At 42.8% G+C, this 72,089-nt stretch overlaps 1 protein-coding gene across 2 annotated transcripts; it reads left to right on the forward strand.

Moving 5' to 3' along the window:
• Window positions 1-12,726: 12,726 nt before the first annotated feature.
• On the forward strand, window positions 12,727-50,976 carry gpm6ab (glycoprotein M6Ab; the record flags this gene model as incomplete). Of its 2 annotated transcripts, none has more annotated exons than XM_079498547.1 (7): window positions 12,727-12,822; window positions 41,137-41,329; window positions 45,133-45,289; window positions 45,569-45,722; window positions 46,429-46,505; window positions 47,051-47,116; window positions 50,824-50,976. In XM_079498547.1, 7 exons carry the CDS (start codon window positions 12,819-12,821, stop codon window positions 50,974-50,976), a joined length of 804 nt encoding a protein of 267 aa, XP_079354673.1. The 2 variants fall into 2 exon arrangements, with proteins under 2 accessions (XP_079354673.1, XP_079354672.1); XM_079498546.1 differs by lacking the exon at window positions 12,727-12,822 and adding an exon at window positions 21,878-21,914.
• Window positions 50,977-72,089: the final 21,113 nt, after the last annotated feature.

Below are 72,089 nucleotides of genomic sequence, written 5' to 3' on the forward strand. Positions count from 1 at the left end.
TTCGCCAACCCCACATAGAGTATGGGCAGTGAGAAAACGCCCCCAGCTGTGAAACGACAGTCTACCAACCGACAGTTTACTGTTTCAGTTTTAATAAACTAAAACAGTTTAGTTTAGAATGACTATAGTGGAGCGACCATTTAGTTTGGTAAAACAGTCATGTAAAAAAAAAAAAAGAAATCACACCCATCATACATCAACTCATTCTCAACCAATGGAACATCTGCCACCCAATCACGCCGGCCAATCACAATGACTCACTCTGTGTGTCTGTCCTTGTTTTTTTGAGTGGTGTAAACCACTCCTACAACTGGCTTTGTTAGTTTACGTGTCTGTCCGTCTGTTTGTACCAAAAAATTAGCATGGTTGATGCTGATTGGTTGATGCTGATTTCATTACGTCAGACCACAGCTGATCAGTCTATATAAGACCTTACACCACTCAGTTCACACGGGTGTGATTTTTGTGTCTTGTGAACCGCCAGACTGATCGACTGCACTCAGCGTGACCGGTCGGATCAGCTGTAGTCTAGATCTGCCGAGTCGACCGATATGCCCTATATGCAGATCTCGTTTAACAGAACCACCGATGTGAATATGTGACATGCCCTTATATGGACATACCATATATGGGCATATACTGGTGACATCACATATATCCATATGTGGGCATAGAAGGGACAAGGACAGACAGTTACAGAGATGTCCATACACTGTATATTGGCAACATATAAGAGCAACACAGGCTGACAGACATACCCGAGCAGAAGTAATGAAAACGCTGCAGTTCTCATTAATGGCCTAGAGGGTGCTAGAGAGCTATTTCCCCACCTGCTTGTTGCAGAAGATGTATTTCATTCCATTAAAGTGTATCTGTAATTATGTGACCAGATTATGCACTTGGTCTTCTTACCTTTCAGTACTTTTGCTCTTGTCGTTTTTTTAAGTCTTATTTAAATAACCATATGCATTTCTGTAAATTATGCTCCCATAATTTAATTAATAATAAAGATGACTGGTTCTACTGAGTGAAGACCCGCCCTTCGCTGCCCTTCCACACAATTAGCATCCGCTTTTCGGTTCCATTCGGGATCGGAAATCCCAAGGATTTTAATAAGCTGAAATAGTGTCTTCAAAACGTCTCTGTAGAAACCAATGGATGACGTCACGGCTCCCTTCGTCCATTATTCTTTACAGACTATGGCTCATAAATGGGCTTATATTCTCTGTGTAATTATTGTTAATATTTTTGCTAATATTAATAACATTGGGTCTGCCATGCCATGTGTCCACATGCTATGATGAAGTCTTGTTTGTGTTTTTCTGAGCTCACTTTTTGATTTAATGTGTTTGTCAGTATCTTGAGGAGGATACTGGGAAGAGTCAGCATTACCTTCTCCAAAAGCCTTTTGACAATTGACACCAATCATCCTCAGAGGGAAACTGAGATGGTGGTTCAGTTGATAGAGAAAAGATATTGCCAGACTCTAGCCAAGGTTCAAACCCACGGCAGTGACACCAAAGCAGGCATCCTATACAGGGTGACACTTCCCGTTCATTGTACGATGGGCCATGCACTGAGACTCGCAATCAGTGGCAGAGAGGAGGCACTGGGGTTCACTCTGGTCCCGAGGACGTCAAGGTGAGTACACCCCATCATGATTACTGACCTCAAATATGCAGATGGCATTTCCCTAGTCAGAGCAGAGAAAGGGAACTACTACTGGTAGTAGAAATGGAGTGCAGGATCGTCCTCAAGCTCAATGCCAAGAAAACAAAAGCAGTGACAGTAAAACACAGAGGACAAAACCATTGCCACTGCCGACAGGACGATGCTCGAAGCAGTCAAGGACATCAAATATCTCTGGCCTGGACTGCTTCAACACAACAGGACCTGAAGGTCCGTATAGGGCACCTGCCTGGAATGCATTGCTTGGGATGAGAGGAGTCTGGAAATCAGACAAAGGAGAAGGGACATGGACCCTCACTCACATCACAACAGGAAAGGGCCCTGGATGGAAGTCTACACAATAATGCTATGAATGGCACAAGGTGTCACATGGACAGACCACAGAAATATGGTCCTCTACTTCTACGGGACCTAACACAAGTCACAGACAGAGAAAGAAGGATGAAACTGGCGGGGCACTGTGAAAGGCACCCAGAACTAGTAGCAAGCAAACTAGCGGGAGCCAAACCTGATGCTAGACATGAGGGTGTGGAGGGCAGCGATTCAGGAGTCCAGAGTTGGTGTTGGCTAGACTGCCCTCTCGCATCGCATTGCATATTCTTTATTTGTTTGTTTGTTTGTTTATGTAATTATTTCACTGTTATTATTAGCAATCATGCCTGCCAGTTCACACCTGACATTGTGTGGGAGTCCCGACTGCTCCAAATTGTACTGAATAACCACTAGCTTGCATAAAGACTTAAGACTAGGACTTAAGTCTAGGACATACAGTTGACCAGGTGTGTGCACTCCTCCAATGAGCATGGTACAATCCCCCACCATGCAACAGCACATTCCGTACATCAGAGACGGGCCTTTCCCCTTGGACTCGACCCTCTTCCAGGAGAAGGTCTCTGGGTTGAACTTCCACTGATCACCCAAGACCCAGTCCAGGAGACGGCTGTGGCCACCAAACATGTACAGCTCTCCTCTGTAGGTGAAGGCTGAATGACCCATGCGTCCTTTTGGGAGAAGCTGTGTAGTAGGCGTGTTCAGCCAACAGTTGGCCTCTGTGTCAAACACCCTGATGTTATTGTAGTATTTCTTGTAGGGTTCGTTGTAGCCTCCAAATACAATCATCTCTGTCCCGATGATGGTTGCAGAGTGCCCTTCTGAAGCAGGTGGCTCAGTGCCTCTGGTGATAATTAAAGACCAGACCATTGTGCTGGTGTTCAACTTGTGGATGTCATTAAAGTATCCGTTCCAGTTGTACCCTCCGTGTATAAACATGACCTTCCCAAAAACACAGGCTGAGTGGCCACATCTCCCCTCTGGAACCCTCTCAGAAACCTTGGGTTTGGACCATCTGTGCGTGTCAACATTGAATGCATAAAGAACATCACAGTACTTCCTTGCATACTTATCCCACCCACCCCAAATGTACGCAATGTCGTCCATCAGCACGGCTGTATGGTTGCGGCGCATGGAGGGAGCCTCCTCTGTTCCGTCTGTCACTGGGAGCACCTTTGCCCAGCAGAACGTGGCTGTGTTGATGACGTTCACATCAAGCTTGTCCCCGTTCCCCATGTAGGACCCTCCAAACGTGTAGACCTTGTGCCCGACTGCCACCACTGCCTGACCGTCAGGTCCTCCCTTCTCTCTGGATGCTGTCCAGCGCAACATCTGTGCCTCTCTCTTCCCAGTATGCTCTCTTTTATATCGTGACCTCTCCTATACGTCTCTGTACCTGCCTTGGCTCTCTCGCTCACTCTACGGTGTGCTGTGTCAGCACTGTGCTACGTCTTTCATATGCTTATCCAGAGCTCCAGTCTGACGTCACTCACAACACACATCGTTGCAAAATATTGAAACACTTTTGACACTATAGCCGAAAAATATGTTCACTACGCGCTGCGGTATATTTGCAACAGAGTAGTTTCTTCATAATGTACTTTCTCTTCCTGGAAATGTAGTCATAAGGATCCAGTAAGTTGCAGTACACAATGTACAGTTACTGTCCAGCACTGCCAAGGATCCCAGGGAATGATGGAAATGATGGACAGATAGGCCTATTATAGGCCTATCTATATGAATTCACAAGATGGCATCATTTCTGCCTATATTATTATTATATTTCGTCAATTATATAAATAAATACAAATAAAATGAAAGTACCAATAGTGTCTATTTCAGCATGCTGGCTTTCCAGGAAGAGAAAGGCTGTAGTTTCTATTAGCTTGGAATACCCATTGATGATGTCACAGGTAGGCAGGTTTCTGAACTGTCCACAGCCCTCCTCTGAGACACAGAGTGAGCTAGACAGAAATGGCACCATGCGATCTTATAATGAGCATTATAGAGGACCATTTCTATGAAAATGGGTGAAGTGGTCCTGTAATTACTGTTAGACAGTGTTCAAGCACACTGTCAACACCTGAAAACCTGAAGTTAGACCCTCAATCAGCAAAACAACTACTACTCATTAGAAAACTCCCAATGCAAAACAAACACAATGCCAAAAATATGAACTAATCTAATGTATTTGAGTACACAGCAACCTATACCTTCTGCTCTCTCTCTCTCTCTCTCTCTCTCTCTCTCTCTCTCTCTCTCTCTCTCTCTCTCTCTCTCTCTCTCTCTCTCTCTCTCTCTCTCTCTCTCTCTCAACCAAATACATCACAGTCAGTGCAGCATTGGTAATCAATGTATATTGGACATTACCATTTTATAAAACTAAATTAAATCCTGGCATTATAGTCCCAGTGGTTCAACAAGCATGGCAGTTTAATAACGCTGTAATTAGCCTGTTGCTCATTAATCATGTATTGCTTCGTTTTAACTATTTGACAGACTCACAAGGAAAGCAATTAAACTTAAACTTACCCAATATGTGGCTTATATAATATACAGTGATATACTCAAGGTCAGACTCATGTATTAAAACTAGAGCGGTGCAACAGGCACTCGCCTACTTAGAACGATGCAAGTTGGAAATGCAGGACCCACAAAGTTATTATGTGTCCCTTTTTGCCATTCGTGTCCCTTTTTGCCATATATGGAGTTCTTTGTCAGGCATGCCCAAATATGGAGTCTATGCAGGTGTCAGAACTTCACTGATTTCAGAACAGGCCAGCTCCATATATATATATGGAGATCTAGGGGTGATCAGGTGTGATCAATAAATTGTCCGGACCCCGGCCAGAGGCTTTTGTGCTGGTTCTGGACAACCGGAGTTCTGGACAACCGGATATCCGATGGACTCGACATCGGGCACTGACTGTGATGGTGTGGAACGAAGTTGGTGGGGCGAACGGTTCTGGAGTGATGTGGATTACAGACGTATGTACACATGAGACGTGGTGCATTATAGCCTCGGTCACGTGTTTCAAATTCATTCTTCCATTTTTATTTGTGTTTCTCTCCAAAATAGCAGACCAACAAGATCACAAAGTATGTCACCGAATTGCGAGCGTATAGCTGCTATTAATAGCCCAAGTATAACATAGGATTGAAATGGTTAATGCTGATGTGTGCATGAATCAGTTATTTCATATATACAGTGTTACCGGCCAGGATGAGGATCATGAACTATCTTTTACCGCTATACGGCAACACCGTGGATAGAGGCTGGGCACTTGTTGACTCATGTAGGCCTATAGCCTACAGGCTACAATCGCATGTACACTGCATTCCACAATGCACTTGCAGGCATTAAATACATACGTATTCGACTACATGCCCCGCACAAACAACATTTGCTCTACACCCTAGAGTGTATATGGTAATACAGTATATTGCTTTCATTGGTTCCAGCAGCCTCATTCCTCGGCTAGAATTCAAATCCAAATTCCAATTAGGACATGGCTCAAAATATTTAAATCAGTTATAGAATCCATTGCATTATATGGCAGTGAGGTATGGGGCGTTCTGCAAAACTATTATCCGGGTACAAAGACCTCTCACCTTCTGACATCACAAACTGCAGACTCAGTACAGCTATCACTCAGAAGATTAGACCTAACCAAATGAATGTAGCTGCAAGCAGCGATAAGGCGGGACCAAGAAATAAGACAATACGCAATAAGAACAATATGCACAAATAAGAATCACAGGCTGAGTTGTCGTTTCCCGGATTTGAACACACAACCTTGTGGTCTGAAGGCGAGAGCTCTACTGACTGAGCTACACAGAGACAATCAGTGACTACAATGACTACAACAGGAAAATCATTCAGTGTGTTTGATAACAATCATGTGTGTCCCCATTTTGGGCATGTCATTATCCATTTCTACAGTGTGTTCGAAGTTCATGTTTTCACGTACAAACTTCTCTTCAACTGGGATTTCAGATAATGGTCCGTAGATTGTGTGTAGGACGTTTCATGCAAATTGCTCAAAAATCCAGGCAGAAAATCAGGTATAAGCATTTTTCAAACTGCTCAAAATGGCGGAAAATCTGAGGGCGGAGCTTACTTGTCAAAGTGACAGATGTGTTCCCCCTGAGTCAAGGAACATGTGGAAAAGAGTGCCATGACTTTTGGCCAAACGAGGCATGAGTTAAGCCTGTTCAAAGGTTTCATTTTCAAAAATTGCTATAGTGTCCCCCTTTGGCCAATTGGAGTAAGACTGCTTTCAGTGCTATTTGGCATGACCCTCTACCATGTAAAGTGTAATAAGCAAATGACGCTTCATGTAGGTATTAGGCGCAGAAGAAGAAGTTTCACAAAACAGCAATATTCATTGGCTCATAAAAACTTCATTTTTTCACTTAACAAAAATGTGCTACGATTATTTGTCCGTATAGGTCCAAAGTTCAAGTGTAGAAGTTTTCGTGCATTTTTATCAAAGATCCTATGGGAGCAGATACATTTTAACTGTTTTTCATATAATTCAAAATGACGGGTGATCTAAACGTCAGAGGTCAAAAGAAAGTTGTTCGGCAAGAGGAGACACATATGTGTATCAAAGTGTCATTGCCGACGGTCAAACGGTTCATGAGATATGCACGTTCAAAGTTTGCATTTTCAATTGAGCGCTATAGCGCCACCATTGTCACCGTTTGGCATGGCCCTCTACCAGATTACCGCGTTTCGCGAAAACCGACTGCACGGTTCAGCCAGAACAGCTATTTTTGGCGGAAGAAGGAGGAGGAGAAGAAGAAGAAGAAGAAGAAGAAGAAGAAGAAGAAGAAGAAGAAGAAGAAGAAAAATAAACACAAAAGCAATAAGTGACCAAAGTCACTTCGTGACTTCTTGGTCCCTTAATAACTAAAGAAAAGGATAAATAGGTCTACATCACATATTGGAATGAACTCACACAATCACAACACAAACTAGAAACATATTTGTCCCTAAACTATGGCAGAATACCTAACCACAGTAACTGATAAAAAACCTGTCATACTTTGACAATGTATACAGACTCAGTGATCATATAGTTTGGCAATAGAGAAGGGCAGACACAAACAGACCTGGCTGCCCAGAGAGGAGAGGCTGTGCTATCACTGTGATGACGGAGCTATAGAGACAGAGTTACACTTCTTAACACAATGTAAAAATTACACAAATATAAGAGAGGAGTTATTTCCAAAATTTGAAACAAATTGCCCAGAATTCCAAAGTATGACAGAAAGGGAGAAATGACCACTCCTTCTGCAGGGAACAGAAAGAATGTGCCGTTTTGGCTGCAAAATATGTTAATTCCTGTCATAAGAAAGGGGACAACCAGTAGGACACACATACAGTATGCCATGTTTTATTTTCTGCACCACCTGCTTTATTTTTTATTTTATTTTTTAATTTCATTGATATTGTGTTATTATGTTGTTTATTGTTTGTCATATTTTTGATTGTGCTTTGGCGACACTTGTACAATGTCATGCCAATAAAGCCTGTTGAAGTGAATTGAATTGAGAGAGAGAGAGAGAGAGAGAGAGAGAGAGAGAGAGAGAGAGAGAGAGAGAGAGAGAGAGAGCATAAAATACTTATTATTTTCCTATACGCAGTAAAGACAGAAATGCCCAAAAGCAAAACGTGATGACGGCTTTACAGAGCCGTTAATGTCATTTCATTTCAAATACAGGGGATTATTCTGCGCATGCAACAATAAGTGTTCTAATGCTGCGGTAGGCAGGTTTAGGTTAAACTCACAGACAGCTCAACCCTATAGGATTACAAAGGGGATATAGCCTAATAGCAACAGGCTACAGTCTGCAAGTAAAAGGAAAATACATATTAATATGTAGGCTATATCTGACTTCAAGTTCTAAACGAGCCGACCACAATAAGCGTCGTAAAATGCTTGTTTCATCATAACGTATCATGACTCATGAGCACTGTCTATAAACGTTAGTCTTATAAAGGCACGCCACGTATACGCATATGAGTACAGGCTTATATATGCTGCGAACTGCGTTCCGTTTTGCCGTTTGTTTATTTATTTAAGTTCTGTTGGGATAATTATAGTGTTAAAAAATAACAGGGATGTAATCCTTTCAAACATAATCCCAGCAGGGGGGGGGGGGGTGTCAACAATAAATTACTTGAAAATGCGATCGTGCGTTATAGATTTGACAACTTGGCTGCAGTAGCTAGCATGATTTAGTTAATGAGATCAGCCTATATGAAACAATCCCATTCCTATTGAGAGGAGATCAACAGGCCTGCTCGTTGTTGTTTTTAACCACTTAATGCCTATAGACTTAAGTCATCTGGGGCTGAGTTGTCCCTGTGTATCTTACGTAGCCTACTTGAACCCCCTTTCCCTCTATCCACCAAATGTCTTCGCCAAAGCTGAGCTACACGCGTCGTTGTGAGCTTGTAGATCAGCTATGTTTTGGCTACATGTTCACGGTCCACCACCCCCAGAATAAGGCTGCATGGGGTTGATAAAGCAAAGCTGGTTGTTTTAGTGTGGTGGTTCTCTTACCTCAGTCAGTCAGTCAGTCAGTCAGTGGCCGGCCGGCGGGCTCACACTGCAGGCTGCTGAGTGGACAGCTCCGTGGTGCTGAAATCTGTTCCTAATTCAGACACCCACAGTCGGGGCTGCTAGTGGGCGGGGCAGCACCATCGCGCAGCCAGTGGTTGGTGGGGAGGAGGGGGTGGGGGCTCCTCGGTTCAGCTATTGGCTTTTGCGGGCTGTCAATCATTATGGTGCTGGCTAGCTGAACAACGTCAATGTTTCCCGAACGTATGGTCGTGGACCCGTTTTGAGTCGCCGGCCCGTTTTTATGGGTCGTTTTTATGTGTCTTTTTTAGAAGTAAGATTAATGTGTGTGAGAGTGTGTGAGAGTGAAAGTGTGTGTGTGTGTGTGTGTGTGTGTGTGTGTGTGTGTGTGTGTGTGTGTGTGTGTGTGTGTGTGTGTGTGTGTGTGTGTGTGTGTGTGTGTGTGTGTGTGTGTGTGTGTGTGTGTGTGTGTGCGTGCGTGCGAGCATGCGTGCGAGCGAGCGAGAGAGAGATCAATATGTGGGGGCGCTCACACTCCTTCCATGTTCTCAGTGACATATATTGTTATTGTCACGGTTTGAGACAGGGAGGTATGGAGTCGGACCCAAGCGGTTTGAGACAGGGAGGTATGGAGTCGGACCCAAGCGCAGGACATACAAGCGGAGGCAGAGAAGTAGCCTACAAGTACAACATATACCGGTAAGAAGTTTTTATTATAAAAACCCACAGGAGGGAACAAGTAGCAAAAAACACCAGGGAGCAGTAACGAGGAAGTACGAGGAAAAAGTTAGGTACCAGGCAGGAATACAAGTTATAAACACGCTGACATGACTTACTTTGATTTGGTGAACTGACAAAATAACTGGGAAAAACAGGGGTGTATAGTATAGCACCCACAGACACAGGCACACTACACACAGGTGGAACTCAAAGACAAGCAACACGGCTAGACACAGGTGAACCAGATAATCAATAATCACAGGGTAGGGTGAGACCAGAGTCCTTGGGCTAGAGGCCTATTTCTGGGATATCGCCATCGGTACCACTAAAAAGGACAAAGGTTGCATTATGATTTTTGTATTGCTACATGTCTGTAGTTTATGAAATGATATGATAGCAATCTCAAAATGGAAGCTGATTACTTGTTTTCAGCCCTTATATCAGGTATCTAATGAATGAAATTGGTACAGTGAATAGAATAACTTGGCAACTAATGGGCCGATTTGGATGATTCTGCCATCCAAGTAGGTTTTCTGGGGTGGTGAGTTGATTTATGAGATGACTGAAGCAATTCAAGTTCAGTCAAAGGTCGAAGGTCAATGTCAACGTCATTTTCGATCCAAAATGAACCCAATCTGTGCCAGGAACGTTTTTTTATTTTTTTTTTGTATTATTATTTTTATTATTCTTTCATTTGTCCCTTATCTCTGGCACCTGCACAGCGTTTCTATTGTAACAGGTGGCATGGATTGTAAACTGGCATATCTTGGCCTTGACTTTTATGTTGACCGTGATCTCAATAATACGTAGCAAATAAAATAAAGATTTGTAGCAAATACACAACAAATAAGCTCAATAGTTTTTATTTTATTTTATTATCACTATAATTACAAATATTACATCAGTCTCATTTACTGCCAAATGTATTTTGCCATCTGTTCTCCCCTTGCCAAGGCCTATTCAGTCAGGTCCTTATTTTATGGCAAAGATTAGCCCAGGTCGTGAACCGGAAGTTAGCAAACGGCTAACGGATCAACCTGCGATCTCTTTATAGTGCACCCGAACGTAACACAAAGCTAATCGGATGATAATCATTTCTGAATCATTTCTGAATTCATAGAACTAAATATTCTGTGGGTCTAGTAAAAACGCTGGCAGTGTGTGCAGACTGTTCTACGGAAACAGTTAATGAGTTCATATTGAACTACGCAACCTCTTCCTCATCAGAACTGTCCTGTACAACTGTAAGCATTCAATCTTCCTCAGGTGCTTGGTTTGTACTTGCTTGGACTTTGCAGTACATCTCAACCCATTGCTGTGCGCATCCAGTGAATTGCTAACTGTCCACCATCAACAGTTGTCCATCCACACTGTATGGGATCTGGTGCTGATGGATGAGTCTGCAGAGAGCATCTCCATATTAGAGTCTGGTAATTGGCACGGAGGGCATGGAGACATTCTCTACATGGTGGGAGTTGACTGGAATCAGCCTCCCCTCTCCTGACACATAAATTCTGGTAGCAGATCTCGCTTGTCTAAATGCATCACAAACTGCATGTGTGTGGTTTTGTGTACCACGCTTCTGATAGATAGGATAAGGGATGTGTTTTTGGAAGGCTAAATAGAGAACCATTATATCAGCATCTCCAGAAGTAACATAATACTGTGTGTGGGTGTGCGCGTGTGCGCGTGTGCGTGCGTGCGTGCGTGCGTGCGTGCGTGCGTGCGTGCGTGCGTGCGTGCGTGCGTGCGTAGTAAGTCTAGTTGTGTGATCCTCATTTACATGTTTATTACATGTTTTCCTGAGTTGAGTTGTGTGATGCATGGGGTACAACCTTGAGTTTGAGAGTTCCTGAGTTTAAGAGGATGTAGAATATATACATTTAGACATTACTTTGAAGAGCAAAGTAATGTCTAAATGGATTCTACATCCTCATAAACCCATGAAGAGGTATCACTCATGATTCTATGATGTTTTATTCAGATTCAGAAGTTTACACTGTAAACTTGTAAACTACACTGTTTCAGAGAGGCAGCCATTGTGGATTTTCCCAGTATGGCTACCAGAAGTATAATTCAGCATGTCTGTTGTTTTATTATGATGTTGGTCATGTGCATCCATGGTACAAACATCAGAAATGTGCATAAACGGGAATAGTTTTGGAGTTTAGACAACAATAAATGATGTGGTATCACAGTATACCACTAAAATAATATTCAGCTGCCCTTCTGAAACTGCTATCACACATTTTCTCACTCCTGGATGTCAGACGAACAAAATGATACCACACATGTCTTGTCCCTTTTAGTGGTACCGATATATCACTCGGCCCAATGGGGCCAGTCCAATGGCGGCTCTTCTATATATACTTCTATTGGCAAAGTGCTAGGCGAAGAGTGACAAAGTCCTGGACCGGATGTTGGCAGAATGCACTGGACTCAGGCAACAGCCCAGCTTTAATGATCTAGTACAACATTGCTGAAATTTGCGCCGTTGAAAACTATTCATTTCAAACTCCAGCTTACAATCTAACATGTTTGTGTCGAGAAATAATCAGAGTTACATTATATTTGATAAAAACCCAACACGGCTGGTCTGCCATTCTGTGTTTGGCGTTGGGATGTCTGCCTTTGGGCTCTGCTTGGCTACAGTGTAAAATGGTCAAGGCCTAGCAGGCAGAAGGACGGTGTTGGAATCTTTGGCCAGTTTGGAGAAGGCAGAGACGTACTGTTTCTGTCCACACTGAGGAAGACTGTATAGTAGCCTTTCCGTTCTGTTCTGTCGCGTGTTACAGGGGCCACGATCCAACACACTCTCAGAAAGAAAAGAAAGAAAGAAAGAGAAAGATTTTATTCAGATTTGAACAGCATTGACAGTATTTTAGACTCGGGTCTGTTTCACGAGAATGAGATGTAAGGTCTCTTTCATACAAAGTACAGCAGTCTATTGTTCCATTGTCTCCCTGTCCTTCTGTCTCTTTCTCTCCTCCCCTCTCTCTCTCTCAGTCTCTCTCTCTCTCTCTCTCAGTCTCTCTCTCTCTCTCTCTCTCTCTCTCTCTCTCTCTCTCTCTCTCTCTCTCTCTCTCTCTCTCTCTCTCTCTCTCTCTCTCTCTCTCTCTCTCTCTCTCTCTCTCTCTCTCTCTCTCTCCCTCTCCCTCTCTCTCTCTCTCTGGTTGTAACTCTTCCACAGTAGGGTCTCTGTCTCGCTCTCTCCGCCTCCCTGGCCACTTACGGTTCCGTAACTCAGAGAGAGTCACACATGGAACCAAATGGACCCGTAAAGGGTCCATTTGGATCCATTTGTCACTCTGAGTTAAACTAACACTGATGATGTTTAGAGTGTAGACTAGATGAAGTGGCTCAGTGACAATAGCTGAAAACTAAACCACTGGACATACAAAGTGACGGACCGTAACACCTTCAACAGCTGGCCTGCATTTCTCTAATAATCTGTGAAACTTTAAGGTGTCTAAACAAGAACGCAAAATGGGTAAGAAGTAATTGCTTTCTCAAGTTTAATATTTTATTCTACACAGTTATTTTCCATGGTTTAGTATTCCTGAATTGGTGAATGCTTTTTGAAATCATACTCATTGGGGGAAACAAATCTGTTCTATATTTTGCAATTATTATTATTATTAACAAAACTAATAATAATTTATACTATTTGTATAAAAATAACGCTTAAGTGGTTATAACATAGGCTAAAACTCACGTAGACTTAACCCATTTAGGCCTGACGTCGAAATTAAAAAAAGGTCTTCTGAAAGAATATATATTCAAAGATTTGTGCCGCATTTTTACGATTTTTCAAAAATAGCAGACCTACAAGCTCATAGCGCCTATGAGCTTGTAGATCCAGAATGGGCTGGATTAAGGCACTTTTACAGTGTAGCCTATAACTACGTGAATGGACATAGAACTTAAAATGACACACAGATATCAAAAGTATAGTAACTTGTCAAAAGGAGAGAACAGCTATGGAACACTGCAGTGTCACCCAGGAGATTAACAATGACAGGAAGGGACATGCATTATTACAGGAAGTGACATGACTATTACAGGAAGGGACATGATTATTACAGGAAAGATTATTAGCACGTCACTGTAGACCAGGGGTGCCCACACATTTATGACGTGAGATCTACTTTCAAAATGACCAGCTCAACAAAAAATAAGTGTACCATTGCTGAAAATAGTTTAAATATATAATGTACCTGGGGGGGCTTTGGAATAGGGAGGGAGAAATTATGACAGGCAGTTTCTGCTGTCAAAATATGTCGCCCCCGTATTTAACTTAAACGCCCAATGCATTCTCAATGGCAATAGCACAAACTTTGGCATGCTACTAGTCCTACATACTTACACCTAGAAACCCCATTAAAACCTATTTAGGTTCATCTTACGGTGGACATGTTTGCCTGAAAAGAAATCTTTGAAATGTTTCATAGTTTTAGAAATATAGTGCTTTCAAATTTGAGAAATTCACAATGGGGCTCAATGGCAGATATTGGCACGTCAAAAAAGCACTTTCACCTAGAAACTCCATCCACACTTTTTATAATTCAGCTTACTGTGGAGACACATGCTGGAACTTTTTACTTTGAAATGATTTGTAGTTTCGGAGTTATTTAACTTAAACGCCCAATGCATTCTCAATGGCAGGGGTGCCCACACTTTTTTGACTTGAGAGCCACTTTCAAAATCAGATCGCATTGCTGAAATTTGTTTACCTGGGGGGGGGGGGGCAGCGCTGGCGTTACATAGGCTACAGTAAGACATAAGACAAACACACTTGGAATGGGAAATAGAAGGAAAATGGAATTGGTAGGGTTTTTCTTTCTACCGACAGTGTGTACTGTAATATTTTGTATGTGGAAAGTGAGTAAACTACCTCGACGCACCCAAGGTCTCCTGTCTTGCTGTTTCCTTACTCCACAGTATATAACTTTGTAATGCTACTGACGTTTGTGCACAACAATCTTGAAAACAAAGTAATACATTGTGGGTTTGAGCTTTGAGCTTTTAGGGGCATGTAATGTGATCTACCTGCACAGCCCTTGTGATCTACTGGTAGATCGCGATCTACCTTTTGGGCACCGCTGCTGTAGACAAACAAACATCATCTTCTCATTTCCTCTATTTCAGTATGTCTCTGTCTCAGTGTTTCCAGACTTGGGCAGACAGGCGCGGCAGTTTTCCGCTCAGAGCCGGCATCTCTTCCGGGTTTTTAGACAGCTGGTGGATGGAAAATGAAGCTCGAACGCGGCTTCCATTTGTCGCGGAGGAGAGCGTTTCCGGGAATCTGGCCGTCGCGGCATTCAGCCGTGTGGGTGGAGCTTAATTTCCATTCCACCAGCTGTCTAAAAACCCGGAAGAGACGCCGGCTCTGAGCGGAAAACGTCCACGCCTGTCTGCCCAAGTCTGACAAATGGCAATAGCTTCTGTCTGTCTGTCTGCCTGCCTGCCTGCCTCTCTCTCTCTCTCTCTCTCTCTCTCTCTCTCTCTCTCTCTCTCTCTCTCTCTCTCTCTCTCTCTCTCTCTCTCTCTCTCTCGTGAATCTGTGTGATTGTGTGAAGTCACATTATAATATGAGCCTGAGAACATGGTTAACATCTATGAATAGGCCATTCACTTCTGCAACATTTGCACACACACACACACACACACACACACACACACACACACACACACACACACACACACACACACACACACACACACACACACACACACACACACACACACATGCACAGAGCATGGCCTTCCTTCATTTGTGAAGGAATTCAGTCAGACTGATGTTTGCCCTTTCTGTTGGACTCAGAATTTGCATATTAATTTCATTTCCCACATCAATGTGCTCGATTCAGAGCTTGAAATCATTGTGTACAATTGTATCTAATTTAATTCATTTGGTTGTCAGTTGATAATCAATTTGAAGCCTATCAACATTATTATAGAGAGAACCTTTCAACATTCTTCACAAAAAAATAAAATCCACAAGGTGACAGACAACCTTGTGGATTGACAATTATCTTTTGCCTATGTAGAGCTACTCCAGTAATACCAACATCAATGAGCAACAAGTTGCAAATTTGTTGCTTGACAATCCATGTCAGTCATTACAAAGTAAAGAACGCATTATACAATCCATGTCAGTCATTACAAAGTAAAGAACGCATTATACAATCCATGTCAGTCATTACAAAGTAAAGGAAGCATTCTACATAGAGTTCTGTCTGTGTACAAATGATTTGAAGAAGGAGAATACCAGCACTCACAGATTAGTCCGTTAAGGCACGTTATTGTTTCATTCTAGTAAGGTATGCTGCAAGCATGTGTTCAAATGACTTCCATCTCCATTCTGATATTGACATTCAGTCTTGTCTAGAAAGGGATGTGCTGCCTTCAAGTAGGCCTATTACACATTTTAAACCTCTCTGAGCTTTCAGTTTTGTCCCAGCCCACATTCTCAGGTCCCGGCAATTCAGCCTTTTCGTTTGATGAATGGGCATGACAAAGCTACCTTTATTTAAACCTTTCCTGATGTGTGCACTATAGAAACATAAGCAATGTTGATGATCCTGATGAGCCTACAGCCTCCTCCAATGTAATATTCAGCAATATATATTATGTGGCATATCTCTGTCGCTGTCTCAGTGTGACCATCATTGACTGAGATCTAACTAGGCCAATTCATGCTTTGAGCAATGTATTCTTGGAGCATGTTAAGTGGTCAGATGGGTGGGCTATGAACGCCTATAGATTTTTCAGTGGGCCTTGATCCACGTGCTACCATAGCCTATAACACTTTTGTGACGTGTTGTGAGCTCTGGTTCATGACGTGTTGTGAGCTCTGGTTCATGACGTGTTGTGAGCTCTGGTTCATGACGTGTTGTGAGCTCTGGTTCGTGACGTTGTGAGCTCTGATTCGTGACGTTGTGAGCTCTGGTTCATGACGTGTTGGGAGCTCTGGTTCATGACGTGTTGTGAGCTCTGGTTCATGACGTGTTGTGAGCTCTGGTTAGTGACGTGTTGTGAGCTCTGGTTAGTGACGTGTTGTGAGCTCTGGTTAGTGACGTGTTGTGAGCTCTGGTTCGTGACGTGTTGTGAGCTCTGGTTCATGACGTGTTGTGAGCTCTGGTTAGTGACGTGTTGTGAGCTCTGGTTCATGACGTGTTGTGAGCTCTGGTTCGTGACGTGTTGTGAGCTCTGGTTCGTGACGTGTTGTGAGCTCTGGTTCGTGACGTGTTGTGAGCTCTGGTTCATGACGTGTTGTGAGCTCTGGTTCATGACGTGTTGTGAGCTCTGGTTCGTGACGTGTTGTGAGCTCTGGTTCGTGACGTGTTGTGAGCTCTGGTTCGTGACGTGTTGTGAGCTCTGGTTCGTGACGTGTTGTGAGCTCTGGTTCATGACGTGTTGTGAGCTCTGGTTCATGACGTGTTGTGAGCTCTGGTTAGTGACGTGTTGTGAGCTCTGGTTCGTGGCGTTGTGAGCTCTGGTTCGTGACGTGTTGTGAGCTCTGGTTCGTGACGTGTTGTGAGCTTGCAAATCGACTATTTTCCAATAGCCTATAAGTAAAAATAGGGTTTTAAGCTCACTGTGATGCTATATTAACTCATTTTTCCGGGGATGCCCTGTAACTTTACTTTGCTTTTACATTGACAGCTGACTGTTATGGCAAAAAGTCTTCTTTTTAATCAATAATATGAAAACATTTGGTCAGTTTGAGCTTTCATTTCTATGTTGTCAATATGGCTACAGTCATACTGTAGTTACTACAGTGTAGTAAATGCGACCTGCTGTCGCAGTTAAGTCCATATATGGAGAACACTGATGTCATCCCTTAGATCTCCATATATGGATATATGTCAGAACCTGTTCTGACATTCCATATGTTGATCCTTCCCCATCCATCCTTCCTCTTCGAGGTCTCTCTTTTGACTTATACCTGTCCATTCAAATTTCAAACGCTCGACGGGCCTGCCCCAAAGTTATAAGTGCAGCCACGCCCGGCACCCGGCGAAAACTAGAGTTCTCAACAGGCCCACCTGTCCATTCAACCTCTAGACGTGCCTACCCCAAAGCTATTAGTGCAGCCGCACCCGACAGCCGGCGACCTCGCCCTTTAGGGCGAGGTCGCTTCTCGCCCTCAGGCGTCTTACTGGTATATGGTATTACATTTTCCCTCAGATTCTATATAGAGTTGTGGGGATGATTGCAGAGAAAACTCTGGAAAAAATGGCCACAATGTATCTTAAAGATGACATTTAAATAAACTGTAAATACAATCAAATGTACAATATAAACAGAGACATGCACACACCCAGACTTGCTGACAACTTCAGCTTTAGGGCTATAAAAAGTAACATAGTGGTATGCATTCAAGGAACAGAACAAAAGATATACTACTTAGTGACAAACAGTGAAGCGAGTGAGTGAAGCAGAGTTGAGGTTGCCTACCAAGGTTCATTGTCTCCACCAGGCCGAAGGCATGGGGAGAGAGTATGTTTTGCACTCCGTCCGTGTGTGTGTGTGTGCGTGTGTGCGTCCGTCCTTCCTTCCGTCCTTCCTTCCGTCCGTCTGTTACCAGCTAATCTCCGGCACCGTTAACCCGGTCGATGCCAAACTTTGCACACACACTCCCTGGATTCCATCCTAATTGGCTATAATTGGCTTTCACAGTTTGCAAGATTGCCCCGTTTTGAACAAAAGCCTCAAATCATGAACGCAGCATGCAATTTACGTGAAATCTTTCACACATTTTCTTACTAGGCTGAGGAATATATCCCACCATTTTCACATTGGCCTGTTATAGCGCCACCAACAGGTTGATTTTTGCAAAACACATTTTTGGAACAAAATGCCTCAAGTCATCCAATTGCCATCAAAGGCAAACATGTTTATATTACTCCTAAACATTTTGCCAAACATCTCACACAGTCCTATCCTCCTGGTGGAGACCTGTGCCCAGAAGGGCACTTTTTCTAGTTTTAACATCTATGGTGCTGTCCTGCCTGCTTCTAAAGTGATACTATGGTAAGATGCTGTCATTGTCATGTGTTGCACTGATCCTGCTGCATCGTGTCTCCAGTTCCTGGCAACGGCATCCTAAGTAGCATGGAATTACCTTCGTCGCACAGGAACAGTTTTTCTGGCAGCCTTTGATAGTGGGCTTGATGAGTGGGCCTATCTATTCTATTTTACTGTTTCCAAAGCAAGTTATATGTAGTACTAACTCTTTAACTTTTAACTACACAATTGACAGAGCAACTTTCACTTGTATTTGAGTAATATTTGACCATCCATCCATCCATCCATCTTCAACCGCTTATCCGTAGTCGGGTCGCGGGGGCAACAGCTCCACCATAGTGCTCCAGACTTCCCTCTCCAGAGCAACATTAGTGACTTCCTCCTGGGGGATTCCGAGATGTTTCAAGGCCAGTGAGTCGATGTGTTTCCTCCAACTGCGCCTTGGTCTGCCCCGGGGTCTCCTCCCAGTGGGAAAAAATATTTGACCAGGAGTATGCATACTTTACTGGGCAGGCCTTTCATTTTGCATGCAGTTTGTGACATGGACACGTTTGGAGGAGCAAAGCATTTTTCTTTTGTTTCGTTATTTGGCCTCAAACTGGACGGGCAGCTGCCCCCCCTCTGCCCATCGCTGGCTATGTCTCTGCATGGTACTGCTGGGTTGAGTTCTTTATCCATCACTTCATCAGAGGATCAGAGCTCAGTTCTATGACATTCTCAGAGCATATTTCCTTTTTTTCTTTTTTTAACCTACTTTTCTGCACATTTTAGTCGGTAATGCCAATTGATTATTCTCCAGTCCCCACACACGTTTCTGTGTTGTCAGTCATTGCTGTTGTATCCTTCTGACTCACCTGCAATGTGAGGAGCCCACACCGGGAGGACGTATAGAGTCTTGTGCTGCTCCCTGCTGACAGGCTCCGCTCCCCCCAGCCCGTAGGATTACGTGCAGTGGCAGTTATCACCCTCCCCGCCCGGCATCCCTCCCCTGAATACAATTGTGTTCACATAGACATTCAACAAAGTCGGATGAACCACGGTGGATTCGCAGCCACAACCTCTGCGCAGTTGGGCGGGCGTTTTACCACTGCTCCACCCGAGCACGTTTTACCACTGCTCCACCCGAGCACGTTTTACCACTGCTCCACCCGAGCACGTTTTACCACTGCTCCACCCGAGCACGTTTTACCACTGCTCCACCCGAGCACCATCACTCCACGGAGCATAAACTAGGTTTATGCCTCATCTAATTCATACTCATGACTTGTTCTGGCTGCAGAAACCCACGGTGGTGCCGTCCAAATCAAAGATGGCCACTCTGGGTTTGCCCAACTGGAGGCTTCACAAGGGGATTCCACCAGCCAATGGGTGACGTCGCCGTCACTGCGTCTGCTATTGTTTACCGTCTATGTGCAGGACAAGCACACACACAGCGACACACACGGGGGCACTGAGGCTATTTGCATTGGAGATGGGGACCCACAGCCCGCCGACCCCACCCTCCAAGGTAAGTTTGCAAAAAAAAAAAAGCTGATCTACAAGCTTACAGCGTGTCGTAATGCGCCGTGTCGCAATGTGACACATCATGAGCTTAAGCAGCCCACCCCCGAGGACGTCGTCATGTGACAGCCAAGTCTATGGACTTTTAATGGGTTTGTTTTAATTTGTGTCTTTTTAGCGCCTTAAATATAGATTTTCTGTGGGAAAACTGTAATTTGAAGTTTCCCCATTAGGGGCCCACAGGGGCCACAGGGGCCACAGCAGGCACACCGTTGCTTTAATCCCCACCACACTGGACACAAACACTGTTGAGAGGAGCTGTTTATCTGCAGGAGTTGTTCAGAGAGAGAGAGAGAGTGTGTGTGTGTGTGTGTGTGTGTGTGTGTGTGTGTGTGTGTGTGTGTGTGTGTGTGTGTGTGTGTGTGTGTGTGTGTGTGTGTGTGTGTGTGTGTGTGTGTGTGTGTGTGTGTTGTCCGTATTGCGACGGACATATGGCACTGTGATGAGCTGTGCACAGCGCACAGCGTGAGAACCAACATGAGAGAGAGAAAGATAAATCTCGTCTGCATGTAGACATATTCAATCTTGCTAAAGCATGACCACACTTGCAATAATTGCAGGACGGTGTGGGGAGATTTTGCGGAGCCTGCAGGTTTTATTTTGACCGCCTGTTCATGACAGCAGGTCTTTAAATATTGTCTTGGGACCCGCGGGTACCGCGGTATCAGCCCCAGGGGCCACACCCAGCTTACTGCCCCCAGGGGCAACACCAAGCTTACTGCCCCCAGGGGCCACACCCAGCTTACTGCCCCCAGGGGCCACACCCAGCTTACTGCCCCCAGGGGCAACACCAAGCTTACTGCCCCCAGGGGCCACACCCAGCTTACTGCCCCCAGGGGCCACACCCAGCTTACTGCCCCCAGGGGCCACACCCAGCTTACTCTTACTGCCCCCAGGGGCCACACCCAGCTTACTGCCCCCAGGGGCCACACCCAGCTTACTGCCCCCAGGGGCCACACCCAGCTTACTCTTACTGCCCCCAGGGGCCACACCCAGCTTACTGCCCCCAGGGGCCACACCCAGCTTACTGCCCCCAGGGGCCACACCCAGCTTTCTCTTACTGCCCCCAGGGGCCACACCCAGCTTACTGCCCCCAGGGGCCACACCCAGTTTACTGCCCCCAGGGGCCACACCCAGCTTACTACCCCCAGGGGCCACACCCAGCTTACTGCCCCCAGGGGCCACACGCAGCTTACTGCCCCCAGGGGCCACTGAGGGCCACAGGTCATCAAGGTGCATCATCGCTCCAATCTGCAACTAACTAACACTGTTCAGGGGTCTGGCATGAGAATACTCACACCCAAAACGAATTTAAATTGCACATAATATTAAGTCGCGGCGCAACATAATGTATACGATGTTCCCATGATGACATAGAAATAGTATAACATATTCACTTTGGGGTCTCTGTACTTTCATTGTATAATGGAGGTCAATGGGGCTGTGCTCATCATCATCATCATCATCATCATCATCACCATTTTGGGTCATCATTATATGGAGGAAATGATCAGGGATGTTCTGAAACAACCAGGCATGCTATGCAGTGCTACACTTGGTTAGTGAGCTTGTAGATCTGCTATTTTCTCTCAATTTGTTTTTTTAAATAAGTGATTACCTCCCAAGTGTAAAAACTAAAAACATGAGACCTTCGGTGCAGAAATACAGACATACACACGAGGGCGCTCAAGAGACAGATAGCTAAGGCAGAAAGGGAAAGAGGGGCTCCCCTATGTTGAGGGAAAATAACACACACACACACACACACACACACACACACACGCACACACACCCCAGCGCACACATACAGTACACTGTCTGCACACACTCACACTTACATTCAGGCATAGTCTAGTCTAGAGCATATCCACAGCCACAGAGCGGAGCGTAGAAGGAGCTTTAAGCAGCTTTTTGTAACGAGAGGACATACATCCAGTAACCAACCTGCTGCAATGGAGGACAACATGGATGATTCACAGAGCCAGAAGGGTAGGAGAGAGAGAAAGAGAGATGTCTCTGTCTTTGTGTCTTTTCATCATGTCCCATCTGTCATTTAACGCTTCAAATGCCCCCCCCCCCCCCCCCCCCCCTCTCTCACAGGCTGGGCTCGCTCCCTTTGTGTGTGTGTGTGTGTGTGTGTGTGTGTGTGTGTGTGTGTGTGTGTGTGTGTGTGTGTGTGTGTGTGTGTGTGTGTGTGTGTGTGTGTGTGTGTGTGTGTTGCTGTGAGAGAGAAAGAGAGAGAGAGAGTGTATATGAATATCCTATGGTCTTATAACCTCACATTGTCTCGGTTGGAATCTGAATTCTCCTCTGAATTCAGCCCAGTGTTTAAAATCACCGCATCTTTGCTTCACCTGCTCACGATGCACCTGCTTTTGTGGGACGGACAGACGGACGGATGCACGGAGGGGCGGACAGATGGAGAGATCGATAAACAACAGATTGAGAGAGAGGACAGGAGATGCCAGGCTTCAGATTGGACAGGGTTGTTTTGGGGAGGATGGATGGATGGACGGACGGATGGATGGATGGTTGGATGGATGGATGGATGGATGAATGGGGGGGAGAGAGAGAAAGAGAGAGAGGGGGGGGGAGCGAGAGGAACAAGGAGGGGGAAGGCAGGAGTTGCAGGGAGGTGGGCAGAGAGGGAGAGAGCCGGGGGTGGGGGAGGGGGGCTAGAGGTGGAGAGAAATTGAAATGTTGATTGAAAATAAGCGGGAGAGCGGGCGGAGGGATGGAGAGAGAGAGAGAGAGAGGAAGGGAGAGAGGAAGGGGAGGGGGAGGTAGTGGTGATTAATGCCCCAACCCTGCTGGCTTCTTTGTGAGCCTCCATTGTTAGCGCTTCACGCTTGTCAGAATGTTTCTATCCCTCCTTTCTTCTCCCCCTGTGTGGATCCATGTCTACCCCCCCCCCACCCCCACCCTGTTCTCCCCCTAAACACTGCAAGACCCCGAAGAGACTAGTGAATGTAACTCTGAGAATGTACAAATGGAACCAAATGGTCCCGCTCCATTTGCACACTCAGATCGATGGATGTTGGTGTCAATCGTTTTAATTGTTATAGATGGATCGATTCAACCCCTTATATGGGTCTTATCCTGTCTTCGACCCTCCCTGTCTTTCACTTACATTTCATACACTCCCTTTTTCTTGCCGCGTCGAGCCCATTTTCTTTCTCTGTTGCGCAACAGCGTCGCTCGCCGAAAAAAGACGACAGATTTTCCAAGTAATGTTTTCTTTCTTTTTTTGGCGAGCGACGGAGTCTGAATTAGCATCAGTCGTGCTTTTTTCTTTTTTTCAAAATTCTTTATTTCCCGAGCGATTTCATTCACCCGTCCATTTCGCCTCGCCCCGTTCTTGCCGCTCGAGCCACAGCATCCGCTTGGTTGCCACGGCAGCACACCCATGGTGATGTTATTGTTGTTGATGGCGGTGAAAAAATGGGCGTGTCCGCGCCGTTTGGAAAATACCCCCCCTCCCCAATTGTTTTAAAATAAAATGCTGTCGTTTACACCCCTCCAAAATGAGACACACACGAAAAAGCTAAGAAATGTATTGTTGATGACTGACATTTCTTCATGTTGTAGTTTTATTTATTCATGTCTTGGGGAGCCGGGAGGGGGAGTTCTGACAGCGTCTCTGAGAAGGGCGCCGTCTATTGTTGCGTGAGCGGATAGCGCAGTGATTTCTTCTGGAGGGAAATTGCTTCAGCCAATCAAAAGAGGAGAACAGGACGATGCGATGTTTCAACAAGATTCTTTGTCGTCTCACGCACCCTTCCCTTCTATATTTCATCCATCCATGCATCTATCCATCCATCCATGCATCCTTGTGTCCATGCATCTATCCATCCATGCATCCATGCATCTATCCATCCATTTATCCATGCATTCATCCATGCATCCTTGTGTCCATGCATCTATCCATCCATCCATCCATCCATCCATCCATCCATGCGTGCGTCCATGCATTCATACATCCATCCATGCATCCATGCATTCATCCATGCATCCTTGTGTCCATGCATCTATCCATCCATCCATTCATCCATGCATCCATCCATCCATGCATCTATCCATCCATCCATGCATCCATGCATCTATCCATCCATCCATTCATCCATGCATCTATCCATCCATCCATTCATCCATCCATCCATGCATCTATCCATCCATCCATTCATCCATGCATCCTTGTGTCCATGCATCTATCCATCCATCCATTCATCCATGCATTCATCCATGCATTCATCCATGCATCTATCCATGCATTCATCCATCCATCCATCTATCCATGCATCCATCCATCCATCCATGCATCTATCCATCTATCAATCCATCCATCTATCCATCTATCCATCCATCCATGCATTCATCCATCTATCCATCCATCCATGCATCCATGCATCCATGCATCCATGCGTCCATGCATCTATCCATCCATCCATCCATCCATCCATCCATCCATCCATCTATCCATCCATCCATCCATCCATCCATCCATGCATCCATGCATCCATGCGTCCATGCATCTATCCATCCATCCATCCATGCATCTATCCATCCATCCATCCATGCATCTATCCATCCATCCATCCATCCATCCATCCATCCATCCATGCATCCTGAGTTGGACTCAACCATAGTTGGACCGCCTTTTCCCCATCTATACACTGAATCTCTTTGGCAAAACAAAGCAAGCTCACAACATGTTGCATTGTGACAAACGTTCCGCCCAGAATAGGGTGGCTCGGGTTCAAGGTGGAGATCAAGTGGTTAATGATTCTTCTGTTATTTCATCCCCCTGTTTCAATAATAGATGATAAAACACAAATATGTACAAAGGAGAAAAGGGCAAACGGTGGCAGTGAATGACACGTCCTTTAGTTGGGAATTTACATTTACCTCCCCTTATGGTCTCCTGATAGATGTTCTTTCAGGCCATGCAGTTTTGAAAGAAACCAGGGAATTTTGGTGGCAGAGTAGTAGAATGATAATTTCCTGTGTTTGTACTAAATATGGGGAGGTACTAGATCATGGTCGCTCCCTCTAGTGTTGTGGCTGTCACTCACTTTGTAGAAATACTGGTAGTTATTATAGTAATAGTGTTTATATGTGGTTGTAGTTGTGGTGACAGAAGTACTAGACAGTACCCTCGTCCTCTTTCCCTGATATGAAACCAATAATATTACTGTTACCACCTGTCTACAGTGGTATTACTTAGGACACTGCAAGAGAAACAAATGAATGAAGAATGCAGCTATTGAAGAATATAACTTGCATGATTGTATGAATGAATCAATGAATGAATGATAATGCTGCTATTGAACAATATAAAACACATGTGATTGAATGAATGAATGAATGAATGAATGAACAAATGAATGAATGAATGAATGAATGAATGAATGAATGAATGAATGAATGAATATGCTGCTAGTGAAGACGATGGATGGATGAATGGATGGATGGATGGATGGATGCTGCTACAACAAAAATAAGTACATTTTCAAAAATAATTTGAAAATTGAAAGTATAACACAGTAAACACACACACTTTGTCAAACCAAATTTCCAAATTAAATGACAAGTTCAGCAGTGTTACAACAGCGTTTAACACTACCTTACAGCTGAGTTTCAGCGGCAGGGTAGCATGTGGCTCAGGGGTATAGTGGCCAGTAGAGCAGCCGGATGGGAACCGTGAGGTTCGATCCCGAGCTTCCCCAGAGTTAGTGTCGAAGTGTTCTTGATCAAACGCTGAACCCCTAATTGCTCCTGATGTGTAGGTTGGTGCCTTGCATGGTTTCCTCCGCCATTGGTGGGTGAATGTATAATGTACAATCTATGTAAAGCACCTTGGATAAAGGCACTATATAAATGCACCATTTACCATTTACAGCAGTGTTTAACACGTCCTATATCAGGACAAATCTGCAAACATTTAATACAATTGTGTCAAATCACCAGACACAAAAAGCTGTCACCAGACACAAAAAGCTCCCCCTAGCTGGAAGAAACATCACCATTAACCAACATGTCAGGATACACACCTTACATCTGTGGCGCACTTACGCGTTATAGATCGGCTATTTTCTTTCTGCAATGCTGTAGTGTTGCAATGTATAAAACCGGCTTACCTCTCCCACTATGTTAGCTTAAAGTATATGTTGGGTGGATTGGAGGTGTGTAAGAACATACTGATACAATTGAATATTTGTTATGTTTGATACTTTATCTAATTTAATCAATTATCTAAATTAAAACAATGGTGGTAACCATTGACCAAACTGGGGGTCGGGGTTCCCAAATCATTTTGTGGCGGTCCCCAGATGATTAGCTTAATGTGCAACATTGATTTCTCACTCAACAGTAAACAAACCAACATACAGTATAAGTGTAGAGGGTATCTGCACATTTCTAAAGTGACCATTTCATGACTTTTTAATACAAATTGGCCAAATTGTCAAATATTACATAAGAAAGAGGCAAACATTGTGAAAATAGCTGATCTATAAGATCACAACATCGTGCACTGTGAGGCGTTGGAGCTTGTAGATCAGCTATTTTCACAATATTTATCTGTGGAACAGAGTCAAACTAAATGCAATGCCTACATTTCCAAGTGCTTGTCAGGGTGGGGGGTCCCCAGTTCAAATAGGATTATTTTGGGGTGCCGTGGCCTGAAAACTTTAGGAACGCAAAGATAGATGAGTTCAAGGACCATAACAAGCATGGACCCCAATATACACTGAAAATCCCCAGTGTTCATTTATTATTGGGAGGAAAAAAACATATCCCTAGTGGATGGTTGGCAAAAAAGGTCCCTAAAACTTCCCTATAACAGCAATTTGGGTTAATTTAATTTAATTAGAAGATAATACCATTTTTCACAAGTGATCAAATGAACCATGGGATGTAATTAACTTTACCTCATGGGACATTATTCAGAACACTTACAGTACATACACCATCATCCTCAGCGCTAATAAATTAAATCAATATTCAGCCGAAAATAATGAGACTGGGAAGGTTTGCTGGACATGAAAGTACACATGCTTTATGTAGCCTACATCCATTTCATTACGGCGACCGCTAATCACAAAGAAAAATGTTTGTTTTTTCACTGACGAAAACGAAATAAAAACTAAGCTATGATGACTAAAACTGCACTTGCTCGCTGAAAATAGCAGATCTACAAGCTCACAACGCTTGTAGATCGGCTATTTTCAGCATGCAACCAAGTGTAAAATCAGCCATTACGATGCCATCAAGGCCCGCCAAAATTTGTGTCAACAAAATAAACTAGATTTAGTGACTAAAACTAAATCACGATTTTCTGTCAAAATTAACACTACCGCTAATGAACAGCAAATCCACAAAGTACTCAACCCCAGTACCTGAGTCGGAGAATAAATGCCCCTGGTCAAAATATTACAAAGTACAAAATATATTTTAAAAATATAGGGAGTACAATTTTTGTTTTTGACCTGTAGTGGAGTGAAAGTCATGAGCATCCAAAAATACAAAACCGTCCACAACCGTTTAACCTACATCCATTTGATTATTGAGACTGCTAATAAAAAGCTACTCGACAGAGAGTAGAGCTACGTCGATACAAATGCACTTAGACGACCCTGCAGAGAAGACAGGAGAGGAGAGGGAGGTGACGGGAGGATACGGGAGGAGAGGAGAGCGTTGGAGAGGAGAGGAGAGGAGTCGAGAGGGTTTTACAGGACAGGACAGGACAGGTCAGGACAGGACAGGACAGGACAGGACAGGACAGGACAGGTCAGGACAGGACAGGACAGGACAGGACAGGACAGGACAGGGTGTGATACTGGCATGGTGACACTAAAAGGACAGATTAACCTCTTGCACAAGTTGCAGTCAAATTCTTTCTTGCTTTAGTGGAACTGGAAGCTTGTTGCATTGAAGAAACAGAGTAACCAGCTTTAATATTTACATGTCATTATACCATTGCCTCTAACTTTGGCTTTTATCTGTCTCGTCTTGGATGATTAGTGTGACTGTCTCAAGTCAAGACAGATTGTTGGCTCCCACAAAGTTTTGAATCCTTCTGCCTATATAGGCTGGGCAATTCACCCAAAATATATTGAAGAAAGCGTTATTCAGAAACAATAAACGACTTAATGTTCCTCATGCCGTTAAATCGAATAACCTGCATCATCAAACAATATGAATTACAAAACAACTGTATGTAGCATTTGAAGATTATAGAAGACATACAGACATGTATTTTATCCTCCCTTTTCCTGTAATTTCCCTGCAATCTTGTTCCCCCTATTGTCGTTCCTGATTTGCCAGGTTTAACCCATTTAGACCTGAGGACGCATCTGTGTCATATTATAGCTTTTAACAAATTTTGGGCGGGAACCCCTTTTTGTGTTTTAACTAAGCATTATGTTATACTTTAGCTATTGAAAAATAGCAGATCTACAAGCTCATAGCGCGCCACCGAGTGGCGCGCTATGAACTTGTAGGTCTGCTATTTTTGAAAAATCGTAAAAATGCGGCACAAATCTTTGAATATATATTCTTTCAGAGCGAACGTTTTTTTTATTTCGACGTCAGGCCTGAATGGATTAAAATGAGGCTAATTAATGTGCACATGGCCCCATTCACACCATGACAATGCTTGGACAATCCACTGATGTTTCACTGAAGTGCCAATGGCAGGATCTCTGAAACTTTGTAATGTCACATCTGTGGTTACATTTTTTTTTAATCCAAAGCGCTTTACATAGATTGTGCATTGCATTCACCCATTCACACATACATTCATAGACCGATGGTGGACGAAACCATGCAAGGAACCTGCTCATCGGGAGCAATTAGGGGTTCAGCGACTTGCTCAAGGACACTTCCACAGAGTCACACTAACTCTTGGAGAGCCCAGGATCGAACTGGCCGCTCTGCCAGCCACTGATGCCCCATATTCTGCATATGGGCAGGCGTGAGAGGCTCCTGTATGTTGGCTCCAAAAATATATGAATAAATAGTGAAGACATTGATTCTAAATACATGTAAATACATAGTGAATACACTGATTCTACTGCTACTAAATAATATCTGTCTTCTGATGCCCTTTTTGCTTCTGATTGTCGAAGTCTGATTAAGAGGGGCCATCACACTAGTGAATATTATCTATATATTGGTAGTAGGATTGTTTAATTACATTCTCAACGCTACACACACGCACGCACGCACGCACGCACGCACGCACGCACGCACGCACGCACGCACGCACGCAGGAACGCACACATGGGCGCACACATGGGCGCACACATGCACACACAAGTTTCGACTTCTTCTTTTCTTTTGGTAGCCTATTTTTCATTTACTTTAAACAAAGCGGGTTTCAGTTTTGTTTTTAAAATGAGTTTACTACTAGTGTAGTTTAGTTTTTATTGAGTGAAAAGGCTTGGTTTTAGTTTTATTGTTCAATAGTGTTATTCAGGGCTGAGATTCAAGAAGCTGTGCATGCGTGTGCGTGTGCGTGTGTGTGTGTGTGTGTGTGTGTGTGTGTGTGTGTGTGTGTGTGTGTGTGTGTGTGTGTGTGTGTGTGTGTGTGTGTGTGTGTGTGTGTGTGTGCGCGCGTGCGCGTGTGTATATGTGTTAGGTGTGCGATTTGAGCTCTAATGTACACTCCTTGTCGTCATGGAGACGCTACAGTCAAAGTGGGTCAGTGGACTCTGGCCACACCCCGGTTGGCATGGCAACAAGGCCAGTCAATTAAACATGAGCGCTGCGATGAGTCATACGCTCACACCACGCACACGCCTAAACACACATACTCACTCACAGCGCACGCGCGTGCATATACGTATATGCAGACGCTCACGCACACGCACACACACACACACACACACACACACACACACACACACACACACACACACACAGAATAATGACAACATTTTTGGATGGAAATTGTATGAATGGCATTTTTTCCTTTTTGTTGTTGACATTGTTTTTTACCCATGACACATATTGTGAGCTTGTAGATCAGCTGTTTTCAGGTCAGGCAAATTTCAACCCTAAAACCTAATGTTTATAATGTTTAATTATAACCCTTTAACCCCAACCTGAATCTGTTGCTAATCCTAAACCTATAACTCTAAAAATATGTTTTATTCACTGAGCATGTGTGTGAGCGTGCATGTGAGCGTGCATGTGAGCGTGCATGTCAGCGTGTGTGTGAGTGTGCATATGATCATGCGTGCAAGCGCCTGGCACTCTGAGCGGCTCATCTCGTATTCAAGTCACACCCCATCGCCGTCGAAAACGTGGTATATATATATATATATACACTGTGTGTGTGTGTGTGTGTGTGTGTGTGTGTGTGTGTGTGTGTGTGTGTGTGTGTGTGTGTGTGTGTGTGTGTGTGTGTGTGTGTGTGTGTGTGTGTGTGTGTGTGTGTGTGCGCGCGTGCGTGTGTGTGCATGTGTGTGTGTGTACGCATGCGTGTGTGATCAATAGTGTTGATCTATTTAGAAATGGAAATATGAGGTTTTCACAGGACAGGACGTAGAAGGGGTATCTCTACTTTATTATAGATTGTCACTGACCGCATTATGACATACTATATATACACATACATGTGTAAATCAGTGGTACTCAACCAGTGGTCCTTGAGGGCGTTCCAGGCGGTCCCCAGCTAAATGATGGAGATTTGGAAACCAAATGGACCCTTTTAGATCTTTAACTCTTGAGAGTGTAAAATTATACCAACGGGTCCATTTGGTTTCATTTTGCGCTCTCGAGAGTTAAATTATTATTAAACAGCTGCATTAATTAATTCACAAGAAGTCTACACAATTAGAGAATGTACAAGAATTTTTATCTTCATAAACTTTTACCTGTTGTCTCCCTATCGACAGACAGACAGACAGACAGACAGACAGACAGACAGACAGACAGACAGACAGACAGACAGACAGACAGACAGACAGACAGACGAGATGCATTAAGGGCCTTGCAAACGGGGGAGCGATAAAACGCGCCTATAGTTCATTTTCAATGAGACCTGCGTTTTTGCTCGGAGAAGTCGCGGTGCGACAACGCATGCGTATTTACGTCCCGTGGATTTGTTGCGCACATGCTCGTTATGTGCACACGCCCACGACTCACCAGACCTAGATTCTGTTTAGCTTTTTTTTTACGCTTGCGTTGTTGCGCCCCTCTTCAACAGACCTGGAGGAGACCTGTGTTAATCCAGGCAACAACGTCTGCATTCCTCGCTTCACGTTTGCAAGGCCCTTAAGACCACAGACCCCCATGTGATACCTTTTTTTTTTTATCTCTGGGACCTTAACAACACATTTCCTGCCGCCATTAATTAATCCCTCGATTGCGTATTGCCATTGTTTAATCACGCGTGACACTTACTTTGAAGAGCCAAATATCCGTATCGCATTTTACTATGAAACCATTCCGTGTGTGTTGACGAAGCTGGTGCTCGTTCTCTCGGTCGGTGGTGGAAAAAGTGGACCGCGAGTATCACAGCGCCTGCTACAGGCCGTTGAAAACGCTTGTCTGGGACAAATCGTCCTCTGCAATGTCGCTTCTGTGAGATAAAGCCGTCTGAAAACAGAGCCTGCAATGTTAGTGGATGCGCGCGCATTTTCAAAATGGCCGCGCCCATTGGGTCAGAAGCATAACAAAGCTAACGGACGGTAGATTTCGATACGATCGTATTAAAACATGCATTAATGAATACATCGCTGTTAAAACGGCTTTTCCGTTTGTGGCAGGCTACAAGATTCTACATGTTAATATTCCTATGTTCCTGGCGGGTAAACGATTAATCTACTTTGTGTAAATGTAACTTTGTGACACACAAAAATATTACCTATTGTACATGCTATGTCAAAGCGACTCTCTGCATATAGTTAGGGTCCCATCCCTGAAGTTCAAACGGAACCCAAGTTCAGTCTTTAAAAAGAGAATCAGAGAATCATCTTTGTTGTCACATCACAGAGGTGTAAATAAGTGGGTGAATTTTATTTTGTGTGCAAAGCTCTGTTGTTGTTTTTTGCACCTGCTTCCCTACTTCCATGTTTCTTTATTGAATTGCTAACAGATTTTATTATTTGTCCTGCACGACTCTGTTTGTCTTTTAATGTTTCATCATGTAAATTCATGTTGAGAAGGTGCAACTTTTTGTGCTGCTGCTGCTACCTTGAACAGCTCTCTATTAAAAGATAAAATCATATCACTAAGACTTCACGTCCATTTCATCACGACACAATGCCAACGTTGTCGTACATCCAGCCATCCCTCCATCCATATTTTGGCAAAGCTGACCATTGAGAGACAGAATTATGGATGACGGGACATGTGACATCACCCATTGGTTGGGTGGGAAGGGGAGCGAGGGGGCGGGTCTTCACTCCATAAAACCAGTAGAAAGAAGCATTACCTTATTTATAATTAATTTTAAATGGGATAATGGGAACATGGTTTACAAAAACACATACAGTACAATGTTAGTTCAGAAGAAGAAGACTTTAAACTAGCGACTGAAAACAAAGTATTTATGAAAATGTTTACTAAGTTATAAAAGCAAGTGTAACGTCCAATACCCATAGATTTTAATTGAATGAAAATACTTCTGCAATCATCAGGAGGAGAAATAGTGCCACCTTATGGGCCACTAATGAGAACTGCAGCGTTTTCATTAGTTCCTCACTGGCTCCATTTTCAAGATCGAAAGCCGAGAGAGAAATGAGTCAGGGTCAGGGGACTCATTTCTCTAGGACCCTCTAGGCCCTAGAGGGTCCTCACAGTTACTATCACCGGCGTAGGGTCCATTGGGCCACCCGGGCCGTGGCCCAGTCAGTTTAGAGCTGGCCCAGGCTAACTTTCGAAATTAGGGGAGCGAAAAAACAAGAAAAACAACAAGAGATATAGCAGCCCTTCGCCCCCTGTGCATGCACATTTCTGTTAGTAGCGAACCACAGCAAGCCGCCTTTGTTTTTGTTAAAAATGGTCCCCTATTTGCAATTGCAAGTAGTTGCAAATAGACCATATTTTTTGACCATTGTTTGGCTTCCTCTGGCCAGTCGAAATTCCTCTGTGTGCTGTGGTATGTAATGCGTAAATGGGTCGGAGATAAGAAAAGAACAACCAAACCGGGCACCGCCAATTTCCCGGAGCTGATTGGCGTACAGGCCCCCCCGGTTGTGGGTTGAAATGCTTGGCCTCCTTAGCCTGGAAACGGCATATGGTCGAAGGGCGTTTATCGAAGGGATGCCAATTATTGTAATATTGTTGGGAGAAAGACGTTGCACAATCACCCAACGATCGCGGTGATGTCCTTATCTGTAGCAAAGGATAATTCTGTTCAATGTCCTTATCTTTATAGTAAAGGATTCTTCTGTTTCCCCCACCGTAGTTTTCAGTTTGCCGGACAGTTTTAAATTCAGATCATGCAGCTCAGATTCAGTGGTTGCCAAGTCATTTCCCAAAGCAGTGTCATTCAGTTTGAAAGATTTCAGAGGTGTCGGTGCAGCCATAGATGTAAACGTGTAGTAGACGGTTCTCAGCCTCCTACAGTACATTGCTGGTTCATGTTGCTATGGTTACCATAATCGATCCATCTTCATATGGAACAAACAAACAGCAACCATGGATTTAACCCGTCCATCTTAGAAATAGGAGCACAGACGATCCTTTTGGTCAAACTCATACTGTGCGTGCGTGCGTGCGTGCGTGCGTGCGTGCGTGCGTGCGTGCGTGCGCAAACTATCTAATAGGCCTATATTCTTGCTGTCGGGTGTAAACCGTGTATGTCCATAACTGCTACTTTTCTAGAAAATTAATAAAAAACCACGAGTGTTCTCATGGATCCAATGAAGTTATTATTTAGCCACAAGCTCTTGTTAACATTTTTATAAAACCCACAGACACACTGAAGCACTTTCACCCGACCTCCCTATTTTGGGCATGTTCTCAAAAATAGCAGATCTACAAGTTTTAAAATAGGAAATCTGCTTTTTGTTTTGCAAATTTTGTCATGACAAGGTATTTTAAAAAGATAAAGATAAAGAAAAAAAGATTTTCAGGTGGGTTGCAAATTTTCAACCAATCAGAAGAGAGTACCTATTTATCCTGATTGGATAAAATTGGTAACTCATGTTAAAGAGCTGGAGAGACACGGAGACCACTGTTACTGAACAAGTACTATCATAGTGAACACTTATTGTAAAGGAATAACTTACCCCACCTTTTCATGGATGTATTGATAGATAACACACTTCTCAATTATTCATTTAATTGAAACAGTATTGTATAGAACTGCAGCCTGACAAAAAAAAATGTTTGTGTATTTATGTGTTGCTTCCCTGGGTGAGATAACATGCAACAGTTCTACAGTGTGTGGAGCCTTTTTAGTTATCATGAATAATTAACATCACCGTCCATCTCCTTAATGTGTTTTGTTGCGATTGGACAGCTTCCCTCTTTGTTCTACGTGTGACTGTGCGTGTGTGTGTGCGTGTGTAAGAGAGTGCAGTGTGTAAATCCTATCATGCTTGTTGTAGTAGACAAATATTTACGATAACTAGCCCATGCCATGTTCTACACCCCCCCCCCCTCTCTCTGTTTCTCTCTCTCCAATTCAATTCAATTCAATTCAATTCAATTCAATTCAATTCAATTCAATTCAATTCAATTCAATTCAATTCAAAGGGGCGTTATATATGAGAAAACATACGTTTCCATTGCCAAAGCAAAAGTGGAACATAACAGTTAAAACAAAATAACATATGTACAATTAAAAGGGAATAAAGCAAGGTGTAGTGTTATGTTGTAGCACACATTGTAATCTCTCAAGAACAGTGTTAGTGGGAATGGAAACATAGACGCCCCACATAATGTTTGGCTACGAAGGTATAAGAATTGTGCACATGCAAGCACGTGCAGAGAGGGGGGGGGGGGGGGTTGTTGCACCTGTCCTTTTGCCTCACAGTGCCCCTTTCCCAACCCAAAAAATGGCAGGTAAAAAAATAATTGGGGCCGTGGCCCTTATATAAAAAATTATATATTTTAATGTTTACATTGTAATGCATTGTAATGCTTATGTTACTGTCCAATGACATGGGAAAGTTATTGTGGAACATCTTGCTCCATTAGACATCCAATGTAGGCCTACTACATTTCTGGTATGAAATGGCACGAGGGACAGACCCCACAAAAATACTGCTCTGTGCACGCACACAATGTGCCCTTTTCTTGGATTTGGGCACCTGCCCCCTCAGTGCTCTGTGCACGGCCCTGATTCTGCTGTCAGAAACATAGGAAAGGTTAGCTTGGGGTAAACAAAATTAATGATATGTTCCACTTGCACTTACATGTACTGAGATCACTCTGTGCAGACAGTACAGGAATACACATAAGATTATAAGTCTGGTGGTTGTATGCCGTACATCCTTCTCCTGTCACAACAGCTCACAAATATCTCTCTCCATCCAATGTAGTTATGATTTAGCCACATAAGCTCTGGTTAATATACCTTTCATTGGTTCAATACTTACTTACTAATAACCCAAAGACACACCTAACCACTTATTATTGCAATTTAGATTTAGCAGCCATACACTCTTATCCAGAGCGCTTACAATAAGCAAGGTAAATATAAGAGATTTTAGAGAAGAGTGTAGTGCCTCAAGACGCTAGGAGTAGGAGGTAAACCATGAATAAGTCTAAATGACATGCTATCTAAATTGCATTGATAACATTTGTGGTGACAGAAAACAAATAACGAGTGACCAAGATTAGAGATATGTCTGCATAGTAGCCACATCTTGGTCAGTCGCAGGCATCAATCAAAACAATGCAGGGATGAGTCTTCAGATTATGGACGAGTGAGCGCACAGTTCTGACTGTAATTGTCATTTTGTTCCACAGTTTGGGAGCCAAGAAAGAGGCGGAAAAGTGATAGGAGAGTTTGTGAGCAGAGACGACAAGAGCCAAGAGAGATTTATTTCCACAATTTATTTAGGAAATATTTGTGTCAGGGTGTGAGACAGCAGTGTACAGGACTACAGGACCCAAATGCAAAACAGGTCAAATGCAAAGGATTTATTCTCCCAAACTCACCATGAAACATGGGTAGAATAAATGCAGCTGACTACTGAAAGCTCAAGGAAAACAGATAATCTACAACATATCATTTGAGAACTGACAGCAAGCTAACACAAGGAACTGAGGGTTTATATATACACAGGGATAACCATACACAGGTGAACACAACTGACAATCAACACAGGCTAGGGGACTAACAGGACACAGGTGGAGAATGAGATAAATAATGATCACAGGGACAATACCAAGGGGCCAGTGAGGCTATTCAACGTTGAAGCTCTGGGCCCTAGTGGTAGGAGGAGGGACTACAGGCGGACCCGTGGATTCATGACCGGGAAACCCCGTGCAGCTGGGCTTTAACATTGAGCGCTCGGTTGCACTTCCGCATTTGACCACCAAAATTTGGTGATCAAATGTCGGAAGTAGACGTTCTGAGACGGTACTTTCGGCAGTCTTCCGGGTGCTTCAAAACGCCACTGAGCAACTTCCACTGACATGAATAGCTGGGGGGGGCGGAGCTTCGCGCCAGTTCAGTCTCTATCCTTTTATATACTCTATGGACAATACAGGTAACAGTAACTAGGCAAAACAGGAAACACTAGGAACAAAATATAAAATAATACAAAATAAAAGGAACACAACAATAAAGTAAAGTAAAACCTAATTAAGCACTACTGAACAGGACACACTAAATATCACTACAACATAAAACACAAGGAGACGGATCCTGGCAATGGGGAAACGTATGAAACATTTTAAACACAGAAATGATTATGACAATTATCAAAAAGAAAATGTAATAATCTCAATTAATTGCAATTCTTCGATTATGCATAATAATACTTGTGACAGGCCTTGACTGCAGTGAGTGCAGTTTCCGTGGATTGGACTGCATGCAGGTTCTGTGAGAGATGGAGAGAAAGCTGGTTGGAAACCACAACACGTTGAAGAGTTGTGTACTGATATCGGTCTGTAGTTCTTGACTGTTCTTGAGGAGCGATTTGACTCTGGCTGACTGGAAGGCAGATGTGACACAGACTGAATGCTTCATCTCTCTCGCTCAGCTAATGGGTCCTTCGCCTGAACAACATTTTGAAGACCCCTGATCTGTAGAGTGGATGGTCTAGTAGTCAGTGGATGTCTCATCTGGAGAGAGGGCAGGCATTAGGTGAGGCGGAAACCTGAGCAGGAAGATGCTAAAAAGGGCTTCTGATGTCATCAACCGTCATCTTATCGACGCAGATGACGAAGGCGGGCAGGAGAGAGATGGAGGGGGGTTAAGGAGGGAGGAGAAGGTGGAAAACCATAAGAGGCTGACCTGAGTTGCACCTGTATGTGTACCACTTTGTTCCACCTATACACCAAATCTCTTTGCCAAAAATATATTTGATCTACAAGCTCAAAATGTATTGTTACGATTATGTAACCTACAATGGAAAAGAGCCAGTCTTGATCCTGTATGTGTGATCATAGTACATTAGCATACCTGACTGTGTGATCATAGTACAACATTCGCCTACCTGACTGTGTGATATAGTACAGCATTAGACTACCTGATTGTGTGATCATAGTACAGCATTAGACTACCTGACTGTGTGATCATAGTACAGCATTAGACTACCTGACTGTGTGATCATAGTACAGCATTAGACTACCTGACTGTGTGATCATAGTACAGCATTAGACTACCTGATTGTGTGATCATAGTACAGCATTAGACTACCTGATTGTGTGATCATAGTACAGCATTAGACTACCTGATTGTGTGATCATAGTACAGCATTAGACTACCTGATTGTGTGATCATAGTACAGCATTAGACTACCTGATTGTACTGTATGTGTGAGCTTTAGTGCAGCATTAGCCTACCTGACTGTATGTGTGATCATGTGTGAGCATCTTAGAAGTAAGTAACTATAACTTATTACTTAAAGTAATATTATTACTTTTTTCCACAGTAACTAGTAATATAATTATTACTTACATTACAATTTTCTGTTACTATTTTCCAAAAGCCCTGGTGGTACAGTGGGCTTGAGTGTTTATAATGGTAGACTGGGTTGGGATCGAGTGCTGCTGATCCGGTCTGGATCTAGACTCTACTCTACGAGCGGATACAGAAACGACACTTGTCAGATGCGGAAGGGCGGGCCTTAAACCGTCCGGAACAAACTGGTATAGTGTGAGACTTTTGTGGACAAAAGATGCCATTACTAGGGGGCGAGCAAAAAAAAGTAAAGTAATAAGTAACTTATTTTCCAACACTGCTGACTGTATGTGTGAGCATCTTTTAGCATTTGCCTACCTGACTATGTGTGAGCCTACCTGACTGCATAGCTGATGTGAGTCTCCCTGCTCATGCACACAGAGTGGAGGACAGCATGATCCTCATCCCACATCATTCACATGGTTCCTTTCTTTTTCTTTTTCAGTGCATTCAACACTATCAGAGGCTCTGGGCTATGATGAGCCTGGGTACACCTGTGATGTAAAAACAGCAACAGCAGCCGATATGTGTGCAGATCTGCACCTGGTTCACATTCTGTATCAGTATACAGCTGTCTCTCCAGTGAGCCAACATGCATGATTCATTGATAGCAGCACCCTGACTTTGTATGACCAGAACAGAGCCATAATTAGTATCATTGGTAACATCTGTAGGCCTACAGGATGTATGTAACATTACCCTATATACTATTATGTCAGTATGGCTGTCTTGGTGGTGTTAGTCTAGCCTCTAGCGGCTCTAGCCTAACCTTAACCTCACGAAAACTAATGCCTGCCCTAGACTAATGGGCAGCCCCCCGGCTTGAAATAGGTCTATTAGTATGTTATGAAGAATTATCCGCAAGTTACATTACACAAGGTCTGAAAGTCATTCTCTCAACCTATTCATTGTATGTGTATAGATGCCACATAAAGTGGCACCAGATTAATAGATTAACTCCTGCTTCTTAACTGTGCCATATTAAGAAGCTCTGTTGTGTCAGTGCACATCTTACTGGTAGTGTGAAGCCCCACTTTCATTGAAGTAACCGACTTAGCCACTGCTACTGGGTGTTGGTCAGGTGGAGTGTGCATTCAGCCCTCATGATCACAGGAAGTGGAGAGATGGTGGCTACGCGTGAGGTGGTGCTTTAAGTGCCTAAATAGGAACCAGTGTTGCCATATCTGCGACTTTGGGCTTGTTTTTCCGTAAGGTCCGTTATACATTTTGTTTCTAGTGTAGCTTCTTATTTGGGTCTGTTTATTTCCCTTTTTTTCTTTTCAAGTTCTTGTTGAAAATAGCAGATCTACAAGCTCACAACGATGAGTTTTGAGCTTGTAGTTCGGCTATTTTCAAATAGCCGATGTATATAGGTTTAACGTGCTCATGTGGCCTTGTAGTTGCTTCTTTTAGGTGTGTTTTCATAAACCTACTTGCTTATTACTCTCGCAGAATCTGGCAACACTGACAGGAACCATCTCTTCTCTAAGGGCGCAACTACACCTCCGCCGCACAGCTGTTTAAAAACCAGGAAGACTTTATTGTCTTTAATTGTGTGTTAAAAAACGAATAAATATACTTTATAAAAACCAGGAAGACATGCCTGGACTAGGCGGCATCTTGCCGCTTCTTCGCGCGTATACTGTATGTGCCCACGCTCTAATGAATGTAGAAAACATAGAAAAAGACCCACGCTCTTCCCCAAAAACAGCTGATCTACAAGCTCACAAAGCGTCCTAGATTGTGGGTTGCGCACATCCTTTTCGTTGTTGGTGCTGGACACAAAATGACAGTTTAAAATAATAAAGTCTGTACAACAGTGTTTCGTTTAGACTACTTAAAACGCAGAAATTGCATAGTACATGGTGTTTTGGCCACATTTGTCTCTTTCTTCTTTTTTATGAATCAGCTGGCAATTTGAAAAGTGTCCATATTTGCTGTGTGAGTTGGCAAGAACAAGTGAATTTAGTGAATTGCTGAAAAGTACATGTTTTTGCGTGCAGGAATTATCAGCTATAATCAGACTTAATGAGTCGGCATTTGAGTCTTGAGTCTTGGTGTTGACTAGTAGCACCAGTACATCCCATAAGCCTGAGGGACAGGAGCACTATAATTGGCTAGTGAGTGGTGTAGAGCCCATAACCTGGACAGGCCTTATATGCAAAGCACTTTACATAGTTTGTACATTACATTCACCCATTCACATTAATACACAAATGGCGCAGGAAACGTTGCCTGGATCCAGCCCATAGACCCCGTGGCTGAGTCTGATATTCAGGCTAGAGGAAACCATGCAAGGCACCTATACCTGCACATCGGGAGCAATTAGGGGTTCAGAGTCTTGCTCAAGGACATTCAACAATATTTCTGGATTCTGAATTCTGGATCGAACTGGGAACCTTGTGGTTCCTATCCGGCCGCTCTACCGGCCACTGTACCCCTGGCCTGAGCCTGCACTGCTGCCCCATAGAGTTATAATGTATCTATTCTAGAGAACTGACATTTCAATGAAAGTTGCTCACCAGTGAATGAAGCACCTGTGAGTACCTCTACTTCCTGGATTAGAGCAGGATGCACTAACGTTTCAGACCATAGAAGCATGTGCAGTATAGCGTTCAAAATGCGGAAGTCCTGCAATGCCAGATTTGGCTTCTGAGGCTTCAATCATTCTCCTCCACGGTTCTGGGGCGTGGTACAGACGACAGACCCGATTTAAGTGTGTTTGTGTATATGTCCTGTAGGTTGTAAAGAGTGCTGTGTATAACGTACTGTATGTTTCCGTATATGTCCTGTAGGTTGTAAAGAGTGCTGTGTATAACGTACTGTATGTTTCCGTATATGTCCTGTAGGCTGTAAAGAGTGCTGTGTATAACGTACTGTGTGTTTCCGTATATGTCCTGTAGGCTGTAAAGAGTGCTGTGTATAACGTACTGTGTGTTTCCGTATATGTCCTGTAGGCTGTAAAGAGTGCTGTGTATAACGTACTGTGTGTTTCTGTATATGTCCTGTAGGCTGTAAAGAATGCTGTGTATAACGTACTGTATGTTTCCGTATATGTCCTGTAGGCTGTAAAGAGTGCTGTGTATAACGTACTGTGTGTTTCCGTATGTCCTGTAGGTTGTAAGGAGTGCTGTGAGCGCTGCGTGGGCAGCCTTCCCTGGGCGTCTCTCATCGCCACTGTGCTGCTCTACATGGGCGTGGCCTTGTTCTGTGGGTGTGGCCACGAAGCATTGACAGGCACCGTCACCATCCTGCAGAACTACTTTGAACTGATGCAGGCCCCAGGAGCAACCCTGGACGTCTTCACCATGTGAGTCACTGGCTTCTATTTACCTCCATGTTAAAGCCTCCTATGCCTGGCTCTGTGTGTCTGTGTGTATGCCATAGCGATGATTCGATTGGCTGAGCAATGTGTGTACCCCATAGCGATGATTTGATTGGCTGAGCAAGACTGTGATGTATTATGATGTAAGATGATAAGAGCGCCCCTAAGTAAATGTTGTCCAATATGTATGGTAGAGTATGATAATACAATATAACTTGTATTTTGTCTCCCTGCTCTTCTATTGAGACATTTAGATTGTGTGAAAGGTCATCTCTCACCTAGACACAGGATCTGACACAAATTTGGCCCTGATGGTCAAGATTCAATTTATCACCAAAGCAAGCAGGCAGGCTCAATGGTAAAAAAAAAAAAATCCTGCTCATAAGCATTAAAAGTTGAAATATGAAGATACGATACAAGGTATCTATATCCAACACCAATATATATTGATTACAGTTTATGGAGGTGTGAGTTGGCTAATCAGAAATGAGCTGTTGTTAACAAACTATGCATCATTACTGTAATTAAATGGTGATGATGTAGTATAAACACAATAGCACAATATTCTCATCAGTTAATTTAACGCATGCACTGCCATGGACGCATATACGTCACTTGAATCCAATCTGGCACCATGTGGGGTTTTCACTGTTTATGATAGAGGGCGCTCTTCCGCAACCTGTGAGTGATACTAGGAAAAAAATAACAACGGAGCATCGCGGTGACACCCCCCCCAACCCCCCCCCCCCCCCCCCCCCCCCCATGTGTGTCTCGATCCTCCGATTCCGATCATTTGATTTTGAAATATGCCGATCCGATCTTTATATTTTTATACAACACTTATAGTCCACTTGTCAGAATGTGAACCGGACATGTTGAGTACCCTAAAGTTTTATGTTAGAAATGTTGAGTATGGGTCCCCAGCACTTGCCGGATGCTAACTTGCATATGTTGGGCAATTTTCATAATAAGCATAATAAGCTGGGGTACATCACAATAGTAATAATATCCTAAATCACAGACTATATCCAGTCTAATATCATGATATGAATTTAATGCCGTGCCGTCCACCAAACGTTTACATTGTCATAGAAAAAAATATTCTGTGGGTTTTGAAAGATCAGTTTAAAAAAGCTCAAAAACGTTGGTAGTGTGTGGTGACTGTTCTATGAAACACGTTTTGCGATCAAACCGGTGAGCGGGTCATTCTTTCCCAAATAATGTTGGCCATGCATGCCCGCTCGAGTTGCCAATCCCTATGCATCACAGCTGATTTTGTGTGTGTGTGTGTGTGTGTGTGTGTGTGTGTGTGTGTGTGTGTGTGTGTGTGTGTGTGTGTGTGTGTGTGTGTGTGTGTGTGTGTGTGTGTGTGTGTGTGTGTGTGTGTGTGTGTGTGTGTGTGTGAGAGAGAGCGAGAGAGAGAGAGATTTTGGTGTGAGGCCACGGTGAGGATTTGAAGCCTCCTGAAATGTCTCCAGGTGGTCGCAGAATGCACCTGCTCCCCCCCCCCCCCCCCCCCCCTCCCCCCCATCCCAGAGAGAACCAGATTAGAACAAGACAGACGGGCGTTCAGTAGGAAGACAAACACAGGAAGTCAGAAAGAACACACACACACACACACACACACACACACACACGCACACACACACACACACACACACACACACACACACACACACACACACACACACACACACACACACACACACACACACACACACACACACACACACACACACAGGAGGAGGAGGTATAGTGCAAATATGCTGCACAATCACAAGGAATCAATGAGGAACACAACCTAACACAAATATGATACAAATTATATAAATTGATTGAAATAAGAAATGGAACTGAAACCGGAAAAATAAATCAATGTAACCACATGAACTCCATAACATCTTTATTATGGCATTTGGCACAACATAGGTGGAAGATAGATAGCCAATCTGCTATCATTTCATCATCATCATTTTTCGAACAAGGTCGAGATCATAGATTTCCAAATGCCACGCCAGACTTTCCGGTCCTTCATTGCCATCCCCAGTTCCTGCTTACTGATGCATGTGTCCCTAGCGATGACATCAGGGAACGACAATTTTCTTCCTCTGGTCTGCTTTGAGGCAGGATTCCAGAGAGAAGGGAAGATATATAACCTCATTGCCACTTCACAGCTTGCTTCACAATGGTACTTAACTTGTACTGTAGATCAGTAAATCTCTTTCGGTGAAAAGATGTCGTGTAAACCAGGGGTCTTTTCAGGCCAACGACCCCTTGAGAGAGATGAAGTATGATGATGAGATGATTTATCATATAAAATTCAATGATGGGTGTAATAATCGTAGAGCGCTGTGGTAGACTGCTTCAAGTTGCTTTGATCTATACGTATATCCTATTTCCTCAATGTGTGGGGTGTAGAAGACAGATGACTCCAGAACTACATCATGTATGCACGCTAGTACTGAGTCCTGAGTATCAATTTAGCTCTAAACACACAGTCAACTGAGTCTCGCATTTCTAAACTGTCAGTATCAATGAACATCAACTGTCATCTGAGATTAGGCCAATTCTTCTTTGCTGAGACGTGAAATACAGTATTACATGCACAAAAGTATTACTCAATAATATTTTTTTATTTTTATTCATGTGCTTTGGAGTGCAGGTAATTCCATTTGAAGAAGAGAATAATATAATAATAATCCTCAAATCTGACACAGAATCCTTTTACCGTATGTTGGATATGTCTTCCATCTGAATGAGATGGTTTCTGCTTTCTGTAGTGTTTTTTCAGTATACTGTACATTGTTTGTTTATATATATATATATATATATATATATATATATATATATATATATATATATATATTTTCCCTTCTTTTTGAGTGGTGTAAACCACTCCTACAACTGGCTTTTGTGTGCATAAAAAAATGACCATGGTTGCTATGTTCAAAATAATTTCTGACGTAATTAAATCACACCCGGGTGAACTGGATGACCGTAGCAACCGTGGTCATTTTCTCTGCACAAAAAAAGCCAGTTGTGAAATCACATCCAGGTGTGATTTCATTACGTCAGATCAGAGCTGATCAGGGTATATAATACCTTACCTTATATAATACCTCACATCGGACAAAAACTCCAGGTGAATCAACTTCATGGTCACAAATCATCACATCAGAAGACGAGTCTACCTAGCCAAAGATCTTTAACGTCAGACATTACGTCAGACCACAGCTGATCATGCTATATAAAACCTTACACCACTCAGTTCACACGGGTGTGATTTTTTTAAAATATTTGAGTTATTTGACCTGTTCTGTGTTCCTTCCTTCCCTCTTTTTTCATTGCCTTTTTATCCCCAGATTATAGTCATTAAACCACTTAATTCCTACTCACACGCATTTGTGTTTTGTCACTGCTGGTCACTTGAAGACTGCCCATAAGTCCGACATCCCATTAGTCCGACCCTTGTGGCCGGTTACGACTGAGGTTAGGGTTAGCAACCTAGGTGACCGGTTAAGACTGAGGTTAGGGTTAGCAACCTAGGTGACCGGTTAAGAAAGACTGAGGTTAGGGTTAGAGTTTGGGATAATGCTAGTAATCGGTCAGACTAACGAGAGGTCGGAACAATGACATGTTACCGGTCACTTCATTGTGGAGCCCCCACCGGGAGGATGTGTTGTAGAGCTTCCGTCCTACACCTCCTGCCCAACGCTATCTGCTGACAGGCTTATGTTACTTATATGATGAATGTTCTAAACATGTTCTAATGCGTGTCCTCTTCACAGTATTGACATTCTGAAGTACATCATCTATGGACTGGCGGCCGGGTTCTTCGTGTTCGGCGTTCTCCTGCTGGTCGAAGGGTTCTTCACCACCGGAGCCATCAGAGATCTGTATGGAGAGTTTAAGATCACCGCCTGTGGACGCTGTCTCACCGCCTTTGTAAGAAAGTTGACACTGTGGACTATGGGTTAAATGGGACCATTGCTTCAAATGTTACTTGTTAATTCAAGGCTTCATGGGGTGTGTAGGCTAATTCATAGAAAATAAGTAATTTTTTGGGTGAACTACTCCTTTAAGTATTCAAAAGTATGAATTGCATTCTTTCTTTCTTTCTTTCTTTCTTTCTTTCTTTCTTTCTTTCTTTCTTTCTTTCTTTCTTTCTTTCTTTCTTTCTTTCTTTCTTTCTGTCTCTCTGTCTCTCTGTCTCTCTCTCTCTAGCTGATGTTCCTGGCCTATCTGTTCTTCTTGGTGTGGTTGGGAGTGACAGCGTTCAGCAGTGTTCCAGTCTTCATGTACTTCAACGTGTGGTCCATGTGCCAGAACACCACCCTGGTGGAGGGAACCAACTTCTGTGTGGACCTACGTCAGTTTGGTGAGACCATAGAGTTATATATAAGCTAGCCTGGGGTCCACCTATGCTTTCTATGGCATTCTCCCGGCAGCGACAGAGAGAGAGAGAGGAGTGTGTGTGTGTACGGGTGTGCGTGTGTGAGTCAATTTAACAAAGGTGCAGACGATCAGAAATCAGCAGAGAGTGATCGACGTTTGCGCTACTCTATGCCAAATTGAAGTGGACTCGGCCCCAGACTTTTTTTTTCTCCCTGGAAATAAAAACGTCTGAGTTTCCGAGACTATATATAAGCTAGAGAGTGGACAATTCATTTCAATGGATGTTGCTCAGTGGCGTTTGAAGCACCCGGAAGAACGCTCTACTTCCGCATTGTTTCGATTTGACCACCAACATTTTGTGGTCAAAATGCACAAGTGCTAACGAGCTCTGGGGGCTTGGGTGAGACACTGAGCTATTCCATGTTATTTCGACAGATGCTAGCTAGGTTCATTTGTGTACCATATCGTTTCTATAGTTTCAATGTACAGTACAGTTTATTACTTTTGTGATATTATAATGCTTATACTGATGCTAGATTACTGAGGCACTACTCTCTCTCTCTCTCTCTCTCTCTCTCTCTCTCTCTGCATTTTATGTACAGTATGTGTTTACCTAGATTACTTTAAGTCGCTCTGGATAGTAACAATTCAGGTCTGAGGCAAACTGGTTTTGTCATTCATCACATCAGGCATGGTGGCCATCTCTGAGGAGAAGAAGGTGTGCACAGGAACCGAGAAGTTCTTCAAGATGTGTGAATCTAACGAGGTGAGTGTGAGTGTGTGTGTGTGTGTGTGTGTGTGTGTGTGTGTGTGTGTGTGTGTGTGTGTGTGTGTGTGGGGGGGGGGTTATCCCCCCTCCCCCCTTAATAAATTATTGGCAGCAGCCATTGTGTTACAGTGTTGTTGTAAGCGTTATGATTGCTTACTTATGGATGGGAAATAGCAAACCTTATATTCAACAGGGATGATGTAAAAGGGAGACATTTAGTGGTTGAATGTTGTCTATTGACAGTTTAACCCATTAAAACCGGGAAAGCATTTGTCATTTTAGATTTTAGCTATATATATTGTCTCTGTCGGGTGGAAAGTAGTTTTCAGGATTCAAATTCAGAAGTATCAAAAGTAACGGATCTACAAGCTCGAATTGCGTCACATCACACCACGTTTGTGGCGCTGTAGTATGATTGAAATATGGAGATAAGATGGAGATATATATTATTAAAAATCTCTCTCCCAGAAAACTGTTAGGATTTAAAAGACGTCTTGGGTATATTGTTGCTGATGTAGGTTGTGTTGTGTTTTGTGTTCCAGCTGGACCTGACCTTCCACCTGTTTGTGTGTGCTCTGGCCGGAGCAGCAGCCGCTGTCATCGCCATGGTGAGAACCTGTCTGTTGTTTTCACATGGCCATGGTGAGAACCGTCTGTTGTTTTCACATGGCCATGGTGAGAACCTGTCTGTTGTTTTCACATGGCCATGGTGAGAACCTGTCTGTTGTTTTCACATGGCCATGGTGAGAACCTGTCTGTTGTTTTCACATGGCCATGGTGAGAACCTGTCTGTTGTTTTCACATGGCCATGGTGAGAACCTGTATGTTGTTTTCACATGGCCATGGTGAGAACCTGTCTGTTGTTTTCACATGGCCATGGTGAGAACCTGTCTGTTGTTTTCACATGGCCATGGTGAGAACCTGTCTGTTGTTTTCACATGGCCATGGTGAGAACCTGTCTGTTGTTTTCACATGACCATGGTGAGAACCGTCTGTTGTTTTCACATGGCCATGGTGAGAACCTGTCTGTTGTTTTCACATGGCCATGGTGAGAACCTGTCTGTTGTTTTCACATGGCCATGGTGAGAACCGTCTGTTGTTATCACACACATAGATCACTGGCTTATTGGCTTCAACATACTGCTCACAACTAGGGTTAGGATCCGGAACCGAAGGAAACGCAGGAACCGGATCCAACATTGAGGAACCGGAGTCGGTTCCATAACATGTGGAACCAAGCTCGTTTGGGATGTCACAAAACGGAGCTGCATTGTGAATCATTGGTGCGGTTTGGTGCAAGGAATCAGACCGTTAAGAGGGAATCGTTAAAATCTTAGGCCTACTACTTAATCTCACAAGTCAAGATCATAGATCTGCTATATTATATCAGTCAGGCTTCACATGTTTGGTACATGTTACATGTGTGTTGTTAGCAGGGAGGTACTGTAACCTTACGTCAGATGTCACATCATCGTTCCGATCATACTAATGTGATCCAGTCTAGGCCACGCCTACTCCCCAACTAGTATAGTAACTAGTTGGGTGCCACTATGTTTGATTGGTCTAGTCTATAGTCTCGCTATAGTTACTACATGTTACTAGAGTAGGCCTATGTATTTTAATAGAGCTAACCTGCAGTTTATTATGCCGCGCCTCTGGCTGAAGGAATCATTATATAGGAGCACAGGCTGTATCAATATATCATTCCTGTAAACCTTGTATGTCCAAAACCATTCCTTTTTTTAGAAATATATTACAATTATAGTGAAAATAGCAGATCTGCAACACACCGCAAAGCGTGTCACATCGCAATGCGTTGTGATCTTTTAGATCTGCTATTTTCAATATTTTGATACCTATCATTTTGGTTTCACGACTGATGTTTCCATGGAAACTGAAAGGAGAGACACGTGTGTGTGTGTGTGTGTGTGTGTGTGTGTGTGTGTGTGTGTGTGTGTGTGTGTGTGTGTGTGTGTGTGTGTGTGTGTGTGTGTGTGTGTGTGTGTGTGTGTGTTTTCACAGGCATGACGTGATGATATAAGGAACCATCTCAGGAGAGAGAGAGAGGGGGGGGGGGGGGGGTAGAGAGAGAGGGGGAGAGAGAGTCAGAGTTGATAGAGAAACACATGCACTCTACAAATCCACAGTGTTGATTTGACTTCAAACCCTATAAGCATTCAGCTAATACTCTGACTTTAACTGTGTTGTTAATTAAAATGGAAACAAATTGCCAAATTGGGAATGGGAAAAAAAAAAGAAATGTTAATGAATCAACATAGTGTAATTGTCTCTGATATGGCAGATGAAAATACATTGATTTATTGAATACTGCATAGTTTGCAGATTGTAGGCTACCCTATGTATATGGTTTGCAAAGATTGTTAAAAGGATAACACAAAAAGCCCTGGACGGCTTGTTTCCACTGTGGTCCTGTGTATTCAATCCATTAAGACATTAACACATAGAATAATATACAATAATAAACAAGACTTAAGCAACACTAGTAGCAATGAACGTAAATTATGTACATTATGTGGTGAATGCATGAATGAGAAGATGAAGCAATGTTGTTTCTTTATTTCATTACGTCATGGTCCATACACCAGCACCACTGCAGCACACTGCACAGGTGGCACTGTCATGACACCTAGTGGGCAGTTGAGCTCACTACAAAAACAGTCCAGAATGATTCCTGGCAGTCTGAAATGAGGAACATAAATCTGTGAATGAACATTTCTAGAAACATAAAACTAAAATATGAGAGGCAAAACTAATTAATGAAGACAGATCTCTTCACAATAAGGTCATATGATCAAATTTACATCAGTTTATCTCCAAGGTTAGGGCAATATACGGACAAAATCAAGTAGGGGCCTACAATATGTTTGACCAACTACCTCAGTATCGATATTGTGACAATATTGTATTGTGATCTTTTTTTCTCCCCCAGAAGACCTACAAGCTCACAACATGCCACACAATGTGGTGTTGCGAGCTTGTAGATTGGTTGTATAGCGTAATATTCGCTTCAGTGATTCGCAGTGGGGATTGAGCGCCCCTCCTTGGCACGAGACACAAGTATTTCATACACTCACATTTTACTGTACAGTAGAATGGGCCTTTTGCGAACCAAGAAAAGACAATGCTCAGACAATGCTATCACCATATTGCTGCCAGTGATGAACTACATAGAGTAGGGGTTCTCAACCCGTGGGTCGCGACCCCTCGGGGGGTCGCCAAATTATTTTGGGGGGTCCCCAAAATATATAAAAAAAAAAAAAAAAGATTTATTTTTTAATTTTATTTTCACGATTTTTCAAAAATAGCAGAGGCGCGCTATGAGCTTGTAGATCTGCTATTTTTCAATAGCTAAATTATAACAATGCTTAAAACATCAAAAGGGGTTCCCGCCCAAAATGGTTTAAGGTTATTGTAGCAGTCAATTTATATTGGGGGTCGGGAGGGGGCGGGGCGGGGGTCCCGAGACATTGCCAAAGCATTTCCGGGGGTCCCCGGCCAAAAACGTTGAGAACCCCTGACATAGAGTATAAAAACCCTGTTGACAATGTGTTTTTCTCTCCCTCCTGTCCTCTTTCTAACACTGCCTCTCTTTGTTTCCGCCACGCCCCCAGGCCTCGTCTTTGATGATTCTAATATATAACAGTGTGCTGCGATCCTCACAGAGCCAGAGCCGCTACTGTACACGCTTCTGACTTACAACGTTCTACACATACTGACTGACAGAGAATAAAAAAAACAAAACACCAATGCTCTTCAAAACTGTCACAGAGAACAGGACTGTGCCCATGTCAGCCTTATGACTCAGCTTCCTGTGTGGTGACATTTTTCACATGAACAGGGCGGGCCATCAATGTACCGTACACGGACATTGATGACGGACATTTGTCAGTGGCAAATTTTAGATTTTCCGCTGTTCCTATTTTGATGTCCAGGTTTTCTTGAGAGTACGACACTATGGTACATTAGGAGTCCACCAGTAGGCTACTGCTATAGTGGTTATCAAAATAATTTAATTTGCTAGGATGCAATGGACCCGTAAGGGTCATGTGACCTCCCACAGCTTCATGAACCAAAGATTACTCCATGCTAACTGTACAAGTGTGTTTGTGCGCGCGTGCTTGTGTATGTGCACGTGTGTGTGTGTAACAGCTGAAACTAAATGCAATTATTCTGTTCAATTAAATCAATTAATTCTGTTATAAACACAAGAACTGAACGGTTTAATTTCCTCTCTAACTATGCACTAACACTGCTTTAACTCGCCACTACTCCTCCTCTCCTCTGCTCTCATCAGGTTCATTTCCTGATGGCGCTAGCCGCTAACTGGGGCTATCTGAAGGACGCCAGCCGGCTGCAGAAATACGAGGACATTAAGTCCAAGGAGGAGCAGGAGCTGCACGACATCCACTCCACGCGCTCCAAAGAGCGCCTCAATGCCTACACATAAACACACATGCACACACGCGCGCACACGTACGCGCACACACGTACGCACACACACACACACACACACACACACACACGCGCGCGCACGCACACGCACACACATACACCACGCACACTAAGCTAAGTAAGCTAATGTATGTGTACATATTCATATAGGTAGCGCAACAAATGTGAATTGGTACGCACACCGACGTAAGGTGTAAGTGTTACATGTATTATCGCGGAGAAACAAACACGCACGCACACATACAGACGACATAATCTGACGATGATATTTCGGACGCAAATTTATAGACCTACGCTTGCCAGAGAGAAATAGCTGATTTTACGTTAGCTAGTACTTCCGCCCTACTGCGGAGGATAATAGATAAACCATAATAACTACAGATGGCACTGAATGACAAACACACAGACAACACACACACACTCTTGCACCCACGCGCGCACACACGCACACACACACACATAGATGTTGAATCTCTGGAATCGTGAGGGTTGTGGTCATGTCACGCTGTGTTGTCGTCTTGAATAAAATACATTCCCGTAAAGAAAGTTGTGCGCCCTCTACTGGCCATATTTCCACACAGGGGCCGTTTCGGTTCCTACGTCAGCCTCGGGTGTGGACGTAAAAGAGTAAAGAGTAAAAATGACCACCGTGTGAATATGGTCAACAAGAGTGCAAGCTTTTCTCACATCAACCTGTAGTATTATACTTCCGTATAACACCCAGCCTACTCCACTCCTGTCCTTTCCTAGATAGTGTCCTAGTCGTGGCTGTGTCTCCTCTCCTCACCTCTCTCAGCAGTTTCCCTGTTTTTTCCCCCCTGTTTTGATGCACGTGTTTTAACAACTTCGATATATTCTTCACCGTACGACAAATATCGAAAATAGCATATCAACGCATCTGTGAGCCCGTAGATATGCTATGTTTGCTGTTGAGTTAAGAAAATGTCTGAAGTAAAATTTCAGACATTTGTTTTGTCTCCTCTCTCCTCACCTGTCTCACCAGCTCCCCTCAATTGTTTACCGTTTTGACGCACGTATTTTAATCTTCAGAAACAGCACAACATCTCCACGCTGCAGCTAGCTGTCTATGCCGTGTGTGTGTGTTACATAATATTTTTTATTTTATTTTTTATCAATATTTTAAACCACGTTGTTTGCCAAATGTTTATTATTGTAATCTATGTGTCATTTTGGCATGCAGGGCATTCACAGGGGTGGGGGATTTGTATTTATTATTATTATTATTATAATTATTATTATTATTATTATTATTATATTTTTACATTTGTGTGTAATGAATCAATGTTTCTATATTTCTACACACATGCACACCATTTGTGACATTTTTTTCACTTCAATATTCAATTGTTTCTATTTTTCCATTTTAATACGTGTAGGAGCTTATGTGACCAAACTTTCACTTTCAAATTGAATTTCATACAACTTAAGATACTTATACTACTAATGATGGATTTCTAAATGATGGTGGTTGTTGTTTTATTTTGTTATAGTAGGTATTTCTAGTTGGGGAGGGTGAATGTGTGGGACCATCGTGATTTTCAGTTTGACTGAACTGTGGTGCTTGTAATCTACTAATCACACATGTTTTCATATCTACTGTTCAGGGTCGTATTGAAGATGAACTATCATTCCATAAAATAACATGTTTGAAACTGATTTAATTTAAAATGACGTTTTGTATAGTTTCCTGTAAGTGCGTTCCAGTTGCTCCCATTCAATCGGCTCATTTGGTAGGGAGTTAGCATCAATGGTGCATTGGTAACCCTCCTGACACATTGTAAGATTTGTACTAAACCTGAAAGGTGTCATCTGCAAGAGGTTATCTATAACTTTAAAGTAAATTGTGATCTTTAAAAATAATGGTAGCACTGTAATGAATTTAAATTTCAGACCAAATGTGTTTGACAACCATCATGGCTCTCTCGGCTGCAAAAGCTCATTGACCGAATCTGGCCTTTGTCGAGGACATGGTGTGCACAATATAAACACAAAGAAATATGACTCATTCAGACGAACAAATTTGCACCATCTAGCGACGGCCCCCCCTTGTGTCTCCGTCCAAATTAGCCTATATAACAAATAAGTATCCAGGTTAAGCAAAAAAAGAAATAGAAACAAAATCCACAAATCACAATGTCTCCCTTGGTGCTTGACCCCCCAGGTTTATGACTTCCAGCTATATTTATTATTGACAAAAAACATCTGGGTTGATATTACAACAGCACTGCATCTTTTATAAGATGGAGAATCGTGTATCGGGACGACTAATCTACTGTGAACAAAACACCAGGGCACTTCTCTTCTTCATCAGCACAATGTTGACCTGTTTAACACTATAGTTGCTCAGTCTAGAAGACTACTGTATCATCGTGTGTGTATTGTGTATACGTTTGATTGTGTGGACTCCACCATTCCAATGGCAGTAATGATGATAATGATGAATTATGATGATGATAGTGGTGATGGTGGTGCATGGTGTTGGTGGTAATGATTATGATGATCATATCATGAGATAGGGATTTGATGTGGTTGTATGAACACACACATACACACATACTGAACACACAAAAGCACACGTGTGCCAAGCACACAATCACATGCAAATACCTCCTTCACTGCCATTACCATGAGCCATGGTGTGTTTCTAATTTTCTCCGACAATTCACCCATTTTTCATCTCTTCGACTTTTTTAAATATGAAATAATCATTTAAAATGGACAAAAAAATCAATACGTTGGGAGTATACAGCACTGTACATAGATAATTCTGTATAAAGATATTATACATACAGTATATGTGAAACACTTAGGGCGGGGCAGCCGAGATTATGGTTTCCCATTCGATACAGAGTCTGGAAGAACACATTCTGTCACACTGACATGGATCTGGATTTGAGGAATCCTTGGTTTTCAACAAAGGTTGACCTGGAAACAAAAAATCTTGCAGCAGGAATCTGATCTCCTTCTGGCTGTCCAACAAAGTAGACAGAAAAATAGACATTTCCTGCTAATTCCTTCCGTTCTGTGCATTAACTGTAGTGCTGAGTTTCCAGAAGGTGGGCATGCCCATGGTAGTCCTGTTTCAGTGTCCCAAAACTTCATTTGAACCAATATACCATACGTGCTTCTGGTTCAGTGTTCCGGCTTTTTCAAAGATCTCGTAACTAAGACTCACAAACAGGACTATTGGCTTGGCTATCATAACTATGGGCTTAGCTATCGGGGAACTGCCCATAGCTTCATTTTATTGGCTCAGCAGCAAATTTTAACTGTCATTTCTGCCTAAACTTTAAGGGACCATATTGAATGTGCTTTCTCTCTTTTGTTGAGACAGCCTTGAGGAGATCAGACCGCATTCAGTTATTCTTTTTTATTTTTACTTTTAGTGCCACCAAAGTAACATTGCATGACATTAGAACCAACACCAGCAATAGCCATGTTTCCATCCAAGCATTTGCATGTGAATTGTGATATATTGCATTACCAAAGCTATACCAAACAACTTCAACGGCACAAAAAGAGGCCAGTTAAGTAGCTAAGTGATAGATTGCTATTGAAACAGGTCTGAAATTATCACATTAGCTGGTGACAAATCATAATAACATTTGCCTGCCGCCTCATTTGTTCACTTGAGCTGAAAAGCCACAGTAGAAGCACATAACTCCACTTCGGTTTGCCCAAAGTTCACTTTACCCACTTAAGCCCTAAGGTTACTTTCGTAACCCAGGTTCTCTGATGATGGTTTATACTCCGTCAATTGGGCAGCCAGGGTCAAAGAGGTTCAATTTGGATGGAAACATGACTAATGACGTCTAAGGATGTGAAAGCAGCTCTGGGGCCCATGTGGACATCCATCTCAGCTGCCTGGCCCTGTTACAGTCTGTATTTTTAACGGTCTAGTTTTGCAGTAATAGTATTCTATCGTTTCATTGCCTGACAATGGTTATGTCTTGTCAGTGTTTTTAACCTCGGATTTGAAAAAAAGGGAAAAAAATGTTTCTTGTGCAATTATTGACCCATGGTGAGCTCTCTCTCTCTCTCTCTCTCTCTCTCTCTCTCTCTCTCTCTCTCTCTCTCTCTCTCTCTCTCTCTCTCTCTCTCTCTCTCTCTCTCTCTCTCTCTCTCTCTCTCTCTCTCTCTCTCTCTCGATGTATAAGTGCATTGGAATCCCAACCATGGGACCTGTGAATAGTCTTGAAGCATTGCATTGGTTATAACCAGAGGAAAAAATGAAAATAAAAATAACAACGATGGTATTGATATTAATAATGATCATCTTGTACTAGGTAAAAAAAAAAAAAAAAAAAAGAACAAAAAAAATGAAAGTGAATCTCGATGTTCTTTGTGGCATGGTTATGCATTCAATTATTAGTTATACGGAATACAACTAAACAAAAAAAGCAATTTTCTTTGATTACGCTTTATTTTTGTTTTCTTTTATACTGTCCTGCTTTCAAATTTTGTTTCTTAATTCACTTTTCAATGTGCAGTATCGCAATTCCTGTTGCTAACTGTTGTATTTTTAACACCAGAAGAATATTAGAGCAGTTTGATGAACCAAAACCGCCCATAAGTTCTCAGATAGCACATGATGGATTTGTATGCAATATCGCGCATGAATCTGTGATTGTAGAACTCATGAGGCATTTTTATTTGTGTTTGTTTCCATTGTTTGGCCTCAGGTTTGCAAAACTCCTGCATAATGTAATGTTCTGGCTATCCAGTGTCCTGAGCCCAATGCAGTCTTATGCTTAATTTGACACTCCATCCATGATGGATGGTGTCACTCAGCGAAAATACAATATCTGTGAGCTCATATCAAGCTTATAGATCTATTATTTTCAGCACACGACCAAGTATTAATCAAGGCTTTACATGTGGCATGAGGTGTATCCTGCCTGACGGCCAGAAAAAAGTGGGGATTCGTCCTTTATCAACAAGCAGTGTATATCACTATTGAATTGAGCTCAGACGAGGTTGAATTTCTTTCAGTTTACCGACTGCCATCTTAACGGGAAGAAGTATTCGATTCTGAGGGCTGAAGGAAGGTCAGACCAGGTGGTGAAATGAGACCAAACTCCTCCCCATTTCCTCTGGACATTTCACAAGACGAGAAAAGGCGTGAGCTCTTTTTGGAGCAGGCCTCTGGCCCTGTCCTCGCTGTCCTCTAGCTGGATGTGACGTCTGTTTCGTTTGAGCCTTAATGCCTCTTGTCCTTTTGTGAAGGTGAATCTGTGTATCGCCATGTATTTGTCCAGTGTCCCAAATACCACGTGACTCCCCTTTTTGCTCATTAGATAGCGTGACTCCCATGCCACTGGTACCAACCATGCCACCGGTCCCATGCCACTGGTCCCAACCATGGCACTGGTCTCATGCCACTGGTGCCATGTCACCATACCTGACACCCCCTTTGGTACCAGATAGTGTGACTTCAGACAAACAATTTGATCTGAACTAGGGCTTCAACTATTGATTGCAGATCATTCTATCGACCAGTTTTTAAAAATGTAATCAAAATGATCAATTAAGCACTTAAGCATTATTTCACCCTTCACCACACAACGGTGGCATGCAGGAAATAGTGAAAATAGCAGGTTTGGATGGATTAGTTGGATGGATGAACTATTTTCACTTTTCTGAAATTGTTCAAAATGTACGTACCCAAAATAGATAAATGATTAATAGATTATTTTTTTATCTGATCTGGTACACGCATCACTGCTGTCAGGCGAATACACTTGAACCAATCACAGTGATATTCAATCCCCTGGTTTCTCAATGTCAAGTCCTGACAGACCCTTACAGGTCGAAATGTACCCTTAAACAAATTAAACCAAATGGACCCTTACTGTTCTGTAACCATTGTACACTATCCAAGTAAAATGAACACTGAGAGAATTTAAAATTTTAGATCGGGATCCCAGAGATGAAAACTATATCAAATCGGCGCCTGTGGCCTAATGCATATATCAAACTGGGGGTCCTAGAAAGTACACCGGTTGAGAACCACTGACTGAATCCATGCATGGTGGCCAGGGGTGAGTTTGAGTCTGGTGGTTGACCAGGGGAGAGATGCTGGTGGTTTTGGACACTGGGTTCTCTATGTTCTGTTCTCTCTTCTGTCTCTGCAGCTCTCTAGGCTTTTTGTATTTCACATGGAGTTGCTTACAGTATAGTAGCAGGCTGTTATCATGACTCAGTCCGTTTTTTTGTACATAACTGTGCCAACCGCTTTGGACAGTGGCTTCTTTTTTTCCAACTATAGGAACGAAAACTTGCTTGCATAAACAAATAAAAACGAATAAAATACACTTGTGTACTTGTTGACGAGGAACCATGCTGAGCCTGTGTCTTTTAATTGTGAAGAAATATTATCACATTGATGACTACCGTATATGACTTAGGCCTCGTTCACACGTATTGTGAACGTGTTGCTGTTACGTGTGAATGAGGCCTGAGGCAAACAAACGTTTGGTAATGTTTTTGTTTTTTAGACCACCACAATGCTTTTCCAATGGGAGTCACATGGTTTGACCAAACATTTTTGTTTGATGAGGGGGGAGGGGCAGAACACCACCAGCAATCAGCAATCAAATACAAATGTTTGATCAAACCATGTGACTCCCATTGGAAAAGCATTGTGGTGGCCCAAAAAAACAACCAAACATTGCTTGATTGGTGTTTGGTATCAAACACCAATCAATCATTTGTGATTGCTGATTGCTGCCTCATCTATAAAGTGTTTGGTCAAACCATGTGACTCCCATTGGAAAAGCATTGTGGCAGCCATTAATCACAGACAGAGCACAGACAGAACATTTGTTTGATACGTGTGAATGAGGCCTCAGTGAGTTCAGAAAAGTGAAGACGCCAAAAGTGATTGGCCAGAATAACTTTTGTGATGATTTGATTGGCTGAGCACAGAATGTGATGTATGATAAGAGCGCCCCTCACAAGTGTGATTTTTTTTCCTACTCTGTCTGTGTCTCATAGACTGGGCAGTTCAGAAAACTGTCTTCCAGTGACATATCATCGTTAGGCAGATACAAATCACATTTTCAAAAATATATATAATATTTAGATTTGTATTATCACGAGGCTTCCATTATACTTGGTAGGCCTAAGCATGGTAACTTTTCAGGAATAGAAAGCCTGCTGTTTCTATTAGCTTGGATTCCCCTTCGATGATGTCACTGGAAGACGGGTATCTGGAATGCCTTCCGAAGTCATCCTTTAAAGCAGGGATGGGCAACTTTGAGGGCCACTATATTTCCACATTCACTCCAGAGGGCCACATTGCATATTACTGTCGTCGCAAAAAAGCTCAAAATGCGTCGCACTGCGACACGTTAGTAGTTAAGTAGTGTGTGTGTTCATTGCACATTTTGGCCACTACCACTAGGGGGGGGCGCTAGTGAGCACATTCCTTTCTTTGACAGTTGACAGTTGACAGTTGCCAGTTGCCAGGTGACAGTTAAAACTTTGCTTTGTGATGGTTTAATCCCTAGCATTGGAATTACCAGGGGCATGGTACAGTAGGTGTACACTATTGAATATAGGTAGAGAAAAATAAAAAGTATGAATACAATTATGCAATTTTAGAAATTAATTTATGCAAAAAATTAAAATTAAAATAAAAAAATATAAAAGAAAAATATATAATAGAAAAAAGTTGACTGACTGTATAGCTATCAGATTGTCTATCTGTCTGTCTGGCTGTCTATATGGCTTTCTATGGGGATGGTTTACTGTCTAACTGATTTTCTATCACTATGTCTGTAACCTAGGTCTATTATGGACAGGTGGACCAAACGGATCCCATTAGATATTAACTCTTGAGATGCTATCTAACCGTATGCTTGGTTGGCTGTATGCCTATCTGGCTGCCGTGTGCGTGTGCGGAACCACAAAGGGTGTAATATCAGGTTTGTCCCATAGGCTGTGAATTTAAGTAATGTAGATGTAATTCCAGATTTACCCCATAGGCTCAATACATACATGAATGGGTTATACTTAGCTTGAATATTGACCGGTGTAAATACAGCATGTGTAGCCTATCTGTGAACAATTACACAACATACAGAATAGTATGAGAACCATAGGTGTTTACGATTATTTGTACGCAGTAACTGTCAGGTGATATTACATGGATCCAATATTCTCTGCTATTATTAAATAATAGGATACCAAATGTTGGTATCCTGCAGACATGATGAGGCTCTTGCATGTAACATATTTGTCCTCTCTCGTTATATTACAATATGGTTATGCTCATAGGGGACAGGGGGTCAAGCAGTGATTATTGTTTTCATCAGGTTACAGACCAGGACCAGGAGTATAGCCATGAGGTCCGAGTATGACTCGCAACGTGGGGGAATATAAGTATATGTTTTTAATTATGGTGAAAGTTAATGATAGCCACCTAGCGACCAATTTATATAGATGTTGATCAACCAGCCATGCAAACGTTTTCAGCACCCTAGATAGCACTATGCCCCTATTGTTAGGACTGATGGTACATCTTATGTAGACACAGAACTCTATAGTGCATACGTATTGGTTCATCATATAGATATTCCACTGATGGATTGATGGTAGGTTACTAGTTAGCGTATGATTCATGTTGACAATCTTTTGAAAAATGTGAATTTACATAACAATACTATTTACAGCATCACATACACAAAAATGATACAAAAACAAACAACAATTATACAACAACAGAAAAACAAGACAAAAATGACACAAAAGCTGTTGTGTGCCCGCAACTTATCTTTGCCTTAACGGCAGCCATGCGCACTTCCAGACCCCAGACAGAGAGAAACGCTACTTTCACACTGCTGGTTGAGGATTTTAACTGGTTTACCTAAATGTCAATGCCTCGGAGTACATATACCAATGCTCTGTGTCATGGCCTAAATGTATAAACAATAAAACTAATTATTATTTATGACCAACCTGTCTTTGTGAATTAAAGCCTCATGGGACAGATGCTCATGCTCCGCCTCATCTCGTCCTCCAGGGCGTCCTCCAGACGACACCTCCGCCTTGTCTCGTCCGCCAGGCCACCCCCCTGAGGTCACCCCTGCCTCAGTCCATCGCCCAGGCCGCCCCCCTGACATCACCTGTTCTGCCCCCTCCAAGCCTCCAGGCCGCCCACCAGACATCACCTGTTCTGCCCCCTCCAAGCCTCCAGGCCGCCCACCAGACACCACCACCATGCCCACGTGGGGTCCATGCCGCCAGACCCCCTTTTCTTGGTCCCTCCTCCAGGCCCCCTCCGCCCGCCCTGCTCAATATTCTGGACTATGTTAAGGGATGTCTGGAAGCCATCCCTTGAGGGGGAGGCACTGTCACGGTTCGTGACATATGTTGACAATTTTGTGTTATGTTTTCTGTTGTGTTCTTGTGTTTTGAAGTATGTGTTTTCCTTGGGTCTTAGTTCCAGTTTGAGTTTTCTCTACACGTGTGTACTCTTATTTTGTAGTCTTGTTCCTGTGTTTCCTGTCTGCCTTGTTTGCTGTCACCTGCCTTGTCTCACCTCCCTGTATTAGTGTAACCCTAGTCACCTGTGTTCTGTTTGCCTGTTAGCCTATCCTAGTGTTGATTGTCAGTTGTGTTCACCTGTGTCCTGTTTTTCCCTGCCTTTATATACTCCCCTGTTCTGTCAGTTCCTTGTCCGATTATTATTGTAAGTCTCGGTGTGTTCTGTTCCATGAATATTTGTTAAAAGAATCCGTTGCTTTGAGATATTCTGCCTCTGCCTTGCTGTCTGCATTTGGGTCCTACCCTCCTGCCCCGCACACGTGACAAGCGCTTTGGATGAAGATGCCATATAAACGTACCATTTAGCTTAAGGTTTTGTACGTTCTCACCTCAGGAGGAGGAGAAGAGTAGGAAAGCAGAGGAGTGGGCTCACAAGCTGGTGGAGGCAAAGAAGGCCAAGAAGGAACAAGCGAGAGCTGAACGGTACAAACTGAACCTTCACACACACCTAACTGAACCCTGAACATACTTGATGGTCCTGGCTAATCTTTATTGAATAAATATTGCAGAGTTTTTTTAACCTTAAAGTATTCAGTCAGGCATTAAGGCTTAAAAAATAAGACGACACCTCCGCCTCATCTCTTCCGCCAGGGCGTCCTCCAGACGACACCTCCGCCTTGTCTCGTCCGCCAGGCCAACCCCCTGAGGTCACCCCTGCCTCAGTCCATCGTCCAGGCCGCCCCCCTGACATCACCTGTTCTGCCCCCTCCAAGCCTCCAGGCCGCCCACCAGACATCACCTGCTCGTCACCTAGTCCACCCCCCTGGCCCTCTGCCCCATAGTACGACCACCATGCCCACGTGGGGTCCATGCCGCCAGACCCCCTTTTCTTGGTCCCTCCTCCAGGCCCCCTCCGCCCGCCCTGCTCAATATTCTGGACTATGTGGGACACTACTGAGTGACACAGTGGCGAGGCTATCGTTCGACTGGACGGAGGCGCCGCCATGTGGGGGTAGAGTGTATGTACATGTATGCAAAGAGAAGGCTTAATCAATTATGGGTGTGTGCGTGTGATTGTATGGAAGGGGGTTTGTACACAGGTTTATTTGAGGGCTAAGGTGTGTTTTTTGATAATAAAATGGGATTGAATGCTAGAGTGTTATTTATTTTATTTTTACTGAATGGGGGAATGTGAATCCCAAATTGTAATAAGGGGGCAGTTAGGGCCTCAAAAGTGTTTCTACTCTGGTTTTTACTGGGATTTTTCATTTACTTTCTCTTTTTCTCCTGTTTAATATTTACAAACCCCCCATGTTTGACTGAAACAATTCTACTTTAGGGAGTTTATGATCATTTTCCAAAACAAAAGTTATTTTATTATAAATGTATATTTTATGACGGGTTGTGGGTATTTTTGTCCTCATCCCAGTCTGTTAGGTCTAAGATAGCGGGGTGTGGGGGGGGTTTGTTCCCAGCAGCTGTTAGTTAGAGCAGTGTTTCCCACCTGTGTGCCGCGGCACTTTACTGTGCCGTTTGATGTGTCCAGGTGTGCCGCCTGATTTGACCGAAAATAACATTAACCCTCCCCCGAAAGCAATATTATAGCTACTGGGCTGCAGGCTTCCTATTGTTGCGTCGTTGTTGTTGTCACACGTCTAACCATTAGACGTGCGATAACGACGGAACAATAGACTCTACGACCCTCGGCCATTGAAATGTTAATGCTAAAGAGATGCATCCAGAAGACGCTACATTTCGCGCATATGCACGTAGACAGCAGACACATACAGTCCTACATGTCCCGACCCAAACACTGAGGAGGTAAAGTAAACGTGACGTTGTTGTGATTAAACATAATGTGCCACGAAAAATAGCTGTCCAACTGTCCAAGTGTCCATACATGATCGCCTCGTTCGGCCAACACAATATCCCTCCACAGAAGCGCAGTGATGCCTGATTTATTCTTCGTCGTACACGTGTTCCATGCTGAAAATGGCTGATTTACAAGCTCACAACGCGTTGCGTCCGCAACGCGTTGTGAGCTTGTCGATCAGCTATTTTCAGCACGTGGAAATATGCAGGCTGTGAGAACTGAGACCCTTCACAATAAAAGCATGCAGCTTTCACAAGTTGGCCCATAATAAAGACAAGGAAAAGAATTAGGTGGCATTTCACATTGCATATGAGCTATTTTTTCTCCAAAATGTATTTTTTTTTAAAGGAATTAAAAGAATTATGTATTAAATCCCCCAAAGTTTCTTTTATTCAATAAAGTCTGAGGTATACTGTATACTGTATATATTATATACACATACATACACATTACACATATGTATGTATATGTATATAGATAGGCCTATACACCGACACCGTATATCTAGGTGTGCCCTGAGATTTTTAGGCTATGAAAAGTGTGCCCTGGGACAAATAAGGTTGGGAAACACTGAGTTAGAGAGTCACGGACCAAGCTAAGGGTTTGTGTTGTTTGTTGTTTGTTTTCGTGTCTTTTATAGTATGTTTAAAGGACCACTTCACCACTTTTCAACATCTCTTCATATAATTGGTCCTCACTAATGTTCATGATAAAACACCACCATTTTTTCCTACTCAGTCTGTGTCTCATAGGAGTGCTTTGGGCAGTTCGGACACCCGTCCACCAGTGACATCATCATTAGGCAGATTTCTTTTTAAACAAGATTTGTTTTAAAATATATTTAGATTTGTATTATCGTGAGAACGATGGCTTCAACTTTTGCATTGCAACTTTTCAGGAAAAGAAAGCCTGCCGTTTCTATTTAGCTTGATCCACCATCGATGATGTCACTGGTGGACGGGTTTCTTTCTTCAAAATTCAAAATTCAAAATTCAAAATTTCTAATGAGATGAGTACTACTAGACTATGGTCTAGTAGTACTAGTAACACTACTACACATCATTATAGCAGTTGTGTTACTAAGTTGTATTGTTTGTCTTCAGGGAAGTAGAGAAAGCTGCCAGAGAGGAGAGGAAAGAGGCTGAGAAAAAGGCGCTGGAAGACAGGATGAAGAAGGTAAAACACATTTGTGCTGACCTCATCACATTTGTCATGAAGTCTGGCCGTTTTTAGCCCAAGGAGTGTTTTTTGTGCAAAACTAATGCTTGGAATGGATTCAGAATCATGGAAAACCCCTAGTTTGCTACTTAAAGCATAAGGAAAGTTTGACATTTTTGCCTGCCATAGGATGTTAATGGTAGGGTCACAATAAATCCCTGTAAAACAAATTGCCCAATACCGATAGCCAGTCAGCAAGTGGATTCATGGAATTTTTCTGTGTATGACTGTCTTCACCTGCATAAAATGTAACTGCTAGGTCATTAAATGTTGTTGTGACCTGAGCAATCATCATATTTGTGTGCTTCCTCCAACAGCCTTCAATCCTGTATCTGACCATGGATGTGGAGGTAAAAAAAAAAACACTATGTATTTTTACAGTTTGTGGAGATAAATGACCACATGAAACCTACTTTTAGATGTATTGAATTTGACGGGGGCATTTCCAAGCCATGAGTGTAGAATAGAGGTTTCTGCCCGACACCAACAATGTACTGTGACACTTTAACGCAACAGTTACTTTACTGAACACTATAATAACTTTAATAATAATAACTTTATTTATATAGCACCTCTTTAGGCATGAGCCACAAAGTGCTGCACAGGAAAAACAAGAAAATTCACAATAGAAAAATAGAAAAACAAATAAGTGACATGATCTGAACGCAATAAACAAGAAATACCAAATACCCATTAAACAAATCAAGATAACACAAGATCAGTAAAAGGCAAGGAAAAAGTTATTTATAGGAATGCTTTTTGAAATAAATGGGTTTTTAATAGGGATTTAAAACGTGTGAGGGAGTCAGTGAGGCGAATTAATTCTGGAAGCTCATTCCAGAGCTTTGGGCCCTCATTTATCAATCGAGTGTAAAATCTGCCCCAAATTCGAGTGTAGGATTCGTAGTACACCCACGTCGGGTCGGCATTTACAAAGTGATCGCAGACAGCTGTTTCTTCCTTAATTTCGTTCCGACGTTAATAAATGTGACGGCTGAAATCTATCTGGCACGCCCTATGAAATCAAGCCTCGCCCTCGTTTTTGCGACATGAACAACTGCAATACGACCTGGAAACCATGGTTACAGGAAAAATAAAGTTCCCCTCGCTTGCATAAGTTGCCTTTCTGCCCCCTCTCATACACACACACACACACACAGACGCACGCACGCACACGCAACTTGCAACTTGTTGTATCTTAAATAAATAAACCTGCATGAATTAAATAAAGCTGTAGCCTACCCTGTCTGTTTCTCCTCTCGCTTCGCTTCCCCCCTGTCCGCCTCACCCCCCCCCCCGCACGCATGCACGCACATATCGCAATTTGCAAGCAACTGTCACTGTGTGTTGTTAGTTGTATATTCAATTATTAAAGTATTTTTAATTTAATATACAACAAGAAATATTAGTGAACGAAAACCTGAACCTGTGAACCATGAATTAAATAACAAATAGGCACACACACGCTGCTGTTTTGCATAGGTGCTCCTCCTGTCCTGTCTGTCTCTCTCTATCACTGTGGTCCGTCCGTGACACCGTGATCAACTGACCAGCACGTTCGACGATTTAAATTGCCTCGCAGTCGCTGCAGTGGTTGGGCTGTCAACTGTCAAATCAATTATATGAATATTGAAGCCAAAACCGTAGCCTCATGTGGCATGCACTGGACAGTGGTGGTGGTGGTGGTGGGCTGCAGGCTGGGTTAGCCTATACTATCTCCGATGCGTTCCCATACTTGCGCTGGCACGACACATTTGGCATTCGAGCGACGCGTCGGGTTTATTAAACGAGGAGGAGATTGCACATACTGTAACTCCAGAAAGACATCGGCCTGCTGTAGATTAGGCTACAGTAGGCTACCCATGTTGGGACTCTCCGCAGCTGCAGCGCTGTACTATAATCTCCAACGTCCCGTCATGGAAATATTTCAGCACAGACAGCCCAAATCCTCGCATGTATGCGCTCATCATGCAAAACACTGTTTAAATACTGGCTTACGCATCTAACTTGCAACATTGTTTTTAAAAGCGCGATTTTAATTGCTTGCTTGTAAAGTTGGAAATCTCCTACTAATTTCATATGACACAAAGACACATCGTTGATGTATTCCTTTCCTTTTTTTTTTCTTTTTTTTTTTACATTTAGCCCATATACATACAGTTTTATATAAACATTTTAGGAGTGAATACATATGTTTAGATGCCTGTGACAGCCTCTCAGCTGGTCAAACAATGCTGCTCCGCTGTTCTACGACAGAAAAACAGGTGAGGACAAAGCGTACGACAGCTCCCGACCAGACGTGAGTTTTGTCTTGGCTCAAGTTCAAAATCAAACGTTGGCGCAAATGGTAAATGCCGAAAATTGCGGTAATTTCGGCGTACACCCATATTTTGGCGTACGCACGGTTGATAAATGAGGGCCTTGGTGCTCGGATGGCGAAGGCCCGATCACCCTTTGTAACGTAGTTCGCGGAACGGATTTTTAGGCCTTGCCTGCAGACCTCAGGCTGCGAGGAGGGTCGTGAGGGGTCAAGAGCTCCGCAATATAGCTAGGGGCAAGACCTCTTTGAGCTTTAAAGGAGATTAAAATAATTTTAAAATCAACTCTATAGTTGACCGGAAGCCAGTGAAGCGACATCAAGACAGGGGTGATATGATCACGCTTTTTGGTATTGTTTAAAAGCCTAGCGGCGGCATTTTGCACTAATTGCAAACGGGAGAGTGATTTTTGTGTTAGACCTGAGTAAAGAGCGTTACAGTAATCTAGACGGGACGTGATAAATGCATGAATGACCTTTTCTAAATCTGCGCTAGACAGGAAGGACTTGATTTTTGAGATGTTCCTAAGTTGGAAAAAACAGGTTTGAACCACTTTTTTTAGTTGAGCATTAAAATTAAGGTCTGAGTCCATTAGAACACCTAGGTTCTTTGCAGTGGATTTTACATTTATGGAGAGGTTGGCAAGATTGTCTTTTAGAATTTGGGTGGATTCTGGAGGGCCGAAGAGGATTATTTCTGTTTTATCTGAGTTTAGTTGAAGAAAGTTTTGGGACATCCAGGAGTTTATGTCCGCCAGACAGGCTTTCACACTGTCTAGGCTCCCAGATGTGGGTGACTTGATGGGGACATATAACTGCGTGTCATCTGCGTAGCAATGAAAGTGAAGGTTATGGCTATGTATAATTTGACCTAGGGCAAGCATATAAATTGAAAATAAAAGAGGTCCAAGAACGGACCCCTGGGGGACACCAGAGGTAAGGGGAGCGGATGAGGAGGAGGCATCGCCAGACACAACAGAAAATGTTCTGTTGGCGAGGTAGGAACGCCAACAGAACATTCAATTAAGTTCAAAGTGATTAAATGATGCTGAGATTGTTGGCCGGAGGGGGAGGGTATTAGTATTGGGGGTGATTCCGGACCTAATAGAGTCAACCTTATTAATAAAGAAGTTGAGAAACTCATCACACGTTTCTTTGGAGAATTGTGTGTTTTGGGCGGGGGTCTGATTGGTGAGTGAGTCTATGACTTTGAATAGGGTCCTGGGGTTTTGGCTGTTATTTGAAATGATGGAGAAGAAATATTTACATCTTGCGTCCTTAACCGCATTTTCATACTCTATCATAGTATTCTTCAAAATTTCTAATGAGATGAGTACTACTAGACTATGGTCTAGTAGTACTAGTAACACTACTACACATCATTATAGCAGTTGTGTTACTAAGTTGTATTGTTTGTCTTCAGGGAAGTAGAGAAAGCTGCCAGAGAGGAGAGGAAAGAGGCTGAGAAAAAGGCGCTGGAAGACAGGATGAAGAAGGTAAAACACATTTGTGCTGACCTCATCACATTTGTCATGAAGTCTGGCCGTTTTTAGCCCAAGGAGTGTTTTTTGTGCAAAACTAATGCTTGGAATGGATTCAGAATCATGGAAAACCCCTAGTTTGCTACTTAAAGCATAAGGAAAGTTTGACATTTTTGCCTGCCATAGGATGTTAATGGTAGGGTCACAATAAATCCCTGTAAAACAAATTGCCCAATACCGATAGCCAGTCAGCAAGTGGATTCATGGAATTTTTCTTTACCTGCATAAAATGTAACTGCTAGGTCATTAAATGTTGTTGTGACCTGAGCAATCATCATATTTGTGTGCTTCCTCCAACAGCCTTCAATCCTGTATCTGACCATGGATGTGGAGGTAAAAAAAAAACACTATGTATTTTTACAGTTTGTGGATATAAATGACCACATGAAACCTACTTTTAGATGTATTGAATTTGACGGGGGCATTTCCAAGCCTTTATTTGATGGGAGATAGTTGAGAGCTACATTGTGACTCGACCGTAACAGAAAGCCCTGGTCCTTCACAAGGTTAATATAGTTTTAAAATGTTCATTGTTATTTTTTTTAATTATTATTCTGTTTTGACTTCATTTTAATCAGTTTTTTTAAATTTTCATAATAATGCTTATTGGCGTTCACGCATATCTTCCGTGTATGATGATGATGTCATGCGCATACCCTCTCTATACATTTTCAGTTAGTTATCGTGTTATTTCTTTCTTTAAAAGTAAAATCCTTTTTCTCTCCCCATCATCACACATTGCAGGCAGAGATGTGAACTTGAGCGGTCCTTTGTCGCACACCGCTGTCGTCGGAGGACACGTGAAGAGGAGCAGACCTTCACTGCGTCCACTGCGTCCACGCACTGTGGTCAGTATTTAAGTTATGTCATATCTGGCGCTTTTATCCAAAGCCATCACCCATTCACGCACACTCATACACCGACGGCAGAGGAAACCATGCAAGGCACCAACCTATACACATCGTCGGGGAATTAGGGGTTCAGAGTCTTCCTCAAGGACACTTGTGCGCTTGTAGATGTGCTATTTCACTAGTTTGGGGCAAGCGTCTAATATATGTTTTCGGTCTCGACCTGAAATGTTTGGGAAGCACTGCTTTAGTGCTAGCCCTGATGAAGGTCGTAACATGTTGGTTTAAGGTCGTAACATGTTGGTTTAATAAAGATTCTTCTCCTTTTTAACTTTTGTGTGCCCGGATCTACGCCTTTTTTCAATAGATGTCTTATCCCGATTGATCCAGGAGCACCTTTTTACTATTTTTATATATTGTATTTTGTATCTACCAGACATTTATGACTCTGCTTCATTTCTTTAGTGTGTCTAACAACACCAGAAGACATTTATGACTCTGCTTCATTTATTTAGTGTGTCTAACAACACCAGAAGACATTTATGACTCTGCTTCATTTCTTAAAGGGATCACAAACAGTGTCTCAGTTCTCGGCGGCGGCTGTTAAAACGGAGGAAGACGCCATGGACGATGATTTTGAAGGTCAGTCTAATGGTGGCGCTAGAGAAAAAAGGCCATTTGGTCAGCAAAATCAATGGGGATCAATCATCCAGGAAGCGGAAAATTACGTGGCAGTTCAGCCAGTAGTTTCTGTTGCTTGAGACCAAAGCGGTGAAAAAACTGACATTGTCATTCTGTCTCCAGTGGGACTAAAAATACATGCGATAACATGACCATAGGGTTGTCACAACTATTACATAATCGTCTAATCGTAAGTATTTGAGGTAAACACAATTATTTTGTCATAATCGTTTCCATGTTGAAAGATGTTCATACATACAAAATGCAGAAATAGCAGATCAGTATAACATTCATAATTTCTTGGTATATTTCAGTTATTTTTCATATCTGCCCTGTGCACCTTTTTTTTAATTAAAAGGCCTAAAAGGCAAACTCATTCATAATGTTCCAATTTATAACGCCAGAAACAAAAACACCAATGTTATATATTTGTGATTAATCATCAACAATGAGTAATCGTGCATTACTGTTATTTTGAGACTCACTGTTGATGTGACACATTGATATCAACAGAAGGAGGTCAGAAGCATAACCAGTTCATCTGTTTGACCACCAGGGGTTTTCACTTGGTCCCCTCCTATTTTCCTGTGTTTTGCCCAAAAATAGCCAATTTATGAGCTCACAACCCACTGCAATATGAGTGACACATTAGATTGTATGTTTTTGAGGGGCCCCTCCTATACACAGGTTTAATGTTTGTCTTTAGTTAAATGTTTGTTTTGTAAACGCCATTGACAATGAAGGGAAAATGTACGTTATAATGTGCCTCATTATGTCATATGGTCTCTTTATTGTTAATGGCGTTTAATGTTTGTGTTGGCACCGTTTGTTTTACATCACCATTACATCACCTAATCAACATGAGTTAGACTTTAATATATTAGCGCCCCTCACTTCACACAGGTGTGATTTTTGGTAAATATCTGCCTATTATGACAAGCTGAGATTAGGGATAAATTAGTGATAAATTAGGGATAAACGTATTCATCTTTTTACGCCTTTACCTACTTGGGCTCTCGTACTGTATGCCTACAGAGAAAAACATATTTTATTGATCCCTTACATGATCCCTCCTGCCATGCAGGTAAAATTGTAAATTACTTTGTGTTGCAGGTTATGATGACGTGGATCCAGAACACAGATACCACACTGCTGAAGAGTTAGGAGAGGATGACAATACCTCCTACAGGCCTAGAAAGAGGCGGAAGCAGAACACACCTAAACAGAGGCCGATATTGAAACTGAAAGCCAGCAAAAAGGGCACCAAATGTCACGTGTGCAAGAAGTGCTATTACTTCGGACCGTCCCAACACCAAAAGGAGTGCCAAGGTGTTTGCACGTGCAGTTACTGTGGCATGGAGTTTAACAGATGGTCGAGTTTGACCATCCACGAGAAAAACCACAGTGGAACGAAATACAGCTGCACTTTCTGCGACAAGACGTTTGTTTACGAAAAGAGCTGCGTCGCCCACAAACACAGCCAACACAGCAACAAAAAATACTGGTGCTCCGACTGCGGGAAGATGTTTGAGGAGCATTTGGAGCGGGACCAGCACGAGTGCACCGTGTTCACGGGAGGTTTTGCGTTCTCCTGCACAGAGTGCAGGAGAACGCAAGTGTTTTGAGATTGGGTTTAGGCATCATTTCTGAGGTTAGGATTAAGGTTGGAGTGAGGCATATTGTATGAGGTTAAGCTTAAGTTTATGCATAGTTTCTGTGTGGTTAAGGTTAGGTTCAGGCATAGTCTTTCTCAAGTTAAAGCTTAGGGTTTAGGCACAACCTGGGCAACACACCAATGAAAGAGGGAGTCCTGACAGGAAATGGTGGCAGAGAGGCAGGAAGAACACAATGGGCCTCAGGTCAGAAACAAGACTGTCTGAGCAACAACTGATCCTGCTATATTTAACAACTTTCATCCATTGTATTTGAGTCAGTTTAATTCAATCTTTCATAGACAAATAATTATTAACACAATGTCTTTAATCTAATTGGTTTGACTGTAACAAGCTGCTCTGATGTAAAGTGTTAAACATTCACTTAACATTATCTTGTGTGTGTGTGTTCAGAGTTCAATTGAAGAGGGCACTGGATTGAACGCCACCATGGATGTTCCGGTAAAACACGCACACACGCTCGCTGGTACCTTGTCATATGAAACTAATTCCTGAATGGTAGACTGACATTGTAACAAGATCTAGTGATGCTGACACAAGCGTTCCTCGGGTGTTGATGTGCATGCTGATCATAATTCTGTTGTGTTTCTACTGCAGTGGAGACTGGAGACGGGCAGTGACGATTATGGGATGGACCAGAACAGTGCCGACTCGACGGATGATGAGTCGGCACCACGGAAACCCATTCCGTCCTGGGCGGAAGGTGAGCTGGCACCACACACTACAAGATCTTTTAACATTCTCTCATGATATCTTAAACCTGCACACACGTTAAAAAAAAAAAAAGATGAACCCCTCACACTAGAGGATAATCTGGCCTGAGATGTTTACGCCCTAATGCTGCGTTCGCACTGGCAGATATTAAAGATGCGCAGCTACACACCCCATATAACAGCTTTGTATCTTAAGTTGAAACCAGCTGAACTTATTTGTGGCTTTGTAGTTAACCAACATCTGAATGTGGCTGCCTTCCATTGGAAATTAATGGTAGCTTTGTACTGCACCTTCATGTCGCTGTCTTCCATTTGAAATGAATGATGGCAAGTAGCTTTGCTTTTATGCTGTGCTTTTTATGCTGTGTCTTTATGAATTCCTGTTCTGTCTATAGAAGTGTCTATTTGTACGTCTCTAAATGTTTTGATGATTTGAACATGGTGGACCCTATTGGAAACAAGTGTAATGCTTAATTGGGTCGTCCACTCACAGTTAACAGCCTTTGTATTGAGTTTGTGCTTGAAATGTACTGTAATTCTGCAAACTGTTAATAAATTCTTCAATCAATCAATCAATCAAACAAATGTCTGTATCTTCGTATCTTCATGTGGCTCTTCCATTGAAAATTAATGATAGCTTTGTACTTTAATTTCATGTGGCTCTTCCATTGGAAAAGAAGGGTAGCTTTGTATTATATTGTGTCTCTGGCTTCCATTGGAAATGAATGATGGCC

Source organism: Electrona antarctica (assembly GCF_951216825.1).
Source record: "Electrona antarctica genome assembly, chromosome: 4".
Taxonomy (NCBI): domain Eukaryota; kingdom Metazoa; phylum Chordata; class Actinopteri; order Myctophiformes; family Myctophidae; genus Electrona; species Electrona antarctica.